The sequence below is a fragment of the Marmota flaviventris genome, chromosome 6, assembly GCF_047511675.1.
Source record: "Marmota flaviventris isolate mMarFla1 chromosome 6, mMarFla1.hap1, whole genome shotgun sequence".
NCBI lineage: Eukaryota > Metazoa > Chordata > Mammalia > Rodentia > Sciuridae > Marmota > Marmota flaviventris.
The window spans coordinates 74,080,707-74,152,795 of record NC_092503.1 but is presented as its reverse complement, the minus strand read 5'-3'; the positions used below and the strand labels follow the sequence as shown (position 1 = coordinate 74,152,795).

General features: G+C 37.7%; 1 protein-coding gene across 2 annotated transcripts; it reads right to left on the bottom strand.

Annotated features, from left to right (window-relative positions):
• Positions 1–40,526: 40,526 nt before the first annotated feature.
• On the bottom strand, positions 40,527–57,676 carry Cga (glycoprotein hormones, alpha polypeptide). 2 transcript variants are annotated; one of them, XM_027928364.2, is made up of 4 exons: positions 57,592–57,676; positions 43,086–43,192; positions 41,863–42,047; positions 40,527–40,792 (listed from the first exon to the last, which is right to left on the bottom strand). In XM_027928364.2, the coding sequence occupies exons 2-4, from the start codon at positions 43,183–43,185 to the stop codon at positions 40,715–40,717; spliced, it is 363 nt and encodes a 120-aa protein (XP_027784165.1). In that variant the 5' UTR covers positions 43,186–43,192; positions 57,592–57,676; the 3' UTR covers positions 40,527–40,714. The 2 variants fall into 2 exon arrangements, with proteins under 2 accessions (XP_027784165.1, XP_027784166.1); XM_027928365.2 differs by lacking the exon at positions 57,592–57,676 and adding an exon at positions 51,762–51,814.
• Positions 57,677–72,089: the final 14,413 nt, after the last annotated feature.

The window sequence follows — 72,089 nt, the reverse complement described above, 5'->3', positions numbered from 1 at the left end:
AGTCAATCAACAAGTACATGAAAAAATGCTCAACATCTCTAGCTGTCAGAGAAATGCAAATCAAAACCACCCTAAGATACCATCTCACTCCAGTAAGATTGGCAGCCATTAGGAAGTCAAACAACAACAAGTGCTGGCGAGGATGTGGGGAAAAGGGTACACTTGTACATTGCTGGTGGGACTGCAGATTGGTGCAGCCAATTTGGAAAGCAGTATGGAGATTTCTTGGAAAGCTGGGAATGGAGCCACCATTTGACCCAGCTATTCCCCTTCTTGGTCTATTCCCTAAAGACCTAAAAAGAGCATGCTACAGGGACACTGCTACATCGATGTTCATAGCAGCACAGTTCACAATAGCAAGACTGTGGAACCAACCTAGATGCCCTTCAATAGACGAATGGATAAAAAAAATGTGGCATTTATACACAATGGAGTATTACTCTGCATTAAAAAATGACAAAATCATAGAATTTACAGGGAAATGGATGGCATTAGAGCAGATTATTCTAAGTGAAGCTAGCCAATCCCTAAAAAACAAATGCCAAATGTCTTCTTTGATATAAGGAGAGTAACTAAGAACAGTGTAGGGACGAAGAACAGGAGAAGAAGATTAACATTTAACAGGGATGAGAGGTGGGAGGGAAAGGGAGAGAGAAGGGAAATTGCATGGTAATGGAAGGAGACCCTCAGGGTTATACAGTGGAGGGGGTAGAGAGAGAGGAGGGGAGGGGAGGGGAGAGGTGGGGAGGGGGGAGGGTGGAGGATGGGAAAGGCAGCGGAGCACAACAGACACTAGTATGGCAATTTGTAAATCAATGGATGTGTAACTGATGTGATTCTGCAATCTGTGTATGGGGTGAAGGTGGGAGTTCATAACCCACTTGAATCAAAGTGTGGAATATGATATGTCAAGAAATTTGTAATGTTTTGAACAACCCACAATAAAAATTAAAAAAAGAGAAAAAAAAAAAAACTAACCAACACATCATGAGAATTCAAATAATAGCAAATCATTTCCCCCACCCCTTGACTTTAACATCTGTGATTTCTGGTATAAATTGGTCATCTCTAGGTCTTTGTTTTTCCTAAATTACATGGGATTATAGGACGGCAATCTGGAAACCAATTTAGAAATTTAAGAGACTGTCCCATAAGTGGGATCACAAGAGAATAATTAGTTTTCACCTTATGGGTTTTACTAATATTCAGCTTTCCTAGCTCTGTAACATATTCCGAATAGCTGGTATATAAGCACCAAGGTCAAGCATCTTTTGCTTGCAAAGTCTTTTGAAATCCAGACAACAATAATTTTTTTAGCAGAGTAAGAGTTTTTCTTTGTTCTAATTGTTTTAATACATCAGGCAGGTGGGCATACTATATCCACAAAAAAGAACATTCAAATTTCAATCCAGCTCAATGGAAATATGTTGGACAGTTACTTTGCTTAATCATGCACTAAAGTCACCAAATAACTCTAAATTTTGCACTAGAGATTCCAAAATTGATCTAAGGGGGAATCATAAAACTAAGTGTAGAACATCCAAAATAAACATCCACTTATGTCACTGATGAAGTCATTATGTTTTAATGCTATTACAGGTATAATTATTATTTGCTTTTTCTGTCTTATCACACAACATAATATTTTTGAATTTTTAATACTTCATAAATATTCTTGCTCAACTTTAAGGACACTTAAATAGATTTCTCAAAAAAATTTCCTGGCTGGAATCCATCTTCATAGCAAAAATTATACTGAGTGATTTTTCTCATCATCCAATGAAGATGCAAAAACTGACAATGTAAGTAGAGACTCATCAAACAAATATGCCGGGAAGGATCATTGTAGCATTTTCAAAGTTAAAATTCAGGCTGTATTAGTTTTTGAGTTTTATTTTCTGCCATTTTATGCTTGTTTCTTCCAGGGGAAGGGGGTACATTAAAAGAGAGAGCTTTAGTATTCTCAGTGGATTCTGAACTGAGATCCTGGACAGCTCCTTCCTGAAGAATGCATTTCCACCAGCATTTCAGGAACTCTAGTCATGTAACACCAAAATGTAAGGAAGTAAGAAATGTCCCCTTTCAAACATAGGGGTCTGAAAAAAATAAATAAATAAAGCATAGGGATAGATAAGTGTCTTAGCTTGCCAGTAAGGTTTACTTTGGTTCACAGATCTAGAGATTTCAATCCAAGATTGGTTAGACCTGTGTCACTTTGGGCCTACAGCAGCACATATGGTGGAAGCACATGGCAAAGCAAAACCTCATGACTGGGATGCAAAAAAGAAGAAAAAAAAAGAGGTCAGGTCCCACAGTTCCCTTCAAGGGCACACCCCCAATGACCTAACACCTCCCACTAGGCCCCACCTCTTAAAGTCTCCACCACATCCCAACCGTGTCAAACCTCAGATCAAGCAAGCCCTTCACACATGGGCCTCTGGGGAACATTCCAGATCCAAATGATAGACAGGTCACTAAAATGTGGTAGGTTTCCAATTACAAGCCAGTCATTTGGTTTTTCAAAACCTAGAAACTTGATGGAATAAAGACAAAATTTATAATCTCAAGTCAAATTGATCCAAAACTTTATATTAAAACAGTAATCATTTTACTGTGTGCTGAATAAGAAGGAGGCACTAAGGGAAGAAAACAGAGAATATTTAAGGACATATACTTAATGAAAAATGAAAATTGAATTCCTCTCTCCCTATCATCTAATCATTAGATATTATTTAACAGCTTATTAAATTCTGGGAGGAAATAAAGTAAGACTAATTCATATTAGAAAATGATACCGACAAGCCTAAGAGAACATTGTGAAAAGTGCATTCCAACTGATCTGCAGTTAAAATGCAGTAACTTCCTGTTGCTTCTATAGTAAGCTGGTCCTACCTGGTCACAGATTTGAGATCATATTATACAGATAACCCAATGAATATCAACTCATGAGAGCATCTTTCAGAGCTGGTGGTAAAAGAGGCCTGGTCTGTTCAACCTGGAATTTCCATGGTTTCATATTATATATGGCTCTGCAATATTACATATTGCAACCTCAATCCCTCAGGATATTTAAGAGTGAATAATTATAACCCTTTTATTCATAATCCAGTAATTAGGTAGATGGAAAACAACTCAGTGGGACTTTTTGGTGGGTGTGAATTTATTACAGAAGATATAACCTCTTCTCAACTCTTAATAACCACCAATCATGTGCTCTGCATGCCTTATCTCAATTCTCACAAACAATCCTATGAGGTAGATGAGCCATTGAGGATAGGGATTGAAAATTACTCACCCATGGTCACACAGATTATAAGTAATTGAACTGGGATTTAAGATGAAAAGAAATTTTGCCAACTACTACATTCTAACCAGTATCTTTCTCTTAATAAAAGAAGTAGTAATGAGGAAACTAGAAGACCTTTGATTTTGTAGTTGTAACTCACAGTTAGATAATTTGCTTTAGAAAAGACAATTTTTTTAAAAAAAGTAGTTGACTTGCACTACAAATAAACTCCTGTGTGATATTAGAGTTGATCCCTAGAGATATTTTCCTATGTCCTCAGTCACCAAGCTTTGATGCTACTAATCAATGGAACCATATGTCAGCTGGGTTTATGGCATATGAAAACTACCCAAGAACAAACAGGAGAAATAATATGGTGTTTCCAGGAGCAAGTGAGAGATTATTGATCATCATGCATGAGAGTTCACACACCTGCTTTGCTGTAGGTGAGTAGGTAGGAGAAAAGAAAAACAGGTTGGTAAAACAAAGCTCATGTAAGGAGGTGGCCACTCTCCATGCTTTGGGCAAACTCAATTTATGAGTATAAATTTGTGCCACAGAGCTTGCCACCTAGCAACTGTACAAAACCATCTGTACTTACCTAGTAACTGCCCAGAATAACTGAATTCTTCTGTTTTCAGAGTTAATAATATGAGATGACACTAAAGGAAAATATAGGAGAAATTGCAATGAGATAGAAACTTTACTAATGCTGGACTTAGCATTCTGGCAAAGCTTACTCTAATTAGACAAAATCGTACCTCTAGTATATTTTCCAGGATATTTTTGAATTTACTATTATTTTTAATAATCATCACTTATAACTCCATTAAGCAAAGAAGCTGAAATTGGCCCTACTTATGGGATTGTGTACAGTCTTTACGGCAATATTCTATTGTAACTGCCCCTTCTCAGAGTTCTTCACTGGCTCCTCTAATTCTTCCCCGTTGAACAATTGGAATTCTCAAAGAACCTGTCCTTTACCCACCTTTCCTTTCCTGTTCCCCTGTTCTCTTGATTTCAATCATCACATCTCAGGATCAATTCTGAGTCTGTGCTGCCAGCTCAAATATCTCTCTTGGGCTCCAGGCAGCTATTTCCATCAGTGTGTTAGACATCTTCAGTTACTAACATGCATACTTACTTATTTTCAAAGTTATTAAAATTGCCTAGACTAACATGCCAGGAATAATCCCACTGCCAGTCCTTTGTATCTGCTGTTTCCTCTGTCTGAAGCACCATTTCTCTGTATGTGCATGGTTCCCTCCCTGGACTCCTTCACATCTTTATCTAATATCAGTGAGTTCGTCCCAATCTCTGCCTTCCTCTTCTCCATAAAACTTACCACTTCCAAAACATATATTTTGCTGTTTGTTTTGTTTATTGTCTATCTCTCCATGCAAGCTCCATGATATCAGACTTAGTTTTTGTCTGTTTTGCTCAAGACTATATCCTTGGTGCCAAAAACAGTAACCGATCAAAAAAAAAAAAAAATAGGCATCCTATTAAGTGGAATGAATGAATGAACAGACAACTGCCTATCTTCACCTCACATAAAACTCTTTCTTTGCCTCAAATCTGCTCCCCCTCCTTCCCATATTTTTTAGTAGTATCTGCCTTCTCCCATTCATCCAGACCAAAAATCTCAATCACTTTCAATAATCCCTCACTTTATCCCTTTATTCAATAAAGTGTCAAATTATTCTAAGTGTTTCTAAATCTCCCTCACCTATTACTTCCCACCTATTCCATTCTGCTTTTTAGCCCTTGACCCCTGACCTCAGATTCCTGTCACAGACGGGCTGTATAACTGCAAGCTTTCCTTACCTCCAACTCAGTCTCTATTCTTCAATTCATCCCACACACTGACCTAGGCCAAGGTTTCTAGAATGCACATTAGGCTGTGTTAGACCTCTGTTCTAAATCTTTAGCATGGAATCTAAGGCTGTTCATAATCTAGTCTCAAACAGCCCCACAGTGCTCACCTGTCCATGTGCTCTGGGCCAGTCACGTTGTACAACACGTATCCCAACATATCCCAAAGGCACCGTACACCACTGTAACTCCACTGCTGTGTTGTTCCCTCAGCCATCCTGGCCAGCTCCCTTGTCACTTCTAAAAGTGTTCCCAGATATTTTCCCACTCACCATGTTGATATGTCTTCTCTAATACTTACTCGTTTAATCCTAAATGCTAAATGCTTGTCTCTCAAGCCAAAATCTCCTTCAGAGCTGGGAGCAGCCATCATTCACTTTTATATGACACATAGTGCCTAGTCTAGCGTTTTGTATATGGTAGGTAATAAGGAAGTATGTACTGATCTGCTGAATGAGACTTGAGTACACACTGAAAATTCCAGATCATGTGATCAGATAGGATTCTCAAAAAGGACTCAGAAAAGAGGCACAGGTTTAATTAGGACACAGCAAGGATTAATTTCTGCTCACTGTTCAAATCAGATTATAGGACATCACGAAGGAAAGTCTGCCTCTAGATCAGCATGGCCTGTGCTTTTTTCAAACACTTGTCAAGATTATATGGGCTGAACGAGGCCCCCCAGCCTCATTCATAGTATTGCACCTATCCACTCTCATTCTGACTTGGGCAACTACAAAGCTATGAAAGGAGTGCTACTCACATAAGCAAACGGAAATAAAGAAAAGAGGCAGGAAATTGGTGTAAAGAGCTCAGGGGATGCAGGAGGGATATTTCCATACAGTCCATCAGATTTTATTTTATCTTTTTTATTTCATCTTATTTCATTTGTTACAGGTAAATATATAAAATAGTGTGTAAATGCAGAATGTAATTATATCAACAAGGCGTTTTTTTCTTCTTAGTGTTTTCCTTCTTTGCCTGGCTCCCCCTCCCTCTACTACTCTTTTTGCCCTAAGTAGCACATGCTACTAGCCTAGTATTGAGATCTACCATAATTTTCTTTTTTCTCAAAAAATCATGTGAATTAACTATTAATAATACACACACAGTGGTTTGTGTCTGTTTTATAAAAACTGGATTACTTAATGTACTCACTGGCATCTTTGCTTACATGCTTCAAAGCAATTGGAAGGGATCTAGCTCATGCTTTTCAGTGGCTGTATAAAGTTCCATCATCTGGCTGCTGCATGGTGGGTATTCACTTCAGCTCTAGATTTCTCTATTATAAACAATATTATGATAAACATGATGATATATATATTAGTATAAAGGCTATAACAATGAATATTTTTACCTCTGTTAATGAGAGCACCCTTCATTCTGTGTCTCCACCAGCACTGGGTGTTAATGAGCTTTTCCATTTCCATCTGTCTAAGAGTTGTAAAAATGACATCTTGGTACTACTTTAACTTGTGTCTCTGGATGGTTAGTGAGTTTGAGAATCTTTTCATATATTTGCTACCTATATGACTTTTCTGTGGATTGCTAGTTTATACTTTTTTCTCTCTTTCTATAGGAGACTTTTGGCAACTTCCTTCAATTGGTAAAAGCTCTTTAAGTTATATATCTCCCCTCTAAATGCCCTCTATTGCAACAAAAATATTGTAAATATTTTCCTAGGGCCTTCATTTGCATTTAACCTAATAGTATGATTTGCCATATTTATATAACCAAACAGTCTATCTTTTCTCTAACAGTGTCTAGGCTTCCTGTTAAAGTTAAGATATCTCCAGATTTTCTTTAAAAATATTAGTATTTTTATATTAAATTATAAATCCATTTAAAATTCTTTGCTGACTAATATGGAGATAAACGTGAGAATGGAATTTTTCTTTTTCCATATTAAAAATTAGTTGGTTGAAGCTGGGAATATAGCTCAGTTGGTAGAGTGTTTGCCTCAGATGCACAAGGTCCTGGGTTCTATTCCCAGCACCACCAAAAAAAAAAAAAAAATTAGTTGGTCTGGTACCATTTATTAAATAATAAGTAATTTGTCCTTTCTGAATAAATTTGACATTTCTATCATTTTTTCATTTATTTAATTTTCACTTATAATGAGATGTAGTTTCCATTCTGATTCATTCTGTCCCATGAATATGTTTGCATTTTTCTAGATCAATAGCATTTTATATCCATTAAAGTAAGTCCTTTCTCACTATTTTTTCCCAATTTAATTTATTTTAGAGCTCAGTACTCCATAATAATTTTAAATTGTTTTATCTAATTTTCTAATTCTATTTCTCCCTAAGATTATTTTTTTAATTCTATTTGGAATTGCATTAAATTGATTTATTAGTTTTGTGATAATTGACATTTTATGATATTGTCTTTCAATCCAGTAAAATGGTATAATAGTATCAATCAGGTGAGTAAAATGGTATGCATTTTCATCTATTCCAATCTTATTTAACTGTTTAATCTCTTCTCTCTAACAATAAAACCTTGAAAATACTTTTGCTTTCTCCCTTCCTCCCCCATGACATCCCCAATCCTCAATGATATTTGGAAAAAATTTGAATTTTTATGAAAATTTTAACATTTTCATTTTTGGAACGTTATTAATACTTACTTTGCTATACTCATTTATTTATTTGCTAAACATTTATTGAGCACCTACCATGTGGTATGCATCATTTGAAAGACTGAAAACACATCAAAGGGAAATTTTTCTGATTTCACAGAGTTTAGGTTTTAGTACAAGAGACACATACTAGATCAAATAAACAAGTATATTCCATACTACATTAGAAGGTGACAAATCCTCTGGAAAAACACAAAGCATGGAATAAGAATGGAATGCCACAGCACTGGGCATTGAGTGGCATGTGCATAAAATGTTGAACAGCTCACTTAGGGAAGGCTTGAAGGAGAAAGTGGCATTCAAGAGAAGACCTGAAAGTGGCAAGGGAGAGAGCCATGTGATGTCTGAGGACAAACAATCCCAGCAGAGGAACAACAAGTAAGAAGGCATTGAGGAGGGCTCATGCCCATCCTACTCAGGAGCACCAAGACCTGTGTGACTGTGTCAGAATACAGGAGCATCTCAAAGGAGGCCAGATTAGTTGGACATGAAGCTACAGAAACCATGGAGGTCTGGTCAGATAGGGCCCTACCTGTTATCAGGACCAAAATCTCACTCTGAGGAAAATGGCAAAGCCACTGGACAGTTCTTAGAAGGAGCACCATGACTTGACTTAATGTTTAACAGGACAATTAATCAGTCTGACTGCTGTGTTATGAGGAAAGCATATAGACAGCAAATGAGTTAAGAGGTGATTGCAATAATCTAGACAAGAGATGATCATCATATGGTCAAGGAGACTAGAGATTACCAGTAGTCAAAATAGGATATATTTTTAAGACAACAGAATCAGTGGGATTAGCTAAGTGATTAGATGTGGTGCATGTGGGGTGGGGGGAAGCTCAAGAATAACTGTTAGGATTTTTACCTGAGCAACTAGAAGGATGAAATTTTACTAATTAAAACAACAAAACTAAGAAAAACAAGGTTCTGAGGGGTAGGGGTTGGTAATGGACATACCTATTAGATTTCCAAATAGCTATGCTGAGATGATTATTGGATATACCAGATTGGTATTCAGAAGAGAGTTACAGACTAGAGACACAAATTTAGGAGTCATTAGCATATTATTGATACTTAAAAGTGTATAACCGGATAATAGTATCAATCAGGTGAGTAAAACTAATGAAGAGGGACTGGGGATATAAAACTCAGTGATGGAACTTGTTCTTAGCATATGTAAGGCCCCTCAATCCCCAGCATCCAAAAATAAAAGATAATTGAGCAGGGAAAGTTCAAGGATATTACCATGAGAAACATCAAAGTTAAAAGATGGGGAAGTTAGGAAAAGCCAGCAAATGAAAAGTAGCCAATGAAATAGAAAGAAAACCAGGAGAATGTGGTATCTTTAAAAGCCAAATGAAGAAAGTATTTCCAGGAGAGAGAAGGATCAACTATTCCAAATGCTGTTAACATAATGAAGAAAAAATTGGCCAGTGGAATTAGCAGTACAGACATCATTGATGATCTTAACAAGAGACACTTTGTTCATGTGAACGGTGCTGGGGAAGATTTTGCAACAATATGGATAGATCATTATTTATATGAAATAAGCCAGGCACAAAAAAGCAAATACTGCATGATCTCATTCAGAAGTGGAATCTAAAAATGTTAACTTCCTAGAATCTAAAAGTGGAATGATAGTAACAAGACGCAGGGGAGCATTGGGAGAAGGTTGGTCAACAGGGACTAAGTTACACTTAGGAAGGAAAAATAAGTGCTAGTGTTCTGTTACATGGCAGGGTGATTAGATAACAATAATGTACTGTACATTTCTGAACAGCCAAAAAGGGTGTTGAATATTTTTCATCACAAATAAATAATAAATGTTTGAGGAGACAAACACATACACACACACACACACACACACACACAAACAAACATGCACAGCAGAGATTTGGACAGTCTCTGAAAAAGAAAGTGATGTATTTATTGAAATTGGACATGCATTTATGTCTACATTGTTAACTATAATTTCATTTGTATCTGTTTTTTTTTTAATTGTTCATTAGCAAGATGTAAAGGACATCTTCATTTCATGTTGAACACTTTTTTCTCAGTAGATGTCTACTGAATAAGTAGGTATGAGTTTCTCAATCTAACATTTGCTGGAACCTCACTGGTTAATATACTACCAGAATGCTAAACCTAGTACACCCTTTGTCCTCCTCAAACTAATAAACCATATGTTTTTGAGTGGAACATCAACAATTTCAATTGTTTCCTGCTAAATAATGAAATGAAATAGCATTAATTCTATTTCAGAGTCCTAACTGCAACTTAAAAAACATTTGCTAATTTCTAATTAATTAGGGAGTGAGGAAAATGTGCCACATATAACAGATGGCACTACTATATGATGTTGTTATCAAAGAACCAATAGCTCTTTCAAACTCAGATTTCAAAATTGGTCTGTATATAAAAAGAATGGTAGCAGGGAAATAATGTAATCCAAATATACCAGGTTTTGGTAGAAACTGTTTTCATGACAGAACTGCATATGAGATGGAGATCAAACACAAAAGAAAAAGAAGCAGAATAAATATTGGAGGAAAACGTGTTTATAGCTGATGGATTTTGTGAATAAAGAGAAAAATGTGAATTCCCTTTTGTATCTCATGCCTCAAGCCATTATGAAGGACAAACAATATTGCTTTTCAAAAACGAGGATTAGAGTTTCACCAACCTTGCCGCATATTTAGTTCTTTGATTACAGGTTTAAATATCTCTATGTTTAGAGTAAATATTTTCACCTATTTAAATTTAAAAAACAATGAAATCTATCATGCAACACATTAGCTAAAAACTCACATAGCAGAGTGTGTGCAAGGAGAGAAAATTCTATTGACTAAAGTGCAGAATATAATTAAGGTGCTTCCTTGACCCCTAAGTAATAAAAAGGTGTGGTGAGAGGGAGAAAACTTACCACTTATAAATCTGTGAGCCATCTGCTGGAAACTAGACAATTAAAAACAGAAACTACTGTTAGCAGACACTGTCCTTGAATCTTTGCAGGAAGATCCTTTAACATTGAAAACAAGAGAAACTATAGATATGTTATTCTTCTCAGTTTTTCAGCCAATATCAGACAGATATTGTTTAAAAATCTCTCTCAGGCTTGATACTTGGCTTGGGTTACCTAGCATGTGCAAGGCCCTGCTAGGCAATCTCCAGCACCAGAAATGTGCATGCATGTGTGCAAACACACACACACACACACACACACACACACACACATTCAAAAAGTATGAAAAGATTACAAAATGCCAACAAATGGCTTTTTTTCCCCTTTCTGCTTGTCTGTATTTCTAATTTTGTTACAAAGATGCTGAACTACTTGTACACTTCTTAGGGTTAAGTTTGCAAAAATGTTTATACATAGAAGAGGAATGGGTTGCTAGCCAAATTTAGAGTATCTGTACTGAAAAATTAAAGATTATTTCATCCAATTTTCCCATGTTACAGATAAAAAGACTAAGGTAGAGAAAATTTACTTGTCAGTTTTGTTGACAATGAACTGAATACAAAGACCATGTAAAATGATAGTTTTCAACCCTGACTGACTTAAAGGATTAAAAAAAGAAAAATGCATGCCTAACAGGCCCCTACCCCAGACTGACTGATTTAGAATCAAAGTTTCTGTTGACTAGAAATTACTGGTTGCCAACACTGTCTCCAAGAACCTTAGAAGAATGGAGCTGGGGAGGGGGGCACTATTATGTCAAAAAATACAAGCCAGAAACTTCAGCAAACATCTCGGCTGAAAATCCATTTAAACATCCATTTATCCGTTAAGTGTGTGCTTCAGTTCATTCCAAAGTAGATTGCCAGTAGGGGCACTGTATTTGTCTCTTTTGCTAAAGTTGCAAGTGCTCCTTCTTTGCATGCTTAGGTAATTTCTATTTCAGACTCTTCAAGGTATAACAAGAGTAATATTTATTGAATGCTTACTATGTGACAGGCATTGTTCTACATGTTTTATTCATTTAATTATCTCAAGCCAACATAGGAAGACAGAATAAGTGCTCCTTGTCACAAGCTAATAAGAATAATTATAAATGTAATACATAAATGATTCAATTTATACAAAGATAAGTTACATAGTAAACTGCACAGGTGAATTGAAGGTTTCAGAGTGGTTTGAATAAAGAATAGAGGTGCTAGAATTCAGGTTTCATATAGCTGCACTGAACATGTTGAACTAAAAAAACAACATTGTGACAGACTTATATTCATATATATATATCAACTGAAACAGTTCATTAGGATAAATATAACAATCAATATCCACAAGTTTTTTGGCTGAAAGAAAATTTTAATCTTCAATATTGGAATACACCATTAAATATTAAATATATTAGTAGTTTAATATGAATTCATTTTTTAAAGGCACAATCATAGGTGCTGGGTAAAGTAGCACACACTTGAAATCCCAGCAACTTGGGAGACTAAAGCAGGAAGATTGCAAGTTCAAAGCCAGCCTCCGCAACTTAGGCCCTAAACAACGCAACGAGACCCTGTCACAAGATTTAAAAAAAAAAAATTTTTTAAAAGGCTAGGGATGTGACTCAATGGTTAAGCACCCCTGGGTTCAATCCTGATACTAAAAAACAAAAAGCAAACTAAGAAGGTTGGGTATGTAGCCCAGTATTAGAGTCCCTGCCTAGCATGCATGAAGGCCTGGGTTCAATCCTCAATTTAAAAAAAAAAAAAAAAGGAAAAAGGCATAATCGTATCAATTGTAATAAAGACTCAGATGATAGTTCACTATGTTCAGATCAAAAAAATCAGATTCACAAATGATATATAAAATCCAAGTGTTGGTTGCAATTTATAATAAATTCAATGTTATAAGTTTTGTTTTGGCAAAATATCACATCCCACTAAATTAATAAACACTATTTGACATGCTTTTATAAATATAGGACATTTAAATATTAAGATAATAAATGCTTTAAGTCAACACTGAGGACCTATAAAAATTTGCCCTTAAAGAGGGCTAATGTTTTATTCCAGTTTGAGAAATACTCAATGACATCTAAAATGTTTTCCTGTTGTACTTCTCTATGACTCTGTCTTTTTTCCATCACCAAGTACCACATTGCTAGCCAGGCATCTTGCACAAGCATTTTGATGGTGACCACAAGCAAAAAAGAGGATGTGGTTTAATCTGGGCAAAGCTGTCATCACAAAGGAGATACTAACACAAAGCAATCAGTGCTGAGACACACCGGTCATTTTTAGAAAGGAAAGACAGCATGTGTACATATTGTATAGAATCTAATTCATTCACTGCATTCAAAAAATATTATTCTAAAAGAATTATTTCATGAATAAAAATGAACAGAGTGAGTTTTCCTAAAATGAGATTGAATGGAAAGTTAATTAATACAGTCTGTTCATGATACCAGGCTATTTATCAACGACCTGCCATTGGAAAGAAATGTCCAGATCTATCTTATCTAAAATTTTCAGGGAGCTCAAGGAAAGTGGCAGGAAGCCTTCTTGCTTTGCTAGACATGATTGCTCATGCTGGCTCTATTTTTCTTCTTGCTATAATAGCTAGCAGTCGATCTAATTAATGCACATTTCCAATGCTTCTCGCCTTTGAACCTCTTTGAAAGTCTCTGACAAGAGCTGAAATTTTTACTCTGAAATGCAAGAATGTTGCTGATAAGTCTCAATATGTAACTATTTGGGGGGATTCACATGAGCTTCTTTAAAAAGTTGTGGTTTCTATTAATGCAAATAAATCAATAAATTTATCAAGCTCAGCAAGTAAGAAATATTGCATCCACTCTCTTGTCCTACTTGGGTTAAATGGAAATATTGTGCAGAGAAAGAAAAATTCACATGACTAAATTCAGGAGGAATCAGCTTATTTATAATTTCTAACTTTTTAAAACCAAAATAAACAACAGAACAAAAGTCTTATGAACTACTGAGGTTGGCTTTGTTAGTCTGGTTGTATGCTGGAAATTAGAAGCACTGAACAGAGAGACAGGGGGAAGGGGGAATGTCTTTTTTCTTCTTAGTTTTATCTCAGCATAATAAGGTTTTCTATTTTCTTCACAGAGATATTTGGAGAATCATAATGTATGATATGCATGAAATGCCTGCCACAACTTCCTTTCTAACCTGTTTCTATTGCTGACTGATTAAGCAGGAAAGGAATTTTTAAATAAAAGAATTTAAGATAGTTCAAAAGTCATAAGAAGGCTAAAGAAACAGTCCCTGAGCTAAATTTTCAGTAACAACCCTAGGGCTGGGGTTGTGGCTCAGTGGTAGAGCTCTTGCCTAGCAAGTGCAGGGCCCTGGGTTCAATCCTCAGCACCACATAAAAATGAATAAATAAAGGTACTGTGTCCAATTCAGTTCAAATTTTGGCTAGTCTTCAGTCACAAAGATGGCTTTAGGTGACTAATCATCCCTAAGCACAGCACAAAGTTCAGGGACCAGACTACGAGATAGGAAACATTGCTGCCAACTGGTGAGAGAAAGAGAGGAGGGTGAGAAAAAGAAAGGACTGGCTGGTGTGTGGCACAGAGCCAGGAGGGGAAGGGGACCACAGGCTTATGTGTGTTCTGTGTTGTCTTAAGTTGGATTCAAAACTCACAAGAGAGAAAGGAAGGCAAAGAACCAGGAACAGAAGGAGTCAGGTAAGTGGGTTTTTCTTCATGGTATTGGTTCCAAGAGGAAAGAAGGAAGAAAGGGGACAGAGAGAGAAGGAAATGATGGGTGGGAACAGTAAATGAAGAGAGAGAAAAAAGAAGAAAATTTAAGAATCAGGATAAAACACTTCAGACAAACAAAACCAAAAAGACCAACCAACATACTGCCTCATTAAGGAAATTCCTTTATTCAAAATGAAAACTATGTAAGATGAAAGATCTAAGGTGCAAAAGACAAAGAAGTGTTCTACCTATTGGGAAGGTTTTTCAAGGTCATCCCTAATGCGGTTGTTGTCTGTTTTCAGTTTGCACCCATATAAAATCCATACAAGCAAATTAATTACAGAGAAGATAGAAACTCCCTTTCCTACATCTTTTCTTTGATGGTGGCACCAACCCTAAAAAGTGATAATGTTTTTGTCTTACTATCTTGGCTCCTGGCTAAGGTGAGACAGGGAAGCAATTTCAGTGGTTTCCCCTGGGCTTTTCCTGTATGATAGTTCTTAACTCATAGGCCAACTCCCAATTTGGAAGATTGGAAATTGACCAGAAAGAGCCTCAAATAGAATTCTGATTCATAGAAAATCTTAGCCAGGCTGAGCTAAAGTTATTCATGAGAGGAATCCCACAAGAACAAAAATGACCCAGTTCTGGTACCCATGTTCTGCTTAGTCATTGATTGGGAACAGCTCGTGGGAAGCCTGTCCCGGCTTGATCCAAAGATACAACAGTGAGATTTTGTCAATCATCCGTGCTGCTCAAAATTGATTCTCCTGAAGAACATTTGAGCAGACCACCTTCCTGTCCACCACAGAGAAGAAATGGCACATATGTTCTAAGAAATGTGTACAATAATATCTATAGTGTAGTGTTTATAACCACTCAAAGGAAAAAATACCTCAGATATCCATTAACAGGAGGAGGAATGGCTATATGGTGGCACACACTTATACTGGAATACTATTTGACAGTGAAGAGACTACAATGCACTGACATAAACTTAACTCACAATGTTATGCCATAAAAATCAAATACAGAGCCAGGCATGATGGCACATACCTATAATCCCAGTAGCTCAGGAGGCTGAGACCAGAAAATCTCGGTTCAAATCCAGCCTAAGCAAAAGCGAGGTGCTAAGCAACTCAGTAAGACCCTGTCTCTAAATAAAATACAAAATAGGGCTGGTTTTTCAGTGGCCAAGTGCCCCTGAGTTCAACCCCCAGTACCTTAAAAAAAAAAAGAAGAAGTACAGAAAATAAATAAATACTGCATATTTTAATTTATCAAGTTCAATTATAGGTAAAAGTAAGTTAAATATTCTTAATGATACACACCTGAGTCGTAAAACCATGAACAAAAGCAATCAATTAAAAATGTGAGAATAATAATTACTCCTGGAGAGAAAAAAATGAGAATCACGAAGAGCTTCTAAGGAACTTATAATATACAGTGAAAGTATCTTTATTTAGCTAATGAGTTCATACAAGGGTGTTCATTTTAATATTGTTCTTTAGACTGTACTTATGTGTTTTATAGACTTTTCCCATATATATATAAATATATATATATATGGTTATATGTATTATATATAAATACATATATATATAATTATATATATATATATATATATATATATATATATAATTTTACAAGAAAAACATTAATATAACCATTTCATTAAGCATGTAAAAAGCATTTGAATTTTTTAAAATCCTTTTAGTGAGCTAGATATAGAATGAAACCCTTTCATACTAAAAAGACTATCCAACAGAAACTTAATGCAAGCATCACACTTAAGAGCAGAACATTAAAACATCCCCCTTAGGGTCAGGAGAGAGGCAAGCATGTACTGTTATTACTAGTCCTATTCCTGTATGACAGGCGTACGTTTTGTTTATTAATTTGAAGACATTTAACTCATTAATGAGTAACTGGTACTTAGCACTTCATGTGTCTTGTTGACAAAAAAACAGACTGAAGTTCCCACCAAAATGTGACTTTGCATATTTTTAAGAACAATTGCAAATATGTAGTGCCAAAATATTTGCAATTGTTCTTAGTGCAGTTGATCCTAAATTGCTTTCTAGAGAGTAGTTCATGCCTCCAAAGGAGTGAAATAATGAAGTAATGTGGGGATAGTGAAAAGAGTGTAGACTGTGAAATCTGTCAGATTTGTGTTCCATTTCAGCTCAGTCACCTCCAAGTTGATCTTGACCTTAGGCATATCACTTAATCTTTCCATTTTTATGGTTTTTGCATCTTTAAAAACTAGGATAACAATGCCTACTTTGCAACAATATTGTGAATCTTTGAACTAATATATGTCAAGGGCCTAGCTTAATGTCTGTATATAAAATCATCAAAAATAGTCATGGAGGCTGGGGTGTAACTCCATTGTAGACTACTTTCTCAGCATGTGCAAGGCCCTGGCACCATAAAAAACAAACAAGCAAAAAATAGTTGTAGTTGTGGTTATTTTCCTAATTTCACAGAAACCAGCTAAATTCTTGAAACTGCTGATTCTTGAAAGTGCTGATTGAACAGAGAATTCCATTGGGCCCTGTCCCATTCAACACGTTTATAATAGCGTAAGACATGGTTAAAATGATGATTAAATTTCTAAATAACCCTTTTTGGCCTTTGTCAGCTGCAAGGAAGCAGAGAGAAGTGAATGTCAGCCTCTGGCTGACACTGAGAGCATTTAGAGACAAAGTTGACAACTGGATCTCAGGCTGACAGAGCTAAGCAGCTTCATTTTCACATTGGGAGAGCAGCTCAGTGAACTTCCTCTGCCTACTTTATCATCACGAACCACGGCCATGACATCCAGCATAGGCACTGGGTGGACGAGAGGCTACACAAGACAATGAGGCGCAATGTGTGGGTTCCCAAATCACACTGCCTGAGTCCTCTTCCTGGCTGCCATTTATTAGCTGTGTAACCAAGGAGTTCAAATACATGTAAGAAGAAATGATCTTATTTAACAATAAGCAATAACTATTATGACAAGAACTAGAAAAAGTTTTGTGAGATACTAAAATCACCAGGTGAAGAAGATGAGGATTGGAGAGATTTTTAGTAATGTGCTTAAATTCACATGCATGATAAAAGACAGAAGCTCAGCACAGGTTTCTCCCATGTCAACCAGCACACCAATTACACAACTTTAAACAATTTGGAGGAAGAAGCAGTTGGTCTCCTGGTAGGGGGGGTGAGGCACAGACACCCGAGTCTCCTCAATTTGTCGTCAAGCCAGAGGGGAGGAGCCGGGCCGCCGCCAGCGCCCGGAGCAGGCCCAGTGGCTCGCCAGCGTGGTGACCGCGTGACCCCAATTGGAGAGGGGGCGGAGCGGAGCCGCCACCCGCACCCGCAAGGTGGGCAGACCCGCGACCCAGTGGTACATGGGCGTGGTAGGAGGGGCAGGGCAGAGCCGCCATTCGCGCTTGCAAGGTAAACAGACCTGTGACAGCCTGGCGGGTCAGGCCCAGTGGCCTGCCAGTGTGGTACACACGTCACCCCAACTGGAGTAGGGGCAGAGCAGATCCTTCTCCCACGCCCGGATCAGGCCCTGCCGGTGAGGTGGTCACGTGACCCCAATTGGAGTGGGGGCGGAGCGGAACCGCCACCCGTGCCCGCAGGGTGAGCAGACCTGTGACCAACCTGCAGATCAGGCCCAGGGGTCCGCAGGCATGGTAGGAGGGGCAGGGCAGATCTGCCGCCCGCGCCTCCAAGGTAGGCAGACCTGCAACAGACCGGCGGATCAGGCCCAGGAGCCTGTCGGCATGGTACACACACCACCCTAATTGGAGTAGGGGCAGAGCAGAGTCGCCACCCGTGCCAGGAACAGGCCCAGCGTCCTGCAGGCGGGGTAGTCACGACACCCCAATTGGAGTAGGGGCAGAGCAGAGCCTCCACCCGTGCCCGAAAGGTGGGCAGATCTGCGACCGACCAGCGGGACAGGCCCAGTGGCCTGCCGGTACGACAGACACGTCACCCCATTTGGAGTAGGGGCAGAGTAGAGCCGCCGCCCGCGCCTGCAGGGTAGGCAAACCTGCAACCGACCGGCGGATCAGGCCCGGTGGCCTGCCGGCGTGGTACACTCGTCACCCCAATTGGAGTAGGGACAGAACAGAGCAGCCGCCATCGCCCAGAACAGGCCCAGTGACCTGCCGGTGTGGTAGCCACGACACCCCAATTGGAATAAGGAGAGAGCAGAGCCGCCACCCGCGCCTGCAGGAAAGATACGCAAGCAGTATGAAAAGACAAGGAAAGAAAGGACCACAGGCAATGCAGGTCAACGCAACTTTAGAAGAGGTAACAGCTGCAGCAGATGGAATGTCAGATAAAGAATTCAGGATATACATGCTTCAGATGATCTGGAGTATCAAGGAAGACATTAAACAGGAAAATTAGACAATGAAAGATCACTTCGACAATGAATTACGCAAACAAATCCAGGAAGCAAAGGATCAACTATACAGGGAGATAGAGGTTATAAAAAACAAACAAACAGAAATCCTAGAAATGCAGGAAGCAATAAACCAACTTAAAAACTCAATGGAGAATACTACCAGCAGAGTAGAACACTTAGAAGATAGAACATCAGACAATGAAGACAAAGTATTTCAAGTGGAAAAGAACATAGACAGCTCAGCAAGACTGTTAAGAAACCATGAGCAGAACATCCAAGAAATATGGGATAACATTAAGAGACCAAACTTAAGAGTCATTGGGATACAGGAAGGTACAGAGCTCCAAACCAAAGGAATGAACAGTCTATTCAATGAAATAATACGAGAAAACTTCCCAGACTTGAAGAATGAGACAGAATCCCAAATCCTAGAAGCCTACAGGACGCCGAATGTGCAAAATCATAAGAGATCCACACCTAGACACATTATAATGAAGATGACCAACATACAGAATAAGGAGAGAATTTTAAAAGCTACAAGAGAAAGGAAGCAGATTACATTTAGGGGTAAGCCAATCAGGATAACAGCTGATCTTTCAACACAGACTCTGAAAGCTAGAAGATCCTGGAATAACATATTTCAAACACTGAAAGAAAATGGGTTCCAACCAAGAATTGTGTATCCAGTGAAATTAAGCTTCAGGATGGAAGATGAAATTAAAACCTTCCACGATAAACAAAAGTTTAAAGAATTCGCAGCTAGAAAACCATCTCTTCAAAACATCCTTGCAAAAGCATTACAGGAAGAGGAAATGGAAAATAACAATGAAAACCAACAGTGGGAGGTAGGACAGTAAAGGGGGGGGGAAATAATCAAAGAGGAAAACAAACCATGTTTAGTAACAGAAATAAACAAATATGGCTGGAAGAACAACCCATATCTCAATAATAACCCTAAATGTTAATGGCTTAAACTCACCAATTAAGAGACACAGGCTAGTAGAATGGATCACAAAACAAGACCCAACAATATGCTGCCTACAGGAGACGCATTTGATAGGAAAAGACATACATAGGCTGAAGGTGAAAGGTTGGGAAAAATCATATCACTCATATGGACTTCGGAAACAAGCAGGAGTGTCCATACTCATATCAAATAAAATAGATTTCAAGCCAAAGTTACTCAAAAGGGATAAAGAGGGACACTACATACTGCTTAAGGGAACCATACACCAACAAGACATAACAATCATAAATATTTACGCCCCAAACAATGGTGCAGCTATGTTCGTCAAACAAACTCTTCTCAAGTTCAAGAGTCTAATAGACCACCATACCATAATCATGGGAGACTTCAACACACCTCTCTCGCCACTGGACAGATCTTCCAAACAAAAGTTGAATAAGGAAACTATAGAACTCAATAACACTATTAACAACCTAGACCTAATTGACATATATAGAGTATACCACCCAACATCAAGCAGTTACACTTTTTTCTCAGCAGCACATGGATCCTTCTCAAAAATAGATCATATATTATGTCACAGGGCAACTCTTAGACAATATAAAGGAGTAGAGATAATACCATGCATCTTATCTGATCATAATGGAATAAAACTGAAAATCAACGATAAAAGAAGGAAGGAAAAAGCATACATCACTTGGAGAATGAACAATAGGTTACTGAATGATCAATGGGTTATAGAAGACATCAAGGAGGAAATTAAAAAATTCTTAGAGATAAATGAAAACACAGACACAACATATCGGAATCTATGGGACACATTGAAAGCAGTTCTAAGAGGAAAATTCATTGCTTGGAGTTCATTCCTTAAAAAAAGAAAAAACCAACAAATAAATGATCTCATACTTCATCTCAAAATCCTAGAAAAAGAAGAGCAAAACAACAGCAAAAGAAGTAGAAGGCAAGAAATAATTAAAATCAGAGCTGAAATTAATGAAATCGAAACAAAAGAAACAATTGAAAAAATTGACAAAACTAAAAGTTGGTTCTTTGAAAAAATAAACAAAATCGACAGACCCTTAGCGATGCTAGCAAAGAGAAGAAGAGAGAGAACTCAAATTACTAGCATATGGGATGAAAAATGCAATATCACAACAGACACTTCAGTAATACAGAAGATAATCAAAAACTATTTTGAATCCTTATACTCCAATAAATTAGAAGATAGTGAAGGCATAGATAAATTTCTTAAGTCATATGATCTGCCCAGATTGAGTCAGGAGGATATAGAAAACCTAAACAGACCAATATCAATTGAGGAAATAGAAGAAACCATAAAAAGACTACCAACTAAGAAAAGCCCAGGACCGGATGGGTATACAGCAGAGTTTTACAAAACCTTTAAAGAGGAACTAATACCAATACTTTTCAAGCTACTTCAGGAAATAGAAAAGGAGGGAGAACTTCCAAATTCATTCTATGAGGCCAACATCACCCTGATACCTAAACCAGACAAAGACACTTCAAAGAAAGAAAACTACAGACCAATATCTCTAATGAACCTAGATGCAAAAATCCTCAATAAAATTCTGGCGAATCGGATACAAAAACATATCAAAAAAACTGTACACCATGATCAAGTAGGATTCATCCCTGGGATGCAAGGCTGGTTCAATATACGGAAATCAATAAATGTTATTCACCACATCAATAGACTTAAAAATAAGAACCATATGATCATCTCGATAGATGCGGAAAAAGCATTCGACAAAGTACAGCATCCCTTTATGTTCAAAACTCTAGAAAAACTAGGGATAACAGGAACATACCTCAATATTGTAAAAGCAATCTATGCTAAGCCTCAGGCTAGCATCATTCTGAATGGAGAAAAACTGAAGGCATTCCCTCTAAAATCTGGAACAAGACAGGGATGCCCTCTCTCTCCACTTCTGTTCAACATAGTTCTCGAAACACTGGCCAGAGCAATTAGACAGACGAAAGAAATTAAAGGCATAAAAATAGGAAAAGAAGAACTTAAATTATCACTATTTGCAGATGATATGATTCTATACCTAGCAGACCCAAAAGGCTCTACAAAGAAACTATTAGAGCTAATAAATGAATTCAGCAAAGTGGCAGGATATAAAATCAACACGCATAAATCAAAGGCATTCCTGTATATCAGCGACAAATCCTCTGAAATGGAAATGAGGACAACCACTCCATTCAAAATATCTTCAAAAAAAATAAAATACTTGGGAATCAACCTAACAAAAGAGGTGAAAGACTTATACAATGAAAACTACAGAACCCTAAAGAGAGAAATAGAAGAAGATCTTAGAAGATGGAAAAATATACCCTGTTCATGGATAGGCAGAACTAACATCATCAAAATGGCGATATTACCAAAAGTTCTCTATAGGTTTAATGCAATGCCAATCAAAATCCCAACGGCATTTCTTGTAGAAATAGAGAAAGCAATCATGAAATTCATATGGAAAAATAAAAGACCCAGAATAGCAAAAACAATGCTAAGCAGGAAGTGTGAATCAGGCGGTATAGCGATACCAGACTTCAAACTATACTACAGAGCAATAGTAACAAAAACAGCATGGTACTGGTACCAAAACAGGCGGGTGGACCAATGGTACAGAATAGAGGACACAGAAACCAATCCACAAAACTACAACTATCTTATATTTGATAAAGGGGCTAAAAGCATGCAATGGAGGAAGGATAGCATCTTCAACAAATGGTGCTGGGAAAACTGGAAATCCATATGCAACAAAATGAAACTGAATCCCTTTCTCTCGCCATGCACAAAAGTGAATTCAAAATGGATCAAGGAGCTTGATATCAAATCAGAGACACGGCGTCTGATAGAAGAAAAAGTTGGCTACGATCTAAATTCGGTGGGGTCAGGCTCCAAATTCCTCAATAGGACACCCATAGCACAAAAGTTAATAACTAGAATCAACAAATGGGACTTACTCAAACTAAAAAGTTTTTTCTCAGCAAAAGAAACAATAAGAGAGGTAAATAGGGAGCCTACACCCTGGGAACAAATCTTTACTCCTCACACTTCAGATAGAGCCCTAATATCCAGAGTATACAAAGAACTCAAAAAATTAGACAATAAGAGAACAAACAACCCAATCAATAAATGGGCCAAGGACCTGAACAGACACTTCTCAGAGGAGGACATACAGTCAATCAACAAGTACATGAAAAAATGCTCACCATCTCTAGCTGTCAGAGAAATGCAAATCAAAACCACCCTAAGATACCATCTCACTCCAGTAAGATTGGCAGCCATTAGGAAGTCAAACAACAACAAGTGCTGGCGAGGATGTGGGGAAAAGGGTACACTTGTACATTGCTGGTGGGACTGCAGATTGGTGCAGCCAATTTGGAAAGCAGTATGGAGATTTCTTGGAAAGCTGGGAATGGAGCCACCATTTGACCCAGCTATTCCCCTTCTTGGTCTATTCCCTAAAGACCTAAAAAGAGCATGCTACAGGGACACTGCTACATCGATGTTCATAGCAGCACAGTTCACAATAGCAAGACTGTGGAACCAACCTAGATGCCCTTCAATAGACGAATGGATAAAAAAAAATGTGGCATTTATACACAATGGAGTATTACTCTGCATTAAAAAATGACAAAATCATAGAATTTACAGGGAAATGGATGGCATTAGAGCAGATTATGCTAAGTGAAGCTAGCCAATCCCTATAAAACAAATGCCAAATGTCTTCTTTGATATAAGGAGAGTAACTAAGATCAGAGTAGGGACGAAGAGCAGGAGAAGAAGATTAACATTTAACAGGGATGAGAGGTGGGAGGGAAAGGGAGAGAGAAGGGAAATTGCATGGTAATGGAAGGAGACCCTCAGGGTTATACAGTGGAGGGGGTAGAGAGAGAGGAGGGGAGGGGAGGGGAGAGGTGGGGAGGGGGGAGGGGGGAGGATGGGAAAGGCAGCGGAGCACAACATGGCAATATGTAAATCAATGGATGTGTAACTGATGTGATTCTGCAATCTGTGTATGGGGTGAAGGTGGGAGTTCCTAACCCACTTGAATCAAAGTGTGGAATATGATGACACAAGAAATTTGTAATGTTTTGAACAACCCACAATAAAAAATTAAAAAAAAAATTTCTAAATAACATAAAACTGAACAAGATACAATGCTTCAGCTGTCACCCAAAACACTGGCACCAAAGCCAACAAGATGAAATTTGATGAGAGTTCAAGGAGGGGCCTGTGTTTGAAACTGGATTAGCAGTGTGTCTCATCTAAAAGACCCTCTTGACTTGAGTGTGAGATGAACTAAGAACATGTGAAGTCCTGTAACAAATGCTGACTTGGTTTCCTTGATGATATGGCAGTGTCCCAACGAACAAAACAGATAAGAAGGATATAGCAGGCCCCAGCTGCAATGGACAGAGAAGGCTGCTCTCTCCTCATTAAAACACTATTACCCTTCTCCCATGAAGTGGGAGTGGGCACATGCAGATTTAGATTACATTGCTATTGGTCCAATTTTTAAGTTACCAAAATTTCTATAGCAACCTCAAGAAATAGGAACACTTGGGTATTTTGTTTGTTTCTTTGTTTTTAAACAAATGGTGGCAACAATTTAAAAACTACGCAAAGGAACAAAAAGTAAGGAAGAAGAAAAGGAGAGGGTTATAGTAGTACTGATTACAACGACACGCTCATATTCTCATTTTTGAAGCACTAAAGTTTTCTATTTTATTTAAAAGGAAACTACTGATAATAGTCACTTCTGATATTTTCTTCCATCTCCAAACTAATTTTTTTATTTATAATTTTTTAAAAATTGGCTACATACTGCCACTGGGTGGTGCTCAAAGTCCACAAAATCATCTTACAAATGCAAAAAGCAAGCAAATAACAGCCAACCACTGTTTTTCAGATACATTTAAAATATTTTTTCTTTCTTATTGATACATAAAGAAGCAAAAACACTGAAGGAGAGGCAGTGGCCATCTTTAGAAGGAAAGAAAAGATCCTTGCAACTGGGGGGGGAAAAAAGGCAGTCAGCTAGGAAGCTAGGACAGAGGTTATTGAAGTGGTTTTCAGAGATCAATAATGTGCCATCTTCTTTAGCTGAGGGTGTGATTGGCGGCTTACAATAATGGCAGAATTAAGAACCTTGCACAGATGTTTTGTTTTGTTTTTAATCAGCTTTTTTTCAGTTGCACGGGAGCTCTTGCCACTCTTGCAGCTATATTTTGCACAGATACATTGTGGAGAATGTGTGCATGTTAATCTAGGGTGTATGTAAAACATATTCCTGTAAGAAGGCCCAGAGGCTGCCCTTGGGACCAGACAGTCCATATGGCTCCAGCAACTATCGCCTTGGGAAAATCAAATGCAAAATGCCACTCAGACAACCAATTATTACACTGTTTTAGATAAGGCAACTTGCACTTTCCCCCCTTTGTCAAACTCCTGAAAGGAAAGGTTGCAAACCAGAGGAGAAAAGAATAATGAGCTTTTCCATTATCTATACAACATGGGCTGAAAGGTCTTTTGACAAAGAGAAGATGCAAGTAGGGTGTGTCCCCACTGGCTCCAACTCTATTAGCATTTTCTTTTGTAGTTCTACTTGCATTCTTCCCAATTTTCAGTATTCTTTTCCTGTGCTTATTTATTTAATACATGTTTAACAAAATATACTTAAATAATAACAATAACTGGTGGTACTGAGTAATAACAAAATAGCTAACACTTCAAAGTCATTTATTATATGAAAGGTGCTGAACATTTTGCCTCCTCATCCCTTTTAATATAGCAACGCTATGAGAACAGAATCATTATCATCCCCATTTTGCAGGTATGGAAACAAAGCCTCAGCAAGATTTAGTAACTTCTGCAAGGATTCACAGCTAGGAAACAGCAAGATCCAGCTCAGATGCCTTTATGCACCAAAATTTATGCTCTTCTTTATATAAGCACTGAGATCCAGATCAGCAATATCCTTATTCAGCAAGAGAAGATGTCGGGGTTATGAACCATTTTGCTGACCCTGTACCATGAGCCCCTGGGTCCATAGAGCAGCAATGTAATCTGAAGTAAAGGAAGACAATGCCCTGGTCTTATGGAGGGGGAGGTTCCCCCACCCAAATTAAGCTCCAATGCCCTCTGCTCCATGCAGAGAGGCTCAGCAGAGTCTAGATTCTACCACTGCCCTTGTAGGAAAGTTCAAACTCTCTCTGAAGTTTCAATAATTGAGTCAGCTGAAGCAAACCAACAACAGACAGATCAACAGGAGAAAAGGCACACAGACTTATTGCCATACACATGAGCACTGGAGCCACATAAAACATGAAACTCCAAGAAGGGCCAGTGGTTAAATGCTTCTTCAGAGGGGAAGGAACCAGAGACTGCAGACACTTTGAAAGGGGTCAAACAATAATGGGGGGTGGAGATCAATGAGCCTGGAATAGCAGACAATGGCCTGGGACAAAATTCCTCTGGGCTTTAGGTGTGGTGTTTGATTTCCAGTCCTCTCATCTGAGGTGAGTTTAATCTCCCCTGGTTAATGAAATTTCAGGAAGAAGATTGAAAACAGTTGTGGTCCTCTTGGGGTCCATCCAATATTTAGTTAGATAAGGGAACTTCAGAGAAAGCCCTCCTCTACATTTGTGGCTCTTTAACTCTTCTCAGTTGACTACAAAGTCGCATATTTGGGAATGTCATTTTCTAAGCTCAGTGCCCTCCATTTCCAACCTGTGGCAGTAGCTGGAGAGCACCCCTAAATCTTAGTGACTATGAGGTTACTTAACCTCACTTATACTTTTAAACCTTTTAAAATAACAATAATAACTAAATCCATAGGATATTATGTACATAATGTACACAATGTTCCCAGTGGCACTTGACACACTCTACAAGCTGATAAATATTGGCTATTATCACTATCATTGATTCAAGATCTCTAAATCTGCACTCTCTTCCCTCCTTATCTTCTCCTCCACACACGACCATTGTCTACCTACCATGTGAGCATCCTGCCCTTTATCCACATCCTTCCCCTTCTGAATCCTGCACCTGACTGATAGATCAGTGCCACTAAGATTATGATATTCTACATACTTGTCACAATTTGTAGTTATATACTTATTTTTTATTTGTTTACTTGCTTATTTCCTGTCTTTGCCTCCTAAATATAAACTTCTCAAGGGAAGGATTACATTATTTTATTTACTAATATATACCCAACACCTAGCACAGTGCCTATTATAAAGCAGATACTCAAAAAATATTTGTTGTTTAAAGAATGAATGAATATGTGACAGAGTCTGACATGCATTAGAGAAAGTGAATCAAATCATTTTGTTAGGGGAAATCTAGTAAGGTATCACAGAGATGGAAACATGAACTGAGTCTTGGTTATGTGATAGGATTTTCCCAGGCAGTGAAGCAGGAGAACATTCTAGGCAGTGAGAACACCAAGGCAAGGGCCAAAGGCATGAAAGGATACAGTGTAGGCTGGGGCTGGGACTGGGGCTCAGTGGTAGAGTGCTTACCTAGCCTGCACTAAGCTCTAGGTTTGATGCCCAGCACTGAAGCAGGGAAAGGGGATATGTGGGGAAACAAGGTTTCAAGGATGGCTGCCGCAGAGTGGCTGGGCACAAAATAACCGAGCCACCACAAAAGCCTTGTAGATTCAAACAGCAACTCTTTATTCTCTAACTGTCACCGGCACTCTACACGCACGTTCTGGGAAAATCCACCCACTCCACCGGGCTCTGCATACCAAATACTCTCTGAATCCCGGGAGAACTCAACGGGAACTCAAGGAGTGGGAACCCGAGGCAGCAGGATATGCCCTATTCTCAGCAGGATCCACCGTAAACCTGGAACCGCCCTAAACCCGGATCCGCCCTGGTCCTTGAGCAAGGTCACCTTTCTCAAACATTCATGCAATGTCACTGCAAATGACCTGGGTCCAAGACAAGCCCATTTCCACAATGGAGAGTCCTCCTTCTAAGCAACATTGGGTAGGCTGACAAGGAAATTGCCATGCGTCATTCCTACTTGGCTATGGCTCTCAGCAGATGGCGTGGAGCTGATTGTGGACAGTCTTGTCATTTGATAAACAGGTCATTAGCATCCATAAAAGGACTCAAAACAGTAGAGTAGGGGAAGCAGAAATTAGATTAGATGGAGGATTTTCAACTTTTTATTTTGAAATAATTTTAGACTTGCAGAAAAGTCACAAAAATAGAATTCCCATATACCCTTCACCCACTCCTCCCGTGGTTAACGTCTTGCAAAACCAAAGTATAATTTTCAAAATACAGAAATTAATGTTCATACAATACTAGTGATTAAGGACAGACTTTGTGTGAATTTCACCATTTCCCACTGAGTTCTTTGTGTCTTCTGGGACCCAAACCAAGAGTCCCACCTTGCCTTTAATGGTTGTACCTCCTCCCCTCTGTGGCAGTTCCCCGTCTTTCCTTGTCTTTCATAAGCTTGACATTTTCAAGGAGTACTAGCCTGTCATTTTGTAGATCATCTCTCAATTTGGGTTTGCCTGATACTTTTTTCATGATTAGATTGGGATTGGGCTCTTCTCAGGGCATCATTCAGGGGGTTATGATGTGGAAAACACTTGATTACTGGTGATGTTAACTCTGGTCACTTTGTTAAGATGGTATCCACAAAATTTCCCCCCTGTAAAGTTATGATTTTTCCCTTGGTGGTGAATATATATATTGAAGTGCTTTTATAATTTTATTGTGTATATTTAATGAATAAATATTATGTTACAAGATACATCTAGATAGGAAAATGATTAATTTTGTTAAATAAATGTTATTATGATCAGGCATGGTAGTACACATCTATAATTCCAGAGATTCAGAAGGCTGAGGCAGGAGAATCACAAGTTCAAGGCCAGCCTCCACAAATTAGAGAGACATTGTCTCAAAATAAAATAAAATAAAATAAAAATTAGAACAGTTGAGATGCAGCTCAGTGGCAGAGGGCTCATGGGTTCAATCCACAGCACTGTAAATAAGTAAGTAAATAAATAAATATCATTATGTGTATTTAAGGTATAAATATGATGTTATAAGACATATATGGATAGTAAAATGACCACTATGGTGAAGCAAATTAACATATCCATAATTTTACACATTTTCTGAAATAAATACTTGACCATGCAAATATTTTGTTCTCCTCAAAATTCTACCCACTAAGGTGAACACCTAACAGTGAATCTTGCCTACAACAATTGCTATTGTGGTAGTTCTATTTTCCTCATTCCTTCCACATCAATGGGAATTCTTCCATAAGGAAGAAGAAGTCTCCCTTCTCTCTATTTATGTATATATCTTTCATTCATATCAGTATGGATTTATGGATATTTATCTTCTGATTTATAATCCATTACTATTTCTATTTATTTTGTTGCTCAAAACATTCCACTTTTTGGCCATTGGAAGTTCTTTTAGGTCAGTTGCTGTGCCTTTTCAACAATCCTCTATCAGCAGAAGTTTCTAACTTGGAGATTTTATTTCCATCTTTTAAAATGAAATCAACCTACTGAGTTGACCATACCTGTAGTCTCATGAATTCAGGAGACCAAGGAAGGAGGATGACTTGAGCTGACAAGTTCGGGTACAGCCTGGGCAACATAGTGAGAGCCTGTCTCAAAAAAGAAAACAAAATTAGCCTGTACAAATATTCTACTGCAGTGTGCAATGCTGAAAAGACTTCTCACCCATTTCTTCTTCAATCCTTGGAACAGACTAATGAAGAGCCTTAGAAAATACGAGAGGCTACAATCAAATGGACAGTATAATTCTGAATTATCTCCTGCCATCATAGGAGTGACTGTGAGACAGGTGTGAGAAGAAACATGCTGTCCTTGGGAGGGTGCCTGAGTCACATGGGGAGCCCTGCAGATACTGTCTCCTTCAAAGCTACTGTAAGAGTAAAAGAAATTGAAGTTAAAGTGTAAAAGACCGGGTATTGTAAAGTTTCTAAGCTGCAAAGCCTGAGTTAAAATGTAAAGGACCAGGTATTGTTAAGTTCCTATGCTACACGCAAAACCTGAAATTCCTGTAGCTGTTAGGACAATTTCCGGGACTGCCCAGTAGATATTCCCCCTGACCATTTAGTTATTTAATAACCTGGACAATAACCTAGGACCTTGTGCAGTTTGGCACGTAGGCATTCAGGGCCCAAACCAATCAGTTTGAATGTACCCCCCTCCTTAGAACTCACCTATCACTCCCGCCCGACCTGTTCCCGCCAATGAATGTGCTAATCAAGTTTGAGAGTTGTTGTTCGATTTTCCCTCGCCCCATGATGATTTGTTCTGATGTATGCAAAGCCCCCGCCCTCCCCAAAAAGTGTACTTAAGCACTGCTTAACCTCTGCTCTAGGCTCTGGGCCGCTCTCCCTTGTTGAGTGAGCCTGGAGCCCCAGCGCGCTGGATTGGATCCTCAATGAATCCCCTTTTGCTGTTGCATGAGCCGGTCTCTTGGTGGTCTCTTCCTCCAACGTTCGCCGGACCCCTACAGCTACAATCAGTACCTGTTACTGGGTCTGTACAGAATCCTTCAAGTCAGCTCTGTTGCAAAATGGGGGGAAAAAGAAAAAAAAATAGAGCTACGCCTGCACAGGAGGTTTTGGAAATAAAGTTTTTGGAAATGAAGCTTGCTAACCCTGCTTCTAAGCTGCCTTGGCCATAGAGTCATTGTCCTTTTGTAACAGAACTTCAATCTGCATCTCCCCTGAAGTTCCTGGCTTATCAACTGCCCCTCAAAATACTTCTGGAAAAGAAAGCCAGTCATCTGGGCAATGTGGGTCTGTCTGGGCAGCTTAGAGAGTTCAGGGAAAGCTAATGGGAAAGAAAGAGATTTTAGTATCCCCAGTGTAGGGTAAGCAAGTAGATCACCTCTGACCCCCAAATCCCACCACAAATAGCTGCTTTCCATTCCTATGTTGTTATTGGAGTTGGGCCAAACTATAAAATGGAATTATGTCATTTCTATTCTAAAAGATAATCAAAGATTTACTGAGATTCTGACATCAGGAATGAAAGAGTCTGGAAACTTCAAAGGTTGATGCAACTGGTCGGCAGGCACCCTTGAAAACTGTGGACTCAGTGCTGAATTACTTCCAAGACATGGTACGGAATGGAGTATATGCAAGAGAGCCTGAGACCAGCCTAATGGGCCTGATTATCTACCACGCCTCTGCCTCCTTTTCTCACTCCTTTCCTGCTCCTGAGGGAGTAGGAACCATGAAGTATAGCAGCAAAGAGGTCCAACTACAAATGCCTCATGTGAATTACCAGCACACGAGGCACAGCGAGGTGAAAAGAAACAATTTCCTTCAAAGGTCAGGAGTCACTGGTTTCATCCCAATTGGGCCAATGACTCTTTAAAACCTTATCAGCAAATTATTTTCACCATCCTATCCAAATTCAGATCTCAAGTTCACACAAAGGGACACATGAGTAAATAAGCCCATAGATACAAAAGTATTTGCATGTATTTACTTGTCCGTCTCCCAACCACAGGAGAGAAAATGGACTTAGCAGGAGATGCCTATGAAAGCACTTATAAATATTTTTATGCTCACTAATATAAAACAACAAAGAGAGTAAATCACATGAAAATAATGTTAATGGCATTCTACACATCTTAAATTAGCAATAACAAGTTACTATTGAATTAATTATATTTTCCAGCCTCTGTTTGCTAAATAATTCTTAGGATCTCCTTTCCTGATTGTTCTGTAGTTGCTTTTGTGTAGACTTTGTTTTGCTGCAGATGGAAACCTGTCTTTTCTCCCCATCACCCCACATTTCTAGTCCCCAAGCCAACTGCTTCCCCCACCTTTCATGTGATGGCACACAGAAGAAAATACAGTGATCTAGAAGGCATTTGGGGGATGTCCATATGTCCATATGGAGCTTGGTTTTAATTTTTTTAATTATAGGTATGAACAAAAACTATCAAATGTGTATAAAACTTTCAAATAAAATATTCTCAGAATTGTCACTGAAAAATTTGAACATATTTTATCATTTTATTAGGTTTTATGATGAATATAAAATTCATCAAGACTTTTCAGTGAAAATCAGCAAAAACCTTCATGCATGTAGGTAATTAAAAAAACTTTTAAAGCTATTTGTTTCACATTTATTCAGAACTTTATCATAGTTTAAACTTTACATTAAGGGGCTAATGGCTTTTCCTTTTCTTTCATGACAAATATGTCAAAATTCTTGTAATAAAGTGATTTTGATTTTGATATTTAATTTTAGCTTATTAAATATTTCTAAATAATATTTAAAGGCTAGGGATGTATCTCAGTGGTAGAGTATAGCATGTGCAACACTCCAGCCTGTGTTCAATCCCCCGTACTGAAAATGGTAATGTTGTGGCTATAATTTGTAGGGTGTCCCTGCATTAGAGCCGCCACTCCACAGCTAGTTGAATGCCACTAAAAGAACACATCAGAAGCACACAAACCTGAGAATCCCACAAATATGAAGACAAATGTGCCCAGCAAACTAGACCCACCTGCAAGGCCTTCCTAGAAAACACAGGCTCTCCCCAGCCTCCTGCTCCAGCTCTTCCAGAAGCACCACAAGCCACTTGTCCACAAGGGGCAGCAGTGGGCTCTGCAGCAACTGAAGAAATAGATCCCATTTGCTGTTCAGGAGAGCTACTCTTTGGTCCTGCTCATCTTCACTGTCCTGGGGTTCACTTGTGTCTTCAGCTTCAGGAACCACCCTCAGAGCCCACTCTGCTCACTCAAATGGTGAGTGCATCGCTGATGTTTTGACTCTTCTACAGCAGAGTGGCTCACGAAGACACACAGTCACTAGAATAACTGCAGTGATAACCACCATTTAATTTAGATAATTAATAAATTCTCTCCCTAATACCAAGGTGAAGGCTTTAGTTCCTCCTGACATAATAAGTTCAACCCAAGCACCTGCCTGCAGCCCTTCATACACAAAGCCTTTCCTCCATCTCCACAAAGATGTGATGCATTTTAAGTAAAGCCCAGGCTCAGACTCTTCCTCCTCCTTGATCTTTCTGAAAAATTTTGGACAGACCACGACTTCTGCTCTGCCTCCCGCTTATCTATGTTTACCCTCAACATAAGTTGCAATTGTGAAAAACTAGTAAAGAAGTAAATTGGCACATGCTGAAATTCTACTTAACTATTGTTGACAGACAATTTACAACTAAATGACTTTAATTCAAATGCACCTTCTGATCAAGAACATTTGAAGGAATGGAAATGGTTTTAGGACTTTCCACTTTGCGCTCCTTCTTTCGGCAAACATCCCATTAACGGAAATGGTCTTAAAACAGAATGTCTTTGTTGGAATCCTTCTTAGAAATTTTCAATTTCTAAAATTGATGCTTCTTCAGAGATTCCTCTCCTGAACCCATTTTTCCTCTCTCTTCTTCCCCAATTCTGGGCTTGTGAGTCCTTAAGAGGAGTGAGGGCTGGAAGTCAGGGTCAATACCAACATACTTCTCAGAGCATGCACAGCTCTAGGGTTCGACAGGGAAATCATTTTAAAAAAAAAAATCCAACCACTATTTCCTTTTTATGCCTCCCATTTTGATGTTTGATGCAATAATTAACTTCTCTCTTTGCTCCAAGGAAGCTCAGACTCAGCTTCAGTTCTTTCTGAAAGCAATGTTTAATGTTTATAATTCCATATGCTACACAATTTTAAATAGGAGAATATAGAAATCCTACTAGCTTTCAGAACAGGGAGAGAGCTTTGTGTTTCTCCTCCTGAGGGCTGAAGTAAATTTGAGTTACTAATTAAGTGCAAAAAGAAAGTGTCAGAAGAGTCACTGAGTAACTCAAGTAGTGCAAGGAAGTCCAAGCTTCCAGACAAAACATCAGTAGACAAATCACAGTTGAGATTTCATTTCTTTTAATACAAGGGCACCTCATCCTGCACCAGTCTCCAAGAGCATTCTATTCAGTGTCCAAGGAAAAATAGTTTCTTTGAAGGAAAATCAAAACCTTCATGTCTTTGGAAAGAAATAAGAGTTTCAAAGAAGCAGCACAAAGCTAGAGGTTTCTCAGTCTCTACACAACCAAACGTTTTTGTGTCTTCAGTCATTTATACAGCTTTCAAATGGACATGGTGCCACATACCCTGACTCAAAGTCTGCAAGGGGTTGAGCAAGACTCGTTGACACATTAGGCGTGGAAAGCTCTGAGAAAGTAAAAGTGCTGTGCTAATGTCACATGGTTTAGTTTTGTTTAAATTTTTATCCGATTTAGCAGACTTCTGGTCTCACTGAGGTTTGTGGTTCTGAGCCATTTTTTCATGTTCATTTACACATGTATTTTTTGTTGTACTCTCCTTTTCTTTGTCAGATTTTGGACATCTCTTCTAATTTCCCCATAAATAGAAAAGCCAAACAAAACTGCATTTGGGACAATATTTTCTCCAGAAGTATAAGAATAATTAAGACATCAACAGTGGAACTGCAGGAAAAGTAGGAAGAGAAAAAATGTTAACAAGAAGGAAGAACTCAGATGTCAACTGAGATTTTTATCACTTGGAGATATTATCTCTCCAAAATACAAGAGTCACATTAGGATAATGAGATTATTGGCAGAGTTGTCATGTAAGGTTGCACAGTTTGTGTAGTGCATGAGTACCCAGCCAGGGAATCAGGAATAATGAATATCCAGACCACTCTCTGCCTCTACCTGAAGGGAAAGGCTTTTGAAATTATGGAGCCGTTACTCAAGATGCTGCGCCTGCCCAAAGAGGCCATCTTCTTCCAATCTGTACAAAGGTTCCATCTAAGCTAGACATCTTAACTATGGGTGATTATTAGATTCCAACAGTGAGGGATGAGTGCAACAAGCAGGTAGAGGGATTTTGCCTTCTTCTTTAACCCCTTTCTGTCAACTCGGGAACTACAGATTTTCCCAGCAGCCCTCCTCACCTCTCTCCCTTTCCACTAACATTTTTCTTCCCCCTACTTTTTATGCAATCTCATTCTTCTTTCTCTTCCTTCCCCTCATCTCTCCCTCTCATTTTTTCCTGCCCTTTACTTTTACGTCCAGGAGACAGACTGATGGACAAGAACTGTTCCTGTCTTATTGATCTCCTCCTTGAGTCATAAACATCAGTAATATCCCTGTAATCACCGGAGTTTCTGCTTGTGGTCAAATCTTAATCCAACTACATAGTAGAAACTTCTTTAATCTTTTTAATATTCTGCCAAAATGCCTGTTATGGTTTAGATATCCCCTTAAAAGCTCACATGTGAGACAATGCAAGAATGCTCAGTGGTGAAATTATTAGATTATGAGAGATGTGACCTAATCGATGGATTAAAACAAAGATATGGATTAACTGGGCAGTTACTATAGGCAGATAGGGTGTGGTTGGAAGAAAGAGGTCACGGGGGTGTTCCTGTGGGGTACATATTGTGTCACTGGTGAATGGAGTCCTCTCTCTCCCGCTCCTTCCTGGTTGCCTCATCCTGAGCTGCTTCCCTCTGCCACACCCTTCTTCCATGATGTTCTTCCTCTCTTTGGGCCCAGAGATGCAGAGTCTGCTGACCATGCACTGAACCTCTGAAATCATGGGCCAAAAAATTTTTTTCCATGTCTAAGTTGTACTTGTCAAATCTTTTGTTCACAGCAATGAAAAAACTAACTAAAGTACTACCCTGTCCCCAGTGACCAGAATCCAGGAACTGCCGTACAGACAGAATCAGTGGCCTATTAAATTAACATAGCTTGTGACATTGATACCCACCTGCATCACTACAGACAGATATATTTTCATTTAAAAGGAAGGTGCTTGGTATTCTGTGTCTTGGCTGTAAGGTCGGAATCTCACAGGGGAGCTATCTGGCTGAGGTGAATCACAGGAAACTTTTTGACAGAAGCACCCCTCAAACATGTGCTTATTATACCATTAGTACTTCTTTTAGGTATTTTTCACAGAAGGGCTTGAGACAAAATTACCAGCCTCAAATTCCTGCCTCTCTTCTTCCTTGATGCTTATATACTTCAGATTATGATCTTCTCTCTAGAGGGCTCATATCAGAATTTTCAGATTGACTGTCCCAAAAGTCATAATGACCTTTTTCTCAGTCAGTCTCATCCAGAATCTACCCTTGGTGGCCCAGCATCTATTCTTCATGCCCCAAACCTTCCCAAGCAGTTCCTGCCATTTAATTCACCACTAATGACCCGCAAGACTGTCTCTCCAATTGTTTTTTTTTTTTTCTTTTCTTTTCTTTTCTTTTTTTTTTTTTTTTTTTCATGGTACTGGGGATTGAACCCAGGAACACTTAACCACTGAGCTACATCCACAGCCCTTTTTTTTTTTTTCTTTCTTTGAGACCAGGCCTGACTAAATCACTGAGGCTGGCTTTGAACTTGCAATCCTCCTGCCTCAGCTTCCCAAACCACTGGGTTTATAGGCTTGCACTACCATACCCGGCTGCAGTCTTTTCTTAAACTCCATGTCCAGGCATGTTCACACAGTGTTTCTCAAACACTTGGGAGTTCCCAAACTGAATTTCCTATCTCGCCTCTCTGCTGCCCCAGACCACGTCCCAAGTGCCGACAAGTCATTGACAGTCTGGGAGTCACACACACAATCATGTCTTCATTCCTCCTAATGCCTCCCAAGTCTGTCTTCCTTCTGCACTCACCCTCACTAACAGTAGACGACAGTAGATTATCACTGTCTTCTCTTTGCAAGACAGTTACAAAAGCCCCAAAGAGTAATCCTGGGTCCAGTATCTCACTTCTTCAAATCCCCCTTTGTTTGCTGCCAGAATGACTTTTCTAATCTGCAAAGCAGAGCATATTTTTCCTTTAATAAAACTTCTCATACTCCTCCCTTAAGAACTCCTACTGCAAAGAGAATAAAACAGGTGGTTTGGGAAGGGTCAGGAGATCAGGATCCGGAAAGCCCCATCCACAGCCTGAAGTTTCTTTTTAAGTCATTGCTGTTTTTTTTTTTTTTTTTTTAATCCTAGTCTGGCAATTCTCTGTTCTATTCTATGTAATGCATGATTTTTGTTGTTGTTTTAAATGAAAATCCCGTTTCCCCAAATAATCAAGCACAAATGATCTGTAGAAAGGTACTTGTTTATTCTGTCTCATCAGAAAAACCTGAGGCCCTCCAGTTTGAGAAGATAGGATCCTAGTTGAAATCCACATTACTTTGCATATGTTACAAGGACTTTCTTGACAGATGCCTGTTTGTCCCTGCAGCTTCAGCCCTCTAGCAAGCTTCCTAAAGTCCAGTTACACTGAACCCCTGACAATTCTGTGACTATCATACTGAGACATTCAGGAACCACCTTAGTGGAACAGAGGCTGAGACAGTGAAATAAACCCCCAAGTGTATTGAACTGTTACCCTTTGTGGTGTGACATGTTGCTTCTCTGTCCCTGTATTCTTCTCATGAGACCCTGATAAAATCACTGAAGCAGACTATTTACACATGATGAAATTGTTACCAGGGAAACCCTAAATAAACCCGCTAGGTTTACTTGTTCTTAGTTAACTTAAAAATCTAATTTTGGAAGTCATGTAGCTGGACAATACATTGTTAGTTTCTTACTAGCTTTACTGTACATAACACCTCTGATGTGTGAGTTAGGATGGTAATGGTTGCCTAGGTTACTTTTCAGGGACTTGAAACTGGAAACACTGACTCTTGGGTTTGCAGGTGTCTGATGAGTGACTAGAATGAGATCTCTGTCTTCATATTATGTCTGTTCCCTTTGCTGTCTTAATAGTTAAGGTCAGGTTCTACTTGGCTCTACCTGTTGACATTTTTGCTTGCCCATTTAAAACTGGTATGTGTTTTATTGTCCTTCAGCCCTACCATTAGGCCCAGATGAAGCTACAAGACCAGGATGTTTGCAAAGGATGATGGTAGCAGCTACAAGAGTAACTCAGCAGTTCCTAGAACAAGTTGACGGCTTGCCTATCTCATGCAAGAAGAAATATCTTCTGGAACTGTGCTCCTGGCCAGTAGAATATTACCAAGCTCTGGCCCATCCCAGCAAATCCATAGAAACTCACATGTCCCTTTTTTCAGGTAGCAGCCTCGTCCCTTGATCAGTGCTATCTCCCTCTAGCTGAAGCCCCAGTTACTTGCTTTGGCTGAAGCACAAATAAAGCCTTGCCTGTATGTTCATGCTCACTTGACTTGATTTTGTTTCTATCACCAAGTCTAAAGCTCCCGACTCCAATATTGGAAACAATGCTATTTCAAGATGTTTGCTTCTGCTGTCTTCTCAAACAAGAATGCACTCCTTTTCCCATCTATCTATTTATCTTCTAAACCCAGCTCAAGTATCATCTTGCCTTGTGAATTTTACCACAACAAACCCCGGCAGGCTGAGTTAGCCATCCCTCCCTTTATACCACCTAAGTCCAGATCCCTCCCTTGACATGCACCTCACTAGGTCATGATGTGTTGTTCACAGTACTCACTGGACTTTGCAATGCTTCAGGAAAGGGTCTGTGTCTTATGCATCTTGGCCTTCCCAAGACCAGTTCCATGTGAGATACATGGTGAAATGGGAGGTCCTATGGCTATGATATACCGTTCATTTGGGTTGATTTGGCTGATCTGGATGATTGTGGGGATATTCCTCTGTCTCTCCATACTCTTTTAGTGTCCCTCTGTCAAATAAGAGGAACTCAGACCAGCAAGGATACTCCAGTCAAGTATGTGTCAGGAGCTCTCCCCCAACCAATGAGCCCTCCAAGTATGTGTTGAGCCCTCCAGACCGGACACACAGTAGGTACGCAATAAACATCTACCAGACATTTGGGGTTTTGTTCATTTTTGTTTTGGATTGTGTGTGTATGTGTGTGAGTGTCTGTGTTTTGTTTGTTTGTTTGCAGTACTGGGCATTGAACTTAAAGGCTCCACTCATGCTAGGCAAACACTCTACCACTGAGCTACCTTCTCAGCCACTCTGCTAGACATTTGAATGAACCAATGATCAGCACCAATGTTCTCTCAGGTTACGCCCCCTTATCTTTTTTCAACATTACAAAGAATCTAGAAATCTCTGAATCCTCACAACCCAATTGAGTGTCAACATAATGCACTCAATAAATGCATAATAAATAAATGAGTGAACAAAAGAACTAATATCTTCATGTGCATTCCAAAGCTTCTTAAAAAGTACCTGCACCCATTTTACCTTTTCACTTTGATACCAGGTGTTTTCCAACATACCAAGGAACTGGTTTTCCACTCAGGAATGGAATTTGACAAATCAGTGATGGTTGAAACTTTTTTTGAAAACTTTATTTGATACTGATGTTATATTCTAAAATTTCAGACTTATGTTTCGAAATTTTGATCTCTTACAGGAGAAGATATTTTGGGGGGCTTTGATCTCCACCATGTCTAATATGATTTAATGGACATGAAACTGTTGTCCCCAAGGCAAGGACAACCCTGCTTCTAGGTATATATGCTCAGTAAAATATGAATTTGAGGGGCTGGGGTTGTGGGATCAGTGGTAGATCACTTGCTTGGCACATATGAGGCACTGGGTTCCATTTTCAGCACCACATAAAAATAAATAAAATAAAGATATTGTGTCTATCTACAGCTAAAAAAAAATTTAAAAACATGACTTTGAAGTGTGGTACTACTCTGAAGCATTTTGCTAGAACTAAGTGAAGGTACTGGTGTTCTACCTAGCCCACTGGGAGTGCTCAAAGGATGTCTTGCTCCTCACTTATTCATTCTCACCCAGCCCTGATCATGGAATATAAGATCTGATGCCTCTGAAATTTCAAAGTAATGCTGTTTTAGTGGAGAGCAATGAGAACTTTCTAGGACCGCCATTTAGTTATAGCCTGGATGCTGAAACTAACAGGATGCACTTTTTTTTTTTTTTTTTTTTTTTGGTCTGGACATAAACCAAGTAGATAGAAACTTCAGACTGGGATTGTCCTCATAAACCAAGTAGATAGAAACTTCAGACTGGGATTGTCCTTCCTAAATTCTAGAGCAATGGTCTCTTTTATTTACTTGTTTTTTCTTCTGGTGTTGAAGACCAAACTCAGGGCCTCACATGTACCAGGCAAGTGTTCTTACCACTGAGCTCTACCTCAGCTGTGTATGTTTTAATTCCATACTTCTACCAGTAAAAAGGTTCTGATCCAGTAACCTCAATATATGCATGATTATTTGTTTATAAATTGTATACATGTATTACCCTAGTAATGGATTTTTATGTTTTCATAAAATCCATCAAAATGGAAATTTAAAGGATGATTTAGAAGTGAATAGATATAGAAGATCTCATATTTTCTCCTCTGACCTCAGTGGACTGTCATAATTGGCGCACTGGTTGAAAGGACTCACAACAGCTTCTAGAAGGCTTGGTGGGAGCAAGAATCTCCAATGTCAACTCACTAAATAGGCCAGGTTCTAAATCACCCATTGGCTCACTCCTTTCCACAAATCATTTCAAAAGCAATTGGCTTTACTTTTATGAAAAAAAATGATAATTCAATGAATGATGATTTAAAAAGCTTTATTTCCAATGGAAGCAGCTTTTTATGGTCATGCTAAATGCTATAATTCATTCCAATTGAAAGAGCTAGGCTGCTGATTACATCACCGGATAAGGAGACAAGCAATGAAGCGGCAGTGTGTCCTTGAAGCACGTCAGAATGGGCTGGAATATAAGGGAAAGGAGGGCTTTATCTTGCAGGTTAAAATGCTGAACAACTTAATTTTCCTTTTCACCAAATCATCAGTCATCTGCACGGCACTTTAAAATATGTTTAAGATTTGTGATAATAACAAGTGCTGCAGTGACACTCAGTATGGTTCTCCACTCTGGCATGTCCCATTACCGTGGCCTGAAGGGAAAGCAAAGAGGAGAGACAGACAATAAACCAGGATAAATAGGCAAAATTGGAAAATGTTAAATTGTAGCCAACTGAAGTAAATAGATAATGTTTGCATATTCTCCATTTCAGGATATATTTTCATTCTAAAAGGTCGAGTTCACATCATGTAAGTAGGCTACAATTTCTCCCAACCTGTTCCCTGTCATCCACACCCTGTTCTCATTCTGAATAAATCCAGCCCATATCCACAAGGCAAATGATGTCTTTCTTTATTCCTTCATTCCTTCCTTCCTCCTTTCTCCCTCCCTCTACTTTTTTTCCTTTCTTTTCTTCCTTCCAATGTTGGGGATCCAACTTTGCGCCTTGTGCATGCTAGACAAGCACTGTGACACTGAGCTACCTCCCTAACCCCTGTCCCACCACCCCCCCAAGAAAAGCCCACCAATTTATTTTTATTTACTTATTTATTTTTCAGTAGCAAGGATTAAACCCAGGGCCTCATGCATGCTAGGCAAGCAGTCTCCCAATGTACTACATCCCAGCCCACTGAATATTTTTTTTTAACTTTTAACTTTTTTCTTAGCATAATAAATATTGCAGGTATTGATGGGTTACAATATGATAACTTGACATATGTACAATGTGTAATGATCATGTCCAGGTAACAGCATTTTCATCTTTTTAAACACTTGTCGTTTTTTTGGTGTAGAAAAACTTTAAATCTTTTCTTCTAGTTCTCTATAAAAATATAACAAATTGTTGTGAACTATGGTCATCCTACTGTGCTGTAGAATGAAAGGATTTACTCTTCCTGTGTCACTATATTTTATTACCTAATATCCAACCTCCTCACACCTTTCTTAGCCTTTGGAGGCTACTATTCTACTCTCTACTTTTATGAAACCAACCTTCTTAAATTAGCTGACTTTTAAGTAAAGGGTACAAATGCAACCCCTGACTACAAATGACCAAGAAAAGATAGGTCATTAGATACCTTCAGCATTAAATGCCATGGATATGCTCTATAGTATGACTCTGGTAGGCTATTAAAACTTTTCTAATGCCCTTGAAGTTCTTACCTTGGTAAATGCTTTGGCCACACAACATGTGGCCTCCGAGGTGATATTCTTTGGTACCAGCATCGTTTTCTTGGATCTTGCTGGAGTGGGGTATGCCCGAGAGAAGCAGCAGCCCATGCACTGATAAATGGGAGCACCCAGCTTGGAGAAATATTTGTTTTCTTTTAGCTTACATTCTGGGCAACCTATCAGACAAAACAAAACAAAACAAGAAGTCAAATAATCCAAAAAGTATTTGAAGAGAAACTATGAATTTTTCCTTATTATGGGATAGCAAATATTCTTTTTTTCCATGGAGAAGAATAGATAATTAAGTAAATACTTTTGGCTGTATGCTGGTTTTCATATATAATATATATTTATACTGATTAGAGTTATCTTCCCAGGAAAACAATTTTTGCAGAGCTGCATGGGAAATTTTAGTTGTAGTGGTTTCTCTCTCTTCAAGCATGGAATCTTTATCCTAAAGCTAATAGTATGCTTAGAGCGAGCATAAAACTTGACAGATGAAAATGCTATGTTTATCCGAAAGGAGAGTTTTGCCCAGAGGCAAAATATTTTCCCCTTTAGAATCTGCTATTGTTTTTTTTCCCTGTAGAAACTCCAAATACTGACAGAGAAAAATATGTCAGAATTAAGACAGCTTGGTGAGTGTAGATAGAGAGCCTGATATTACAACAAGCATCTGCACTTGGGACCAAGGATTAAAATATTACCATTCATCTAGAGAAAAAACATAACCTGCAGTAGCTTACAATTTCAAAGCTGATGGAATTATATCAGCCACTATATGAGATTCTCAAACAATACAGCCAAATTTACTGCATAAAATGGTTTTGTTAACTGATGTGAAAATTCATCCACAGAGGCAACGTTAAAATCTTCTCCTCAAATCTTCTGGGAGAAAGGGAAGGGTGGGCGAGTGAGCTAACTGAGAGCATTTTCTTCTTGTAAAACCCAGATAAAGAATAATAAGAAATCTATTTCAAATGAAAATGTACAGGCTGCTATTTAAGTGGATGTGTAAGATATCATTTTCACTGTACATTTTCTGAACCTAATTTGATTTTATGTTCACTGTCTACAAGTGCCTTGATATGTATCCAGCAGTGAAGATTTATCACATTTGAAAAGGAGGTAGAAATGTGATTAATGGAGTTATTGATGTACATCTAGAAATGCACGTTGTCCTTATTACTTCAAACACAAGTTTGGTCACGTACCCTGCATTGCAAACTCTCCATCAGGAAAGGAATGGAGAATATGCAGAAACACAGACAATGTGGCCAGAATGACAGCTGCATATTTTCTGTAATAATCCATGGCTCTTCTGAAATAAAGACATGACAAAATCATCATCTTCATTATCACCATCATCGTCATATCATCATCATCATCATCATCATCATCATCTCATCTTGGCTTACCAGCTGCAACAACAATCATCAGTTTTAACCTTATTATTTATATAGTCACCGAAGGATGTTGCTTTCAGCTTCCAACATACTCTAAAGCCTCATAAACAACAAAAAAAGCAAATGTTCCTTTTTTTATTTTTAATAGTTGTAGATAGACAGCATACCTTTATTTTATTTATTTATTTTTTTAATGTGGTGCTGAAGATCAAACCCAGTGCCTCACACATGCTAGGCAAGCACTCTGCCACTGAGCTACAGCCCCAGCTTGCAAGTCTTCTTTAGGAAAGAGATAGGAAACTGAATCTTTCCATTTCTCACATAAACAAGTAAATGGGGCTTAATAATAACAACAACAATAAATTCTCTTTTAAAATATGCCATCCCTTGGGCTGGGATTGTGGATCAGTGGTAGAGCACGAAGTGGTAGAGTGTGAGGCACTGAGTTTGATCCTCAGCACCACAAAAAAATAAGAAGAATAAAAGTATTGTGTTCATCTACAACTAAAAATATTTTTAAATAAAATTAAATATGCCATCTCTTTAAGAAGCCTCAGTGTCCTCATTTGCAAAACAGAACTTAAACTAGATGATATCTAAGACAATATATACATCTATATAAACTTGCATATGATATATAAAATATTCAAGCATTTGAACCTATCCTTCCCATTTCTATATCCCCAAGGTGGAGAATTGGGGGTGGGGGGAATGTTAGTCCCTCCTGCGTTTTATTCACTGATGGCAGGTGATCTGTAAGTCTCATCAATGACTAGATACCAACCTAGCTGTATGGCAAGGGCAGACAATAGAGAGTGTTAATCAAAGTTTTCTATTTAGAGCTGGGTGCAGTGGTGCACGCCTATAATCCAGCAACTTGGGAGGCTGAAGCAAGAGGTTAGAAAATTCAAAGTCAGCCTGGACAATTTAAAAAGACCTTGCCTCAAAATAAAATAAAAAAGGAAAAGGGTCTAGAGACTTAGCTCAGAAGTAGAAGCCTTCTGGGTTAAATTCCCAGTACTGGGGGAAAAAAAATAGCACTCCTTGCCTTACACCTGTCGACCAGTTTTACCCAAGGATTCTGAGTGCATGAAGCAGGCTATCCAAGTCAGCTAAGGTATTGACCATATCCAGGCATTGACCTCACTTCCCCTGAAAATAAGGAGACAGAAAATTGGATTTTATCCCAAAATGTCTAGGGAACATCTCATGTGAGAGCAAAGGGGTGATTTTTTTTATCCGTGTGTTTAAGTGAAAGTGTTATGGATTATTCATGTCCAAACCATGAGAGATAAGAGGCAGAGTCATTTACTAACTAAAAAAAAACAATTCAGAACATTTAAAGGCAAAAACAACACCAATTACAGTAGAAAATAGAAGAGGAAAGAACAGTTCCCAACTCATTTAATGAGGCAAGGATTAACCTGACACCAAAACCAAAGACAGTATAAAGAAAGAAAACTATAAACAGTATCTCTCATGAAATGAAATGCAAAAATCCCAAACAAAATATTAGTGAACTGAATCCAGCTATGTATGAAAGGAATTAGACCAACATGACCAACTGGGAATAGTCAAAGCATGCAAGGCTGATTCGGTATTTGAAAGTATAATCCACCATATCAACAGGATAAAGAAAAAAAAATTATGATTATTTCAACTGACCCAGTTAAAACATTTGACTATTTCTAATACTCTCATGGAAAAAAATTTCAGTAGAGGCCAGGGGTATAGCTCAGTGGTAAAGTGCATGCATGGCTCTGGGTTCAATCAGCAGCATCCAAAAAAAAAAAAATTCCAGAAAATCAGAATTAAAGGATTTTTCTCAACTTGATGACTAACATTTACAAAAAATCTATAGCTAACATCATACTTAATGTTGGGGGAAAAAACTGCTTTCCCCCTAAGATTGTGAACATGGCAAGATATCCACTCTCACTTCTTATTCAACATGGTATTGAAAATTCTAGGCAGTAAAATTGGGCAAGAAAATTAAATTAAAAGCATACAGATAAGAAATAAAATTATCCATACTCATAAATGACATGCTTATCCATGTTTTAAAAAAATGAAACTCCAAGGAACCTATGAAAAAACTTCCTGGAACTAGTTAGTGAGTTCAACATCATATGACACAGATCAATATATAAAACTCCACTGCATTTCTATACACAAAAAAATTGTGGAAATAAATTTAAAATACCATACCATTTACAACTTACCAATACATCAAACAAAATACATCAGGACTTGTATGCTGAAAATTACAAAATTCTGATGAAATAAATCAAAAGACCTAATGGGAAAACATCATTTTCATGGATTGAAAAAGTCAACATAGTTGAGATGCCAATTCTCACCAAATTAACCTGTGCCTTTAAATGAAATGCTATCAAAATCCCAACATTGGATCTGGGAATGTGGCTCAGTGGTAGAACACTTGGTCCAGTATGCATGAGGCTCTGGGTTTAATCCTAGAACTGAAAGGAAAAAGTTCCCAGAATAGTTTTCATAGATATAACTAAGATTATTATTATTACTTGATAATAATATTGAAAGGCAAGGGATATAGAATAGCTAAAACTATTTTTAAAAGTAAAAACAATCACTGTTTTCAGTGTAAAGACTTCTCAGGAATGCAAGTATAGCTGAGTGATAAGAGTGCTTGTTTGCCTAGCAAGTGTGAGGCCCTGGATTTGATCCCCAGCACTGCACAAATAAATAGATAAATAAATAAATTGGACACATTATATAGCTAAAGTAATCAAAGCAGAATGATTTTGGCAAAGGGATAGATACATAGACCAATAGGGCAAAGAAGAGAACTCAGAAAGAGACCTACGTAAATATACATATGTCCAGCTGGATGGATATATATATATATATATATATATATATATATAGTTGTAGATGGACACAATATTTTTATTTTTATTTGTTTATTTTTATGTGCTGCTGAGGATCTATCACTGAGCTACAACCCAGCCCCCCAGCTGGTTTTTGACAAAAACAACAAACAACTAAGTATTTCAACCTTTTCAACAACTGCTGCTAGAGCTGCTATGTATACACAAAAGGAAAAAGAAGAAGATAAAGAAAACTTAAGCTAAACCTCACACTATATATAAAAACTAGAGCAAAATGGATCAGGACCTAGGGCTGAGTGAAGAGAGAGTTTTTAGATTTGGCAGCAAAATATGACCCATAGAAGGGAAAAATGACAAATTGTACTTCATCCAAATTAGGAGTTAATCCTCTTTTAAAAGGAAGAAAATACAAGTCACAGTCTTGGAGTAAACATTTCTAAGCCACATATCCAACAAAGGAGTAGAATCTAAATCATATAAAGAACTCCTGAAACTTAGTAGAAAAAAAAATATCCAGTTAAAAAATGAATATTGTGCTGGGCACAATGGTGTATGCCCATAATCCCACCAGCTCAGTAGGCTGAGGCAGGAGGATTGTGAGTTCAAAGCCAGCTTCAGCAATTTATAGAGGCCCTAACCAACTCAGTGAGATCTTGTCTCTAAATAAAATATTAAAAAGGGGTGAGTTATGTGGCTCAGTGGTTAAGTGCCTCTGTGTTCAATCCTCAATTCAAAAAAAAAAAAAAAAGAAGAACGCAATAAAGAGGATTTATAGATGAAAAACTAAGCATACACGTTCAGCATTTTCATCCAATAAGGAAATGCAAATTAAAACTGTAATTATCAGAGTGGCTAAAATTAAAAATATAACACCAAATGCTGGCATGGATACAGAGAAATAGGATAACTCAGACATTGCTGATAGGAATGTGAAACGTTACAACTACTCTAGAAAACAGTTTGACAGTTTCTCATAAAACCAAACAGATACTTGCCTTATGACTCAACAGCTACACTCTTTTGGCATTTATCTCAGAGAAACGAAAAATGTGTTCCTACAAAACTTGTGTATAGATGTTCATAAAAACTATTTCTAATAGCCTAAAACTGAACACAACACATAAATGCCCTTTAAGAGATGAATGGTTATACAAACAATGGCACATCCATACCATGGAATAATAGACAGCAACATAAAAGATACACACCGCAGCTTGCATGGACCTCAAGGGAAGTATGCTGAGTGGAGGTTGCATGCTATAGAGTTCCATTTATATAATGCTGTTGAAAAATAGATTAGCAGTTTGAAGAAGTTAATGTAGGAAAGAAGTTGAGGGAGTCTTGTGGTGATGGAACAATGTGCATCTTTATTGTAACATCAATCACACTAGTCTATACAAGGGACAAAATTGCATAGAACTATACACACACACACACACACACACACACACACAAACACACACATGAGTGCCTGATACTAGGAAAACCTGAATAAGCTCTATGGTTTGTAGCACTGTCAATTTTCCGGATTCACATTGTACTATAATTACATAAAATAATTATTATTGGTAGAAATTGGCTGCAGGGTGTATGGACCTCCCTATATATTTTTAAATTTTTTTTTGCAATTTCCTTTAAATCTATAATTATTCAAATTTAAAAGCTTTTTTATGTTTTAATGCATTTGAGATCACATAAGATGTCAGGCACAGTGGCATACATCTGTCATCCCAACTACTCAGGAGGCTGAAATGAGATCACAAGTTCAAGGCCAGCCTGGGCAATCCTATAAACATATATGAATATAACATGGTGAATCTCACCATCATGTACATACACAAGACACTAATGAAAAAAAAACTATAAGTAAATAGCAGAAAGATCAGTAGAGCAGAAGGAAGGAAACAGGGAGGGAGAAGGGAGAAAAGGGAAATATTGAGGACTGAATTTAAAAAATTTTATTCCATGCTTTTGTAATTATGTCAAAATGAATCCTATTGTTATGTATAACTAAAAAGAAACAATGAAGAATAAATTTAACAAGTTAATCAGTGGAAAAATAATAAAATATTTTCTAATAAGGGCTGGAGAGATAGCTCAATGGTAGCGTACTTGCCCAACATACATGAGGCCCTGGGTCCATTCCTCAGTAACACAAAACAAAACAAACAAAAAATGTGTGTGTGTGTGTGTATGCGTGTGTGTGTGTGTGTGTCAAAAACTTCTAGTGATTTTTCACATAGACTGATGTAATATGACCATGTTTTTGATAGATATTTATATTAACCCCTAAAACTAATTTTTAAGTATAATTTGTTGCCCACAATCCCAGCCACTTGGGAGACTGAGGCAGTACAAGGCAGAACAATCACAACTTAATGAAACCCTGTATCAAAACAAAAAAATAAAAGGATTAGGAAAGTAGCTCTGAGGTAAAGTTCCCCTGGTTTAATCACCAGTACTAAAATAGTAGTAATAATAATAATAATTTGTCAGGCAGCAGAACAGTTTATAATATAGAAATACAAACTTGTAATTATGGAAGTGAAAACATATATATGTCAGTATTTCCACCTGAGATATATAACCCTAAGTTACTTATATATAACTAAAGTTTTATTTATATATACACATATATTATATATCTCTAACATTGAATAAACCCTGTGTTAAGTCAGTGTGATCTTTAGACCCCCAAATTCTTTCAATGGTTCTGAGGTCAAAATGACTTCATAATAATGCTAAAATGTTGCTTGATATTTTGCTTTTCATCCCCTTGAGTGTTCAGAGAAATTTTCTAGATGCGGTATGGCATGTGATGTTCTATCAGATTGAATAAAGAAGCACACAAGTTCTCTTTCTGGGCCAGACATTAAAAAAATTTTGCACTATTACCAATGCTTTTTGTTTTGGAAATCATCATTTTTAAATACACATATGTTATTTGTGTTAACGTACAATGAGTTTCTTGTTTTTTAAATAAATAAATATTCTGAAACTTTTTCTACCATAGTTCCAAAACTATTCAATACTAGTAGATACTACCTCATAAACCAAGGTCTTTTGGACTCAAAAGTCTGAGAATTATTGCCCTAAGGAATATAAAAGCCATAGGAAAAAATCATGGAATTAAAACTGATTTCCTTTTTAAACTAGTATCATTTTCATGCTTTGATATTGCATCTCATATATTATGAAAATTCAGCCATTATGCAATGAACAAATATATCAAAATTAATTCAGAGAGAAACATTTATAACAAGATTGCAGAATGTAAAAACTTGAAGCCAATGCACTTTTTTTTTTTTTTTTCAGTACTATAGATCAAACTCAGAGCCTTGCAGCATGCTAGGCAAGTGCTTTACCACCGAGCTACATCTCAGCCCCAAGGAACATTTTAGAGTTTGCTTTATAATAAAGTAAAAAGGAGATTGAAAAAAATGGAATCAAAGTTACTGTTGCTATGGCTTACAATAGCAGAAACTGCTATCTTTTTTGTCTTTATTTTTTAAAAAGATGATTTAACCTAGCAGAAAGAGATTAATCCTCAAATTCTAGGTGTTTTGGAAAGTTTTGTTTATTTATTTAGCCATGTTGGGGATTAAATTTACAAGCTGGTAGATGCTAGGGAAACTTCCTACCACTGGGTCACACCTTCAGCCCTGAAAATATCTTAATAATTTTTATCATCCCTATCACCTTCAGGTATTTCTGTTTTAGAATTTGGAATAAAAAATTAAGAATGAAGCAGGAAAAATAATTATACTCAGCTGGAATTTATGATATTTTTCAAAAATATGCACAATGTAAAATCAGATTTACTAATCTTAGCCTCTTGTGATATTCCAAGAGAGTACCTTACAAAACATCATGGACCCTGTCTTCAATGTCCACTCAACATGTCCTTACCTCCTGCCACATATCTCATCAAAATAATGAGAATCCAAAAAAATGTGTGTTCTCAACTTGTACTGGAAGACCTTTCTCTCCCTTGTCAGTCTATCCCCAGAGTTCTTTAAGGAGCTGCCCAATTGCCAACTTCACTGTGAAGATTTCACCCAAGCTTAAAGCCAGAATAAATAACTGTCTCTACTGCATTCACATATCACTTTGCTTATAGTTCTTAAATGATGTCTCATGGTCCAGCCAGTTATGTACCTGTTATCTCTCCATCCACATGAAAGTTTCTTAAAGATAAATGCTATGACCTTTAATCCACCTCCACACTAGCATAAGGCACAAAATAGATGCTCAATACAATTATGTTCACTTGGAGTTTTTGAATGGTAATAGCAATGTCAATCATAAATTGCTAACACAGAGTTGTAATTCACTATAAGGAACAAGATAACCCTTGAATGACAACTTAAAATAAATGTTCAATTAAATAAAATATTTTCACATAAATTCATTAGTAATGGTATGCTCTGGCTTATGTAGTTGGTAGCTGGCTAACATGAATTTTATGCCATAGGCATAAAATTTTTATTTTATCATTTTATGATAAGATATAGAAGTAATATTAATTCAAAATGAACCATTAATATAATCGGGATTTAAATTGGATGTCTCAGTTTCTAGCAAATTATGCATACTACTTTATGTTCTTGGAATAAAGTGGCAATGAGCAAAAGATAGCATTGTTGAAAATATAAAAGAATGTAATTATCATAAACCATTATTAGTTAGTATGTTTACATATTATTTATTGTGATATATAATTAATGTATTAAGTGCTTTATGAAATAAACATTATACCAATGTACCATACACACACATATACACATCTATATGTATATAAACATATGCATGTGTGTATGCGTATATATGTACGTGTATGTGCATATATGTAGTTTGGTGTGGTGGTTGGTTCATGGTAATAGGGATGGAACCCCTCACAACTACTAGGTAAGCATTCATTGAGTTATACATCCCCAGCCCATATTATTCCAAGAAGGTTACAAGTGCTTCAAACAATGTGGCAGCCTGCCCTTCACTTGCAAATATGTTGCCATTGCTCCTCACTGTCAGAGAGTGGTGAAGTTTGTGGGTTTTCTAATGGTGATGATAGCTGGGGTGATTCATCTCTGCTCTGAACACCAGGAAACCCAAGTGACTCATAGCACATTTTTGAGATGACTGGCTAGGATTAAAGGTGTAGTCCTATGTTAACCCAACAGATTAAATCTAACTGACTTCTATAGGGTTGACCTATGGCTTCACCTCATTAACTTTGTCTGATCTAGCAAATTAAGGAGAGGAAAGTAAGCTGCCTTTGGTGATTGATCACTAATGAGAGGGAGACCCTTGAAGGAAAAACCTTGAGTCCCAGCTCATAGCCTGCCATGAGAAAGGTATTCAGTAATTGTTTATCAAACAAAGTTTAGGCCTGTAAATGCCAGCATTTTGCATGGTCTAAAGAAGAGAGAAACTGTTCAGCTTAATGAAAGCTTTGAAGGTGAAAAGTTAAGGAATTGTTTAGATTCCATCCCACCAACTTCCACAGACCAAGCCTCTGAACTTCTGTAGGTTCTAACCTCTACCTCTGGCCAAACAACCACCTCTGACAGCATGTGGATAACTATAAAGACCCTGAGTTATCAGTCAGGAAACTCACCTTGAAGTGGGTCTGACTACCAGTTTTCTTTCTTCGTGTGCCCTAGGCCCAGGAAGTAGTTCTTTCCCTTACAGTTACATTCTGAACTCTCAAGTCAGCATTGAATGTCTTTCATGATCCAGTGCTCCACACCCCCAACCTCAACAATCCTCCAGGTTCCCTTTTCTTCTGCAGATGTTCACGTGTTGCTTTTGGGCATTAGTGACCTTGAGACTTATTAACACATTCACTGAAAGTTTTTTTTCCAAATGAGGTGAACAAGAATGGCTGGGAAATTGGGTGGAAGAAGACAGACTGGTTAATATCCCCCACAATCCACCTCATCCAATCTTTGATGTGGATAATGTCTCTCTTTTAAAAAGAGAAGTTTTAGATACTTTGACAGGAGTTTGAATGCTATAAAGCACCAAATTTACAGGTCCAACTGAATGCTTAGAAGATGTAAAAACTGTGAATAAGAACCTGCTACATGCCAGGGAGTGACACAAGCATGGACAATACAAATATGAATAAGTTTCTTGCCATCTGAGGAACTCACAGCACAATGAAGGACTCAATACAAAGGCAAATAACTATGAACTGAAGTGATAATTGCTATAATGAAGTTATTTGCCGACATTGAGACTTTGGTAGGCTGGGAACAAGAAAATGGACAGATAAAAAAACCATGAGAATGTGTTTGATGGAAAAAAGAAACACGACAGCAGTAAATGTATGTCTATTGTTTTGACATTCATACGGGAGCTTCATATACTCACCATATACTCAAGCAACTTCTCCAGGAGGTAAAGATATCCCCAAAATGCCCCAGTACCAAAGAAAAATAAGGCCAGTCTCACAACTTGGCAGCACTGTTTGGAACAGGATTTCAGTTTACCAACCACTTAACAGTGTTTTCTGCTCACAAACTTTTTTTAAAAAAAAACCAACTTGTTTTCCAAATGAAATGGACAGAAAATAACTTTAAAAGCGGGTGGTGTTACCATAGATAAGAATAACATATAGAAGAGTTTATGAAGCTCAACAAAAATTAGACCTACAAAAATTTAGCCAATTTGACTAAATTTAAGGACTTCTAACATTCTATTTTAATTGCTACTTTAAAATGTTTCGCAGTGCTAACATAATTATGTAATTAAAATTTTGGGTTTTTTCCATTATCCTTCTGGTATTCTAGCACATCAGCATTTTCAAAAATTCTCTGCATACTAAATATATATTGCAAAAAATCAACAAGAATTTTGATGTGACAAACTCTATACCATAGAATATTGCTTCAAAGGAGAATTTCAGTCAAATGTGGCAGCATACACCTGTAGTCCAATTTACTAGGAGGCTGAGGCAGAAGGACCACTTGAGCCCAGAGTTCAAGACCAGCGTGGGCAACATAATGAGACCCCCCCCCCCATCTCAAAAACAAATGTAAATAAAAATAAAGAAGAATTTAAAATATTTTTTATTTTAAAATCAATACTATTTTAGTAATAAATACTATTAGGGTTAAAACAAGGTGTGATATTAATTTATCTTTCAGAAAAGCAAAATATCCAAAAAAGTTATATGAAACATTTTAGTAATATCAGAATCTTTCTTACAACTTTTTAACTTTTAAAATATTTTTAATATCTTTATTTTGTTTATTTATTTATTATATGGTGCTGAGAATTGAACCCAGTGCCTCACATGTGCAAGGCAAGTGCTCTGCCACTGAGCCACAACTCCAGCCCACAACTTTTTAATTTTGTGCATTATTTTTTGTGATGTTTATTTGAGCTGGTTTAATATAATCTTTTGACACATTAAGTTATCATTCACATTTAAAAGCACAAAAGCATAAAAACATTTAATCTGCCTAAGGCTTTTCAATAACAGGATAAATAAGACTTGATTGTTGTTTAATCAATCCCACACCTTACTTAATAAGGACTTTCTTCTGTGGTAAAACAGAGCAGAGGGACTGTGAAGAGAAGTCCCTTTGTTCATCGTCCCAGTATTTTTGCCTCTGTAGTAGTTTGTAACTGTCACGAAAATCTCTCCCCGCAGTGTGACCTTGCCATTCCATATCAAAAGGTGTTGCGTCTCCTTTTGTACCCCACTGGATCTATGCAGGCCCTATTAATGTGGAATATGCCAGGAGTGACACTGGTAAATTGTAGATGTTTCCTTTAACTGGCCTGGCAGTTCTTGCTTCCTGTCTCTTAGAAACCAGTTGATATGAAAGAAATGCTACTAGCTAGGGACCACCATAGGATAAGAAGGCCAAGCCACATGGAGAGACTCAGGAGGAGAAAAGGCCACAAAGAGAGAGGAAAAAAGCCCAAGAAGTAACGAGGTACCACACAAGTGAGTAAAGAAGCTGTCCCCAGTAAGCTGTGACATGACTCTAGTGCAGCCACTCTCTGACTGCACAGGAAATCCAAGTTATGACCTGCCCAGCTGAGCCTGATCTACCAATGGAACTTTGAGAGAGAACAATAATTGTTGTTTTATCCACTAAGTTTTCAGCACTTTTGTGCATGGCAAGAGATACAACAACTTTTTCGTTTAGTTTAGGTTTGGGAGTACTAAGGTCAAACTCATGACCTCGTACATGGTAGGCAAGGCACTTGACCCAGCTCTTAGAACAATTTTTATGATAAAAATTTCTCCAAAGTATAAAAAATGTTGGAATTAGCATTAAATGTAGTATCTGTAACACTGTTTTTGGTAAAATAATATCTTATATTTTAAAAATAAAACCTGGAATTGGGTGTGTAACTTAGTGGTAGAGTGCTTGCCTAATAGTGTAAAGCCCTGCATTCAATCCCTAGCATCACAAAAAATGAAAAATAAAAATAACACCTACCATTAACTGTGTAATAGATATTCTTTTGGAAACCTTGCCCCCAAATACATAATGATCCTGTATGGTTTTTTTTTTTTGTGTGTGTGTGTGTGTGTGTGTTTATGTGTGTATGTCTATCCCTAGGGATCAAACCCAGGGCCTCATGCCTGCTAGGTAAATGCTGTACCACTGAGCTACATTCCCAGCCCTCATTTTCATTTTTACAGATAAAGATATTTGTAGTACAGTGATAGGGCATTTGCCTAGCAGACATGAGACCATTGGATCAATTCCCAAAAAGAGCAGGGAGTGTATTCTAGAGGTAAAGTAACCTATAAAAGTTTACATAACTAGCTACTGGCAGAACCAAGATTTTAAAATGTCTCTACAATTCCAAACTCCAAGCTCTGAACCACACTTCACTACACTGCCTTCAAGTCATTATATTTTACAATGAGCATCTTAAATTTTTTTTTCAAACAAATTACCCCTAAATAAGATGCTAATGTATGTTTTTAGAGCAAGATTATTATGTGACAGCTTAAATATAAGACCATGTAACTTTTAATTTAAATATCATTTGACTTCAGTTTCTTCAAATCTGTTTTGCTTGGTTGTTTTGTCTTAGTTTTTTGTTTGTTTGTTTGTTTGAGTGATTGTTTGATTTGAAGTGAGATCAAATCCAAGGATTAGTACATGCTAAGCAAGCATACCACTGGGTCATATCCCAAGCCCTTTAAAACTGAAAAAATATTTCATCTGGACAAAGAGAAATGGCTTTGGCATTTAATTACTGATATAGTTATAAGGACAACTGTCTGATTTGTGGGGAGCAGGGAAAGGGGGAGAAGATTTGGCTTTGATATACATTCACTTGTATAATTGTCTTAACACTTTTGTGAGGAAGACATTATACAGCACCTATTTCATAAAATAGAAAACTGCATGCCAGAGAATTTAAAAGGTTTTTCAATCATCCAGAAAGTAATGTGGTCCTAAGATAGTACCCTTCCACTTGCACCACCCCTATAGCCTAGAAGTACACAGCTGATTTGTATCTCCCTCTGTTACTTTGATTCACACATGGATCACGACATTACAGTTGTCTTTTCTAATTGGATTTCCAATTTTGCTTGACTCCCCTAGTTTAGGCAAGCAACCCTTCTTAAGCCCCAGAGTATTAAGGATGCTAGGGAATTTCTATAATATCCCCTCTGAGCCTGATGAATAAAAAAAAATCACTGGATTACTTCATCCAACATTACAATAGTACTGCTGTAATGTTACACACCAAAACAAAACTGGCAAGACCATAAATTAATGGCAAACTACTCTAGGCTTTACAATCTAGAAAAATGGAAGTTTGGGGCTTTGAGCCAACTGGTCTCAATGGAAATATTAATTGAATCCTGTAAATTTTCTTCTGTGAAAGCAAAATAATCTTGATCCACTTTGGGACAAAATGTATATTACCTTCTAATTTTGTCATTTCTGTTCCTAGCTATTTGAGTTTTCATGTAAATTTGAGTCTTACATTAAAAAGAAGCCTACAATGAAGCCAGGCATGGTGGCACAAACCTGTAATCCCAGCAGATCAGGAGGCCGAGGCAGGAAGATCAAGAGTTCAAAGTCAGCCTCAGCAACAGCAAGATGCTGAGCAACTCAGTGAGAACCTGTCTCTAAATAAAATACAAAATAGGGCTGGGGATGTGGCTCAGTGGGTGAGTGTCCCTGAGTTCAATCCCTGGTACCAATAATAATAATAATAATAATAATAATATCATACAATGGAACTAAGAATCTGTGTTGAATATAATCATTTGCTCTTTTAATACTTCTTACATGCTAATTTTTCAACAGGAAATAGTGAGAAATATGACTCACTTAAAATTTCAATGAATTTTTCTGCAAAGAAATAATTAACTTAAGAAAACCAATGTTAAAATTGAAGTGAAAACACATAAACCATTCACAAATGGTGAGTACACTTTTTTTTTTTTTAAAGAATTAAACACTATAGTAAAGTATTACAATGCAACTTGGGCAACCAATATTTCAAATAACTGCAATTTTAAAAACACTTTTGCTCTGAGATTGGCTGAATCAGAGGGTGCAGAATCTGCAGCTATGGAAGATCAGCTATAAAGGTAGCTGGGAAAAAGTTTTCAGAAACTCATTAGAATGGCCAGTTAGACTCGGGAAAGTGATTTATCATTGCAAGGTCATCAAAAACAGTTGGAAGGGGCTGGGGATATGGCTCAAGCAGTAGCGCGCTTGCCTGGCATGTGTGCGGCCCGGGTTCGATCCTCAGCACCACATACAAACAAAGATGTTGTGTCCGCCGAAAACTAAAATGTAAATAAAATATTAAAAAAAAAAAAAAACAGTTGGAAGAATACTACTAAGGGTTTTTTTTTTTTTTTTTTGCAGCATTTTACAAAAGAAGAAAATGGAAACAATGTTGAAGAAATTCCAATGTTACTATTCGAAGTCTGCATGAGAACCTTTATTCAAAATGTAATCAGAAACTATGGTCATTCTGCTGAACAAGTTAACTACTTTATCACTAGGTCAACTTGCCAGATGTAGTTATCCATCATTTAAAAATTGATAATAAAACAATATCAGCAGCTTACATAATGTTTACTTGCCCTCTGTCTGGCTTCTGAAAGCTAGGGGAAAGAATGCCTTTCAAATGACATACAATAACTCTTGAGGAAAATTTTGGATACTGACAGGCACTATAGCAGCTCAGCAGGAGACATTTGGTTTCTGGCTTCTGATAATATCTTAGTCTATGGTCACCAGCCACAGTTTCACAGACTTCCTCCCAAATCAATCATGAGTGCAGAAAAAAAAAAAAAAAAAAAAGAATGATTAAATGCCTAATTTTCTTCTTCTCTGTTTATGCACACTATTCTCAAATTCTCTGTATTTATAGTCCTCTGTATTCTCAAATATTTTACTCCTCAATTAAAATACCCCAAATTATTTTATTCATATTACCTTTTTCTGGACTTTTTGCAGAATGTGTTCAGGGCAGTTGCTGGTGGATCTGAAGAGGAATTTTAATTTCGTCTGGTGATTTCTCTGTAACTGCAGTTAATAAAGTCCTCACCTGTCTTTTATACCAGCAGAGTAATAAAAACTGCATGTTCCCACCTGCTTCTAAACCCAGGGATTACGGTAAATTCCATCCAATGATTGAATGGTACTTGGTGTAATTACTATGACATCAATTTGATCTTATCTTGTTTCAATCCTTAGATCATTTTTGTTTTGAACCATTTTCAGGCAGTGGTGACCGCAAGGTCAGCTTATGAAAAAAGAGTGTTCGGTCATTTTCTACGTAATTTTATCAAGACATGCACACAACATCCTGAAAGTTGACACTTTCCTATAAACAAAACTCTAAGACTATCACATTTAATTAGCTAAGTACCTGATGTTTTCTTAAAACCAGGAGAAGAGCTATAAATCTCAGATAACAGATATGCAATGTTTCCAGACTTGCTACATTATTCCAGAAGGAAACAGAAAAATAAAACACACCTATTTAGACTTTTCTAAAATTAATGTGCATCTGGATTGAATAAAGGCAGAAGGCAGTTCTGAGAAGGACTGAATGGTCCTGAATATATGTGCCTCTTTTTTTCTCATTTTGCTTTTGTAAAGCTCAGTTCCTGCCTGAACAGAAAACACATGTGTTATGATCAGCTGCTGTAGAACACTTAACTACAAGGTTCCCCTAAGTCCAGTGTGTCCCTAAAACCTGCACAGCTCCCAGGCTGCAACTGTGGTTGTGGCTGCTTTATCCCCGAATTGTGACCTTTCAAAGGTTCCTGTCTCCATCTACTCTGCTTAGTGCTACTTGTGTAGGAACTGGCTAGATATGAACTACCAAGCACCTCCCCAGGAAGAAGTTTAGGAGATTCATGTGATATAAAATGCAACTCTTTGTTTAACATAAACTGACTAAAGAAAGCAAAATTGTTCTGTTTGTTTTTAGGGATAAATGATTTGTTTTCATCCTTAGACCTTTTCAAATTTCCATTATCTACTTCTGGTATCCACCCCACCTTTTTCTGATGATGATTGATGTCTCTTTTATTCATGAATTTCCATCACTGAAATCTCAAAGGTTTAGCCAGATATTTTCAACATAGCCCACCTATTTGGGAAATCTGGAGACTTCATAATTTCAAGGAAAGGGAATCTTTCAAGTCCTTTGGAAAGATCCCATTCCTCCCTCACTTTCACTCAGGAATTTTATTCTTTATTCTGTCCTTTCTCCTTCATTTGTGCCTTCTTTTAATCCTTCCTTTTTATTCCCCTTTTTAAATTTTTTATTTGTTCTTTTTAGTTATAGTAAAATGTATTTTGACATATCATACATACATAAAGTATAACTTCCCATTCTTATGGTTGTGCATGATGTGGAGTCACACTGGTCATGGATTTATATATGAACATAGGTAAGTTATGTCTGATTCCTTCTACTGTCTTTCCCATTTCCATCATCCCTCTCTTCTCCCCATATCCCCCTATCCAATCTGGTGAACCTCCACTCCTCCCTAACCACTGCCTGTTGTGAGTCAGCATCTGCATATCAGAGATAACATTTGGCCTTTGGTTTTGGGGGAATTGGCTTATTTCACTTAGCATGATAGTCTCCAGTTCCATCCATTTCCTGGAAAATGTTATAAGTTCATTCTTCTTTATGGTTTGAGTAATATTCCTTTGTGTATATATACCACATTTTCTTTATCCATTTATCTGTTGAAGGGCACCTAATTTGGTTCCATAGTTTAGCTATTGTGAATTGAGCTGCTATAAACATTGATGTGGCAGCATCACTATAGTATGCTGATTTTAACTCATTTGGATATAAGCCGAGGAGTGGGATAACTGGGCGAATTGATTTTCCCATTCCAAGTTTTCTAAGGAATCTCCACACTGCTTTCCAGAGTGGTTGCACCAATTTGCAGTCCCACTAGCAATATGTAAGTGTAACTTTTTCCCCACATCCTCACCTATCAGGAGGCTGCCAGCGACATTGCAGGGGTAATTTCTTCTTCCCAGGAAGGGATAAGCCCCCTGAGAAAATAGAGTCTGAAATAATTAGTGAAGAAATAATTTAATGAAGAAATAAAAGGCAGAGTCAAAGAACAGGTTTTCTTTGACCTGATAGGTCCAGCCCACACAGGAGCTGGAGCGGAACAATTAGAAAATGGCTCCGTTGGTTTTATTTAAGGGGGTACCTCAAAAACAGGGATAAGGTTTCAGGGGTGGAGTCTTGCTTCATGATGTCTTGCAGTCAACAGGTTGATTGGTATCTTGGCAGGCCACACCCATCCCTGAGAGACTGTGTGGCTATATGGCTGCAGCAAGTCACCCCCATCTCCGGTGTTATGTGAGAACTTTTTGGCAGAGCTGAATAGAAATTCACATGTATTTGGTCAATCTTAACCAGTGGGCTTGCCACTGAAATTTCCTAAATACCAGCTTTTCCTATTCAGTTGGCTTCCACGCCGATTTGGTTCACACATAGTCCACGGATGGTTCTCGACTTTCTCCAACATTTATTGTTCCTTGTATTCTTGATAATTACCATTGTGGCTGGAGTGGGATGAAATCTCACTGTAGTTTTAAGTTGCTTTCTCTAATTGCTAGTGATGTTGAACATTTTCTTCATATATTTGTTGACTAATTGTATTTCTTCTCTGAAGTGTCTGTTCTGTTCCTTTACCCATTTATTGATTGAGTTATTTTTTTGGTGTTAAGTTTTTTGAGGTTTTTTTTAATATATTTTCAGAGATTTTTCCAGTGTCCTGTTCCATATCCCCTGAGCTCTGTCTGATGTGTGTGTGTGTGTGGGGGGGGGGGGGGGTAAAGATTTTCTCCCATTTTGTAGGCTCTCTCTCTTTGTGTTCTTGATTGTTTCCTTTGCTATGAAAAAGCTCTTTATTTTGTTTATCCCCCTTTTTATCTGGGTGATTAAGTAGAAATGATATTTCTGTGTGCTCTTATTAAATTATTTTAATTGACTTATGATTTATTAGTGGATTTTATTTTTACTTCACACTTCTATTTAGAAATGATGAACACTAAGGATTTCATATGAAAGTTTTTATAGTTTTTGTATATTTTTAAATTAAGCTAAATAAATAGTTTAAAAGTGTTGTAAAAATGGCTCCTTCCACACTTGATAACTTTCCCCAGATTTCCAGTTTCCCTACTCAAGAGTAATGTTTCCAGTGTTTTATGAGGTGTACATATAAGCAAATCATACATAAGTCTCTACCCTGTCCAAATTTACCTTAAAATAATGGGCAGAATACAAATTTGGAAAAAAATGTATTTGTACTATGGTTTAAAGAATTTCTTTCTGTTAATATAGTCTAGATTATACCTCTCTGTGCTTTCTACAATAAACACATATTACTTTTATAACAGGGTCTTAGAGGCTGCTTTTGCTAAAAATACTCTTCACTTGGGCAACTAAAGCAGGGTGAAAGTTTAGTATGTTTTTGTTCTGTTTTGTTTATCATGCTAGAGATTGAACCCAGAGTATCACTCACAGTTGGAAAGCACTCTATCAGGGTTATATCCCCAACCCTTTCATTTTATTTTGAGATAGGTTCTCACTAAGTTGCCCAGGCTGGCCTCAAATTTGTGTTTCTCCTGCTTCAGCTTCCAAGAGGCTAGGATTACAAGTATGCACCACCAAGACTGGCTGTCTCCTTTCTTCCTTAAACTTGGTCAGATTTCTGCTCAACTCTGCATAGACATGCCAATCACTTAAGGAGTGTTCATCTAAAAAGCAATAGTCCAAGATGGATTAGCCTAAATTTACCTAAACTTTCTCATCCCTCTTCATGGTTAAAAGCACCAAGATAAGAACAAACAAGGTCTTTTAAAGATTTTCAGAGATTTTCCAACGTCCTGTTCCATATCCTCTGAGCAAGTATGTCTAGAAATCTCTTCAGTCATTGCACCAAATCTGCCAGGAACAGTGAACCTTGTGGGTAAATCACCCCATAATGAGGCTGCCCACCTAAGCAAGAGAAATCTTATGGAAAACAGATTTCCCGCTCAAGTAATAACTTCTCCAGGATCTCAAAGAACCAGAACTGAGATAATGATCAGTGAGAATACAGTTTGATCAAGACTATTTAATTATGCATATCTCTTGCCCCTGTCTCAATTCTTCTCCTATTTAAATCTGACGCTCCTACCAGTACCCCAGAAAGACAGGGCTGAAGACACTTGTTCCCCCTTGTTTTCCTGGTGTACCTTTACTGAGTAAAATTCCTTTCCTACTTCACCATTGCTTCTTTTCTGTTTGTCATTTGGGGCAAGTGGCCAGACCTGGATTGTTGAGATTCCCCAAAGTAAGCCCCCCTCACCCCAACCTAGAATTCTGGCAACTTTTATAATTGGAGAAAGGACAGTTACCAAAAATTTGCTCTTAAGTTTTACTGTTTTGTTTGGCTACTTCATCATACTTTGACAGTTCTATCCCACACCTGGTCACTCTATTTCTCTGGATATCAGCAGGATTGATGGGTGAAACATATAAACACCACTCCTCATTCATCTCCCAGAGGCTAAAATGAAGTATCCTTTACCAAAAAGATAAACACACTGAAGATACTGGCGTGGCTCAGGGCAACTCACCACCTTCTCTAGATGAAGTCCTGAAAGCACATAGTTTACAGAGAACAGGTCAGGAACTTCCTTATAAAGCACTATGACACAGTAATTAAGTACATAGAAGCCATGCTAAACACACGAATTTTTCCCTAATGAAGTATTGTCATTTATACACTGAATTTAAAAAAAAATAAGTACCTTTGTAAATGTTTTATATGCTTACTAGATTTTTTTATTAAATGTAATTTGATCCTTCTAATAGTGAAATATGATTATCACAAACATTATGCTATAATTAGAACAGCTGAGGAATATAAAATCCTTGCTTTTTAAAGTTCTTTTTTTCTCAGTAATTTCGATAATACATGATACAATTTAAAACTTTCGAGCAATAGAAGAGCACACAATGAAAAATAAATCTTCCTCCTACTCTAAAATCTTCAGTCCCATTCTCAAAGTATCCATTTTAATTTCTTAATGTTTCTAAAAATTTTCTATGTATAGACACACATATTCTGAAGTTCTGCTGTATAAGATGGAAACATAAGGTACACATTGTTCAGTTCCTTGCCTTCTTCTTTTTAAACCTAACAATATCTTGATACTTTTTTCTATATCCAAATGTGCATATCTAACGCACACTTTTTAATAGCACAAAGTTATTATGGATCATTAAATATTCAACCAGGGGTTAAGGATGTAGCTTAATGGGAGAGCATTTGCCTAGCATGCATGAGACCTCAGGTTCATTCTCTCTCTGTGTGTGCACACACACACACAAAGAAAGAAAAGAGGAAAAGATAGAAGGTTAATTTTCAGCCAGCCACATACTAATGATCATTTGCTGCTGAGGATATAGATTGGTGATAGAGTGCTTGCATCATTTCCAGTTTTTCATGATTGTAAACAATACTATAATTATCATCGTATTCTGGTAATATGTATAAATATAGTTTTAGGAGAAGTTGGTTTTTTTTTTTTTTTAATTTTTGTATTTTGGGTGATAGGGATTGAATCCAGGGCCTTGTGCACACTGAACAGTAGCAAGGCAAGTTTTTAGAGATAGAATTACTGGATCAAAGAATGAGTATTTTAAACTTGAATGGAGACTTCTAGAGTGCTCATCTCCATCCCTCCTCAAAAGTGATGCCCTGAAATATGTTAATTTTTATGAAACTAATAATTAAATTAAATAATTAGATTTAAAAAGGTATCTTATTTTTATTTGGATTTACTTAATTTTGAGCTGGGGCAAACATTTCACTAATTGTAAGTCAATCATGGACATTTTTTTCTGTGAATTGTCTTTGAAAAATCTCAAAGTTTTAAATTTTAATCTTTAAGTTTGATTTTTGGCTTTTCTAAGGTATTTTTATAACAGTTTTATGTAGTCGTATTTATCTATCTTTTGCTTATTAGACTTGCAGGTTTTAAGTAATGCAGATTTTTTTAAGTGCCCATGTTTTATCCTAGAAAGTTACAGTTTTATGTATTCAGATTTTTAATTCATCTATAATTTATTTTGAGATAAGGATCAAAGTAGACATCAATCCTTTCTTCACCACTATTTTTTTTTTTTTTTTTTTTTTTTGTACCTGGAATTGAACTCAGGGACACTCAACCACTGAGCCACATCCCCAGCCCTATTTTGTATTTTATCTGGAGACAGGGTCTCACTGAGTTGCTTAGTGCCTTGCTCTTGCTGACGCTGGCTTTGAACTCTTGATCCCCCCTGCCTTAGCCTCATGAGCCTCTGGGATAACAAGTGCGTGACACCACACCCAGCCTCACCTTTAATTTTGAATTCTACTAAATTACCAAATATTTGGGTGTCTATTAATAAAAAATGTTCAATAGATGAAATTAAATGTTTTAAATTTGTTAATATGATTACAGATTTGATTATCTAGTGCCTATTTACCAGAGTGTATTATCAAAGAGAAATTAGACATAAGTCACATCTGTTAAGTTGCACTGGGATTTTCCATCAATGATTTTTTGCCTTGCCATGAGCCAATAACACCCTGATATCCTTATATCCACTGGACTCTTCACTGTCATGCAGCTTTTTGTTTCTGGAAATGTGTTCCACATTTCATCTAAAATAATAATTACCAGGGTGTTTGTTTAAAATACAGATTGCTGGGGCTGGTGTTGTGGCTCAGTGGTAGCGCGCTTGCCTAGCAAGTGCGAGGCCCTGGGTTCAATCCTCAGCACCACATAAAAACAAATAAAGGTATTGTGTCCAACTACAACTAAAAAATAAATACTTAAAAAAATACAGATTGCTGGGTTTCATCTTGTACCTACTGCATCAAAATCTAAGTTGATCCCAGAAATTTGTACTTTATTTGGCAGTTTGAGAACCATGATTGCATCTCTTAGTAAGCCAGAAATGTAGGTAAGGAGCAATATGGTTTGTTTTCATCTTCGAATGCCCCTGTGGCAAAACTAAATTGAAAATGGTAAAGCCATTTGTTCAGCTATGTGAGCTTCACTCTGCACAAATAGCTGAGACATCCAGCAAAGGAATCTGCCCTAAAGATAGCCCAAAGCACCAAAACAACTATCCCCTAGTTACAGACACAGAAACAGGCAGCAGACAGTTTCTTGTTTGAGATAAGCTTTTTAATCAGCTGCAGTAGCAGCAGGTAAGATGACTGACAGTCAGAATGGATAACCTGAGACGTGATGTCTAACACACACAGAGCAACAAAATCTCCCCAGAACTGATGGACAAGAAGCAGGCTCACTTGACACATGCAAAGCAGCCAAGAATATTCTCTGCTCTTTCAGTCAAAACAGTGTGGCTAATCAATAATGCAAACATCCTGTTTCTCAGGCTAACAACCTCTGTCACTTGAACCCTCAGAGAGATAAGGAAACTGCTGGAACAATTATATGTAATCTTCCTTTGGTCTGAAATGTCAATAGACTAGGCAAATAATGCAAAGATAGGAAGGAAAATCTCACAGGTGAAAAGTAATTCGTTTAGCATTTTCCCATTTCTTTTTGCTTTGCACATGTCTCCTCCCTCTACCATTTCAGAAAGATTTCAGTAATGGGCTATCAATGAAAGGCTTCAGAGAAGAAACAAGTTTTATGCAAGATTGGAAAAAGAAGCAATTGTATCAATAGAGTGGTTCAGTTATATTCATAGCACAGTATGGATGGATGAGGGAATGAGTCCCAAAAGAACTTCTTCCCCCAATTTTGCAGGGGAAATCTTTGGACATAGTGGATGTGGTAGGGGTTTGTCTAAAAGTCTGCATCCCCTTGGGTTGGCCAATTTTGCTGTGAAGAGTAAGGACACAGCAACCTGGGCATTCTCCTGTGTGCCTGTATAAATGGCCATGTGCAGCTTTAAGAGAGAGTGAACAACTTGGTCATAGGGAATCAGTGCCACTTTTATTAAAGAAAGGAGATTTTCTTTGGATGATGATTTTAGTATGAATAACAGGAATCTTATGATTATGATTTGGAAGGTTCAGCAGTACCAGTTGGTCCAGCTTAAAGCTATTCAATGGAAAATATGTTTAAGGGGAAAGAGGGAGACCCAGTCATAAACATTATCCAGACAGGCCTCCTTAGTCATTCCACAATTGCCCTCATTCCTGAACTCTGGCTGAATCCGAGGATAGGCAGATTCATTGTACTCTCAGCCTCTAATAATTGCCTGGGCCTCTCTGGGGCAGATGCAGACATCCTTCAACAGTGGGAGCCTCTACCTCTCTCTAAGCAAGGTGGCTCCAAACTTCTCCAAACATTTTAGAGGCAGGATGAATCAGCTACTATCCAACAGACCTTCTGCATACTCACACATTCCCCATACTCACATTTCCAGGGAGAAGAGGGAATACAGGTTTTCCAACTTTATCTTTCTTGATGTCTGTGCAGATTGAAAGGACCCTTGTGCCATATTTTTCTCTCCAAGCCCATTCTTCACCAGAGTTGTTTTAACTTGGGTCATTCTTTGAAACATTAAAGTGGGTTCCAAAAAAAAAATGAAGTGAGGAGTAAGGGAAGGGAGGCAAAGAATTTGTGTATACCAGAAAATTGCCAAAGGAATAGAATATCATAAAATGTAGAATGGGAGATGTTGATAAAGAGAAGGGGAGAAACCATTGTGTACACTGACTCCTAGATTTCAGAGAATTGAGACATCACTATCCTTATTTTAATATAATATAATCCTCCTCCTCCCCCCAAAATACCATATTTTTAAAATCGATTTTGAGAATTGTTCATATTGTTTGAGATAATTAGAGACATTCTGGATATAGTTCCAGAAATGAGGTTGCTGTGGCCTAATGCACAAAGCACACAAAATAGACCCTCAAGCTTCATGCCAGTATCTTAGTTTGATGTACTAGCTGTCTATTGCTCTGCAACCAATTACTCCAAATTTAGCAGATTAAAACAACAAGCATGTTATTTCATATAGTTTCTGAGAGTCAGAAATCTAGGGCCATCTTAGCTGGGTGATTCTGCAATAAGATCTCTTATGAGGCTGCAGCAAAGTTGTCATATGGGGTTGCAGTCATCTTAAAGCTCAACTGATGCTGGAGAATCCACTTTCTATCAAGCCTCAGTTCCTTGCTAGCTATTGGTCAGAGACTTCCGTTCCTAACCTCATAGGCCTCTCTGTAAGGCTGCTAACAACATTAATGGTTGGCTTTGCTAACAAGTATATGGAGTAACTGGAACTTTCATACTTTGTATGAATATGAATAGTACATTCACTTTAGAAAACAGTTTGACAGTTGGTTATAGATGTAAATATAGCATACATTCATATGTGTGCATATACACATTTATGTTATGATCCAGCAAACTCTTTGCTAGGGATTTATCCAAAAGAAACTAAAACACATGTCAACAGGAAGACCTGTACATGAATGTGTACAGTCACTCTTTGTATAATAACCAAACGCTGAAAATGATTCAATTGTTCCAACTCGTAAATGTGCATAAAAGCATAGCACATCCATGCAAGGGAATGCTGTTCAGCACTAAAGAGAAAACAAGTTATTGACACATGCAATTCCATGGATGAATCTCAAATTTATATGTCAAGCAAAAAAAGCCAAACACAAAAGACTAATAGTACAATTCCATTTATAAGACATTCTGAAAAGGGCAAAACTATAGGCACAATGTCTGGATTAGTAGTTAGGGGTAGGATGAGAGGGTTGACAAAGAGGAACAAAAGAAGATCTTTCTGTCTTCAATGAGTGGTAGTTACATGCCTGTACGTTTTAGTCTATACTCAAGCCTATATCCATGTTGAGAAAGGACATATTTTACTATACATAGATTATATATCAGTAGACTTAACTTTAAAAAAAAGAAAGTAAAAAGAAAGACTGGGAGTGTGAGGACTAAGTGTGTAACTCAGTGGCAGAGCACGTGCTCCGCATGTACAAGGTCCTGGATTTAATCCCAGCATCTGGTGGTGGTATAAGAGTGTGGTATGTTCAAGACATTGCCAATAGTTCCATGTTATAAGGTCAGGACATTCAAAGCAAGAGCGAGCAATGGAATCCTGAACTTTTCACTTTCATTTCCAGCTTTTGCCCCGAACTCAACATATGCCACCCAAAAGACTGCATGCATCCTCCTCTCCCTGAAGAGTACTATCATGGCTTGTCATTTTCTTAACTCCAAAGTTTCCCAAATTCTGAAAACTGGAGCATTCTTTACTGCTCTCTTTACCTGTCCCACCAAATTCGTAAGGCTGTCTTGCAGTACCATGGTTTTGGTGCTTCTGGCGGCACGATGATGACACTAGTGGTTTTCTGTTTCCTTCTTATCCCTCTGCTCACATAAAGTTCAGGCTTTTATCTCCTCACCAGGTTTGGCATGCCAGCCCTCTACTGGTTTTACTTTTTCTGGAGTTTGAACCTGGAGTTTTGTGCATGCTTAACTAGTGTCCTTCAACTGAGCTACATGTATATCCCCAGCCCCTCTAACTGGTCTTGGTGTCTTTGGTCTCTCTTCCTTCTGCAAGATTATTCTTCTGAAAATACCAACCCCATCCCACTACACCCTAATCAAAAATCAACTCTAGGTCCTTCTCAATGAAAAGACTCCCTCTGTCTGATCTTAATCTACTTTTTAAATCAGGTTGCTCACTGCCAGCTAGTTTGATTCATTCATTCTCCTCTGTATGCATTTCCTTTAGGATACATCTTATAATTCTGAGATGCCTCTCTCTTTATATATTTGTTTGGTGTTTTTCTTTCTGTTTAGTATGGGGTCTTACATGTTCCCCAGGCTGATCTCAAATCCATGGGCTCAAGTGATCCCTCTTCCTCAGCTTCCTAACTAACTAGAACTACCAGATGTGCAGCCGTGCCCGCATTCCTCTCCATATACTTAAATCCCCCTCTCTGAGGGGAGGAGGAGAGAGAAAGGAGAAATACCAAGCCAAATTATATTGTTATTCTGTTTGCATGCACAAATATGTAACAATGGATCTCACCATTATATATAATTACAATCTAGCAATAAAAAATATGGAGGGAAAAAACCCTTTTGTGAAGACCCAGCTCAAGTCCTACCTCACACTTTCATTCTCAGTATAATTCTTCAAGTCACACTTTCTTCCTTCTCCAAATTTTACAGCACTTATTTTTCCTCCTATTTGGTATTTTAGTGTTTATATTGATAATAAAGCCCTTGAAAGAGTTCAAGCACTTTCCTCTTCATCATCTGGTTTGAAGTCTTCTCAACAAATCTGTGGGGCTATTTCTAGTTCACAGATAAGGAAGCTGGGGCTCTACAATTTACAGTGGTTTGTGTAAGCTTACATGGCTAAGTAGTAGGATTTAAAACATTTTCTTTTTAATTTTTATTATTGGTTGTCCAAAACATTACATAATTCTTGACATATCATATTTCATACATTTGATTCAAGTGGGTTATGAACTCCCATTTTTACCCCGTATACAGATTACAGAATCACATCAGTTACACATCCACTGTTTTACATATTGCCATACTAGTGTCTGATGTGTTCTGCTGCCTTTCCTATTCTCTACTATCCCCCCTCCCCTCCCCTCCCCTCCCCTCCCATCTTCTCTCTCTACCCCATCCACTGTAATTCATTTCTCCCCCTTGTTAATACATTTTTTAAATGAAGACAGAGTCAGAAAGTCGACTTAAGAATCAAAAGGAAGTTCGAGACTGTTTTTAATGGGGAAAAAATTACTTAAAATCAGAATTTGGCCATAATTATATTCATATAGACCACCCTGTCTATATGTCTAGTAGGTTAAATTATGTCTAGTAGGTTATATTAAAGGTAGAGTTTAATCTAAACAGGTCAATAAATACATTTTTTTTTTACAAAAAGTTTAAAGCCTGGAAACGGTACCCTCAGTAAGCACTTATTTCTGCTTTTGCAACTCTGGAGCGGTGTGGGAGAATTAACTGCTGCATAAAATGTAGAATTAAAATTAAAAAGCTCTTACGTATATTTTTAGAGAACAGAAACAATTAAAATTAAATGTAACTCAAAATCCAGTTAGTAGCATCGGCATTTAAATTGGTTGTTTAATTAGCAAAATTCTATATGATTAAAGTAGTCACTTGAAAAACGTCTTTTATATGCTCCAGTTCTTAGATGATCTACATAACTTGATCTTTGTGTTCCCCTCTGGAATTGACTTGTTCTACAGTTTGAGTTAACGAGCATCTGGACTAATGCTTTAGAAGGGAGCTTATCAGAATGAAAGCAGAAAGTGAATCTTATTTGACAATAAAATATACTAGGCCTCAAAAAATTGTTGCTTATTTCCAGTGTATAAAGGAATATAAGACAGAAATCTTTGTCTTCCTGTTGAAGTCTCAGGACCCTCTCTTACATTCTGAGTCATTGGGTAGGTTGATGTCTTTCAGGATGTTAATGAATCTGAGAGTTCTTGAGGTTGTGCCCCTGACCTAAAAACATTTTAGAAATAAAAGTCACTTTTTTTTTTTTAGGTACTGAGGATTGAATGCAATCATTTTCTACCTCTAAGCTATATCCAAAGCCCTTTATTTATTTATTATTTTTGAAACAAGCTCTCACAAAAATGACAAAGCTGGCCTCAAACTTGCAATCCACCTGCCTTAGTCTCCCAAGTAGCTGGGATGAGAAGCATGTATCACTGTTTTGCAGGTTTAAAAGACACACTTTTTAAAAAAACTCCCTTGCACACAACCATAGGAAAATCTTTGAGAAAGGATATCTAGTTCAATCCCTTTTTTTTTTCTTTTTGTTTAGAACTAGACTAAAACAGATAAGATTCCAACCCGGTTTTTTTTGGTATGCTAGGAATCAAACCCAGGACCCCATGCATGCTAGGCAAACACTCTACCACAGAATGCCTATAGTTTTAAAATTCCCATGGCAGAGCCACCTAGATCCTACCCAAATACATTTTTTTTCCTCCTGTACACCTAGAGGACTACAATTCCCAACTCCTTTGTACCTAAAAGTGGAACCATATCATTAGTTCTTACAAATGAAATGTGAGAAGGGATGTGTCACTCCCCTATAGAGGCATTTAAGAGTGCTATGCCTTCCCAGCATGCTCTCTGCTTTCCTCTATGGGCTACTTGGGGATGCCAGGGTGCATCTGAGTTACATTTGAAGGTGGCAGAGCCTGATCTTCAAAGGACTGCATACAGACCCTTCTACACATTGTGTTACACAGCCTCACACCTCTGAACCCTCACTTCTGAATGCCTTGGTCTTCAAAGTGAACAAGAAATAAACCACTATAATCACAAACTCCTAGTGTTTTTAAGAATTCTTACTAAGCTATTTCTTGAGTATTGTCCTACCTACTAACTCTCCCACTATGACTACAATCCATAGTGCAGTGTCTAAACAGTGTTGCCCCTTTGTCCTTGTCATCTAGTTGCCTATGTCAGAGACTGAGCGATTTTGTCCCTTTTAGGGAGCAAGAATATTTTTTGTTCAAACCTAAGAAAAATTCAAATCCCATCTCCCTAGGAAAATAAGCAAACACACAATGTGCTCAAAATTTTACCTAAAATTTCAAGATGTTTTCAGAACTTCAGATAGGCCCCAGACTAAGAACCCTGATTTTAGCAATTATTGTGCCAGTAATATAGAAGAGCCCTGAGAAAGCAATAAGTACATACTAGATCCAAGTTTTCCAATTTTACTTATCTTCCTTTTCATATATAGTTGCCCATTTCTATTCTTGCTTTTGATCTTTGAACTTAAAAACAGAAAATTTAGACCTTCAAATTGATTTTTCTCTCTCAAAGCAGAGATGTCAGTATAATAGTCCCAATGCCAAACATCGATTCTGTGACTATTCTTTTTGATTTCTTTATTGATTGTGAGCAGTCTCTGCTTGAAAACTAACAGCAATGGGATAGTCGATATTCTATGCCAGGCACTGTGCAATGGTTTTTGGAAACAGAATCTTAACTCTCTAGCCTGAACCTAAGACCTTTTTAATTTTGTCCTTGCCAATCTCTCTAACCTCACCTCTCATCTGACTCCTACATAAAGTTTTTGTTCCAAGAATATCATACCGCTCACAGTGCACTGAGTCTACCATGTTCTTTGATAAATTTGTGACCTTTCCTGGAATGTCTTTTCCCTTGACTGTACGAAAACTCACCTCTAAGATACAGCTCAAACATCACCTTCATGGGAATCACCCTGGTTGGCTCACTCTTTCTGAGTGAAGCATCTCCTCGAGAGTTCCTAAGGTTTTGTGCAGGCTCCTGCCACGAGATGCATCACACACAACTGGGATTTACTGTTCTTCCTCCCATTGGACTGCTGCTCTTTTAGGTTAAATACTGTCTTTTACTGCATA

Bases quoted from the DNA above. Each gene is read 5' to 3' on its own strand.
- Cga (XM_027928364.2), bottom strand. From the start codon at position 43,185: ATGGATTATTACAGAAAATATGCAGCTGTCATTCTGGCCACATTGTCT. The intron at 42,048-43,085 runs GTACGTGACCAA...TTTGTCTGATAG, and splicing joins TGGAGAGTTTGCAATGCAGG to GTTGCCCAGAATGTAAGCTA. The intron at 40,793-41,862 runs GTAAGAACTTCA...CTTTCCCTTCAG, and splicing joins TGGCCAAAGCATTTACCAAG to GCCACGGTAATGGGACATGC.